This window comes from Boleophthalmus pectinirostris, unplaced genomic scaffold (genome assembly GCF_026225935.1).
Source record: "Boleophthalmus pectinirostris isolate CB_2022bp ecotype Guang Dong unplaced genomic scaffold, ASM2622593v1 HiC_scaffold_7, whole genome shotgun sequence".
NCBI classification, from domain to species: Eukaryota; Metazoa; Chordata; class Actinopteri; order Gobiiformes; family Gobiidae; genus Boleophthalmus; species Boleophthalmus pectinirostris.
The window spans coordinates 7,024,224-7,096,312 of NW_026571473.1; the positions used below are offsets into that span (position 1 = coordinate 7,024,224).

The following is a 72,089-nucleotide window of genomic DNA, read 5'->3' on the forward strand; positions in this document are numbered from 1 at the left end:
GAGAACTACCTTAGCTGGAATACTCTACCTGTGGTGCGTGTTTTGGGTCCATTATGTTAATTCAGTGCATTTTTCTTAAGTTCTAATTGCTTTAAAATAAGAACACAAACTACAGATAAATGATCAAACACAGATATAATGTTCAAACTGACCTGGCAGTAAATTTTCCAGCTTTTTAAGAGTGTCTTGTGTCCTCTGTATGTTTTGTTCATGTGAGAGGAAGAGGAAATACTAAAACGTGAGAACTCTTGAAGTTTCTGCTACTGTAAAGCTTTAAACGCATAGTAAAATATTATTGCTCTCGTGGTGCGTTTAATGTCTATTTGTGGATCGGCCTTTTTCAGCATCAAACCGAAAACAATGCAGCTATTTAAAGGGTTTATACGAGATGATAAAGTGGTTTGGTATGTGGGGTCGCCCTGTGCAGACAAACCCAACATAAATAATACTACACAGTGCCTATGCTGGCCCAGGAATATTGCCGTGACATCATGCTGGGGTGTTCTACATGGATCTCTATGGTGGAATATTTAGCAGTTACCATGGAGACACAATGCGCACATTAGCAGACAAAGCCAAATAAGTTTTAAGGTCATATGAAAGCTCAAAATACAAAATGGATTTAAACAGAACCTTTTCAGGAGCCTATGATCAATACGAGCGTTCATTGTTCTGTTTAGGAGTTAGATTTTCAACAAAAGTAAACCATGTATTCTTAAGTTTAATGCTGCAATGTGGAAGATTTGGCAAAACAATAACTTCTCCATGGAGACAAACAGGTTGCAGAGTGGATTTTGGTGAACTTTAAGCCATGTCAGAATGCTGTTGCCTCCTCAAAAACTTACCTGAAGTTGTGTTATTTTAGTCACACGTTTGAGTAATCCTAAAGTATTAGTCTGTCTACATCTCCAAAGCTCAAAATACTCTGTTCTACCTTGTGATGTCATTATGTGGTAGTTTTCAAGTTAACAGCTACCTTTTACATTTTGTTTACTAGATATGGCAATTCCAGGGCTGAAATGATCTATTTGTAGCGAAGGTGTATAGAGATTAAAAACCCAGTGGAGCACTTCTTGTATTACGTCATGACATCATAAGGTGGAGCGTTTTTTATTTCAGAGAAAAGCTATGAATGAAACAAAACACAACTCCAGGTCTGTTTGTGATGAGGAAACAACATCAGATAAATAATGTAGGCCCTTTAAAGGTCGCCCTGTGTAGACAAATCAAACATACACATATTTAAGTGCACTCTTTTATTTCATTAAAATAAAACTTTTACAGTATTTTTTCTAAGTCTTGAATAAAACACAAAAGTATTTACAACAGTGTCATGACATTCGTACGTTTACCTGAGTGAGTCACAGTGTTTTAAACAGCGCTTTAAGCATAACTATAGACAGATATGATAATACTGCATATTTACATTATTTACACAGAAGCAGAAGCATTACTTAAAATATATGTATATACATTCACCACTGGGTTATGCACATCTGTATCTGTAAAGAAGACATACTATGAAAATCTGCTTTTATGAGCCGTTATAATGGTTTTACTTGGCAAATCCAGAATAATCTTTCTGTATTTTTCATACAGATCAATATCAGTCTGGTCCCCACAACCTCTGTCGCATCTCAAGCCCGGCCAAATGTGATCGTCCATTTAGATTTGTTTCATTCTGTGACGCATGTGAAATGAAGGAGCTCATTGCTAACTTCATTTACACACAAAATCAAATTTAGAGTTTAGAGTTTAGTGCTTCACTGATTGATTCTACAGAAATCCGCCATGTTTCAGTTCCCTTTTATATGTTTTTCTTTTCTTTTTTCCCAATAAGGATGGATCCATGCATGTCCTTGATTGGTTACTCCACCTGTCAATCACGCCCATTTGAAAACAGGAAAATTCACCTGTGACCAGACTCACATCTGCGTAAAGTATTGAAGAAGTGTGTATTCAGGTTCCATGAGCGGTTAGAACATTGCTTTTTGCACCCATCACCTATCTGTCCCTGCCAACAACTCAGTTATTCTAAGTATTTTGGGTAAAAAAATTTGCATAGAAAATCAGTTCTACAGTTTTGAACAGGAAGTCAATGGTCCCCATTAAATTCCTTAGATGTTTTAGATCAATATTGCTGTTTACAATGAACAAATGTAGAATAAGGAGAAACAGAAAAAAAAAACATAATATGTCTTCTTTAAAGCAACACTCAGTCTCTTAAATGTAACTCATCAGTTTCACAGGTTTGTAGTTCTAAGTTCTAAGCGGCAAAGTCTTTTTAATATGATAGAAGCGGATGGTGCACTGCTTCATCTCAAACCAACCTGAAAAACACAACAAGGATTTCACATTTAATCCAATGGGAAAAAGACACATGAAAAGTGCACAAGTATCTGTGTGAGGAACTAACCGCAGGAGGTTTCACTGGTGCTCCCATGGGAGGCCAGTTAACTGTGGTCGGTTTGTTCAGAGTTGGCCCCATCCCTCCTACTTTAGGCCCAGGCTGTAACACAGAGTCCAGTGTAAACAGTTAAACAGTGAGATTAGGTACAGCCTGTTCTGTTCAGATCCATAGCTCTGAGTCAGACCTGCTCCTGAGATGAACCTCTGACCCTCCTCTTGTTATCTCACCCTCACCATCCTTCCTGCCACTGCTGCCGTTCTGCTGCGTCTGACTGGGCACCTGACTCCACACTCTTGTGAACATAACGCATTGGGCTATTGGGCTATTGGGCTAAGCAGTTAACTGGAGTTAACATGATTATCTGAGATTCAGGAGCAGGACCACAGCTCACCTCAAACACTCCTCCAATTACCCACAAGAGTTTTCCCTTCATGTTATTTCATGTTGTTTCTTGTACACAAATGACAAATTACATTGACATTTGACCACAAAATTATTCATATTTCTGTGTCGAGATTGTCACGTTTAATTTGACAACAAATCATTAATAATTCTATATCCTGACATTGACATTTTATAATAAAAAAGTAAACAATGTAGTAATATAAAGCTGTCATGACGTTATTATAAATGATAAGTATGTGTTTACCTTACAGTTTGCCAGATCTGTCTTCAACCTGTTCAGCTCGGACTCGTTCAGGGCCAGCTTGTTGTCCTGCAACTCCTTCTGGCCTCTCAGTCGGTTTTGTTCGTTCAGTAATCTCTCCACCTTCAAACAGACAATACAGCTCAGTCTAAACCTGATACAGTATATAAAAGTACCAATTGCTTATGTGAAATTAAGGCTCTATTCACACTCAAAATTGGGACCAGGACTAGAACTAAAAGGGCCCATATTACGCTATATTCTGATCTGTTATAATGCTGTTTCCTCACAAACAGACCTGAACAAAAGGTAAAGACGGAACAGAGCATTATCATCTTTAGAGATATAGACAGACTAAAGATATAAGATTACTCAAACATGTGTGAATGGAACAAAACACAACTCCAGTTATGTTTTTGATGAGGTAACAGCATTATAACATGATTTAAATCTAACAAGAGTCTCTTTTGTGTAATTTAGGACCTTTAACCAAACTATGTCTGGATTTGGATTTTATTTATTTACTTATTTATTTAATTCAAAATCAAATCAATACATGTGTGGAGTCTAAAACCTCTTTCCTCTTTGTACCTGGTTGTCATGGGTCTTCTGTTTGAGCTCCAGCTGTCTCGTGGCCTCGGCGGCGTTTTCTGTCCGAGTGCGCTCACACTTTTTCAGGTCTGAGTCCAGGTTTGAGTTCATCACCTCCATACGACTGGACATGGCCTGGATCTCTGCCACCTGCAACAAGCCAGAGTTTTATTCATGCGCTCAAATCAATAGACAATTAATAGACAAAGGCAATTTCAACATCTCTGTCATAATTAAAGGTGCAACGTGTAACTTTTGTGGTGGAGGGTTCAGGTTCTGCTTTAATATGATATTCAACAACTATACCTCACATTTACTCAGTTTACAGATGGTTTTACTGCTCAAAAATACCTATAAAAACAGACATTCTGACTGTGAGTGCGGTCGCCTCTCCGCAGATCTGACCTGTTACTTGTTCTGGTTTGGTCTCCATTAAGATAGAAAGGTTTAATGTCATACTGTAAAACATTCCAGACAAAGCAATAACATCTCCATGGAGAAAAGCATTTGATGGACCCTCCACTAGAAAAGTTACACAATGTATCTTTATATGAACTCAGCACAGCAAGAAGACAAGATTTCTCCATCTTGGCAGGATCCTATTGTTATGATTGTTTGCTTGAATATACATTTGTGGAACTGAACACTAAATTCACATTTTTATTTATTTGTTTGGTACTACAGTTTTAATAGTATTATCTTCTTTTTCTGTCAACTTAACAAAATATACTGAAAACTAAAACTGTGACATCATGAAAGACTGCCCTGGTGTTTCTGATCACAAACCTGGTTCTTCCGCTCAAAACTTTAAAACACCTGAACTCTGCCCACCACAATATTTCAAACAGAGCTGTTAAACTGGACAGTACCTGAGGGATTAAAAGGGAGAGGGAGGAGAAGGGGCGGGGTCTGCAGTTATAAAGAGCAGTGTGATTGGCCGAACAGGTATCCACACTTCAAGCTCCGCCCCTGCAGCTAGGTGTTAGTGATCAGAAACACAAGGTCAGTCTTATGTGATGTCACCAACTACTTGAAATAGTAAAGGCCACTAGAGGCAGGACACACCCACTTTTGAACAGAAAGCAGAAAATGTACCTAGTTTGAACTAAAATGGGCAAAAAATGATCAGAAACAGGAGACAACGCTATTCTACTATTTCTACTTTAAATACTACAGAAAAAAGTTCTCACAAATAAAATGATACACAAAAATAAGGCCAAAATATTTTCTAAAGTAAAAAATACATCCTGTACAAAACCTTCTAGTTTAATATAGTTTGAGGCCTTCATTCTTGCCTGTTTACACAAAAGCAGGTCATGTATTTGCTCAGGATTTAGGTATTTGCTGGTGCAGTTTCAGCAGACCTGCACTCTCACTGTTTTGACCCTCAGGGGACAAACGTCTCTCTCCATTTTTCGGGAATTAGACAGTTCCCGCTTCCTCCTCTCAGACTGACTTCCTGTCCGACACACTGCTCGGAAAATTCCACTGTTTTAAGGAAATTTGAAGATGGCAGAGTAATCGTAAATGCTTATTTTTACAGGCGTGTTAATGTGGAAAAAATCTCAACATATTTTGACAGATTATTTTCTATACTACTAATTGATACTTTGCAGTGACGTCAAGTCAGGGGTGAACTGCATGTATTTCTATGGCGTGACCTAATGCACACACTCAAGAAAAAATACAAAATAGATTTAATCAACAAATTTTCAGAAGCCTGTGATCAATTCCTATGTTCATGGACCTGTTTCGAGTTTGATTTCCTACAGAGATGAGAGCGACTAAGAGAGGGACGTGTTTAACAGCACAAATCAGATCATGTGTCATAGTTCCTGCTAATTCAGTTCTTTATGGTGATTTAGCTTCACACTACCAGGGAATGTTGATGACATCAGCTGTATCAATAGGACTGTTTCCTATTTATTTTTCCTAGGAAAGGAATGTTCCTATTTATTGTAGCATGTTGTGGGAAACAATTTTAATGAGTTTCGCTTCCTGTTATACAGTATGATCCATTTTGAGGTTAGTTGACCATTCAAAGACAGGATATTTTGTTTTGAATTGCTTGCTAAGCAACAGTTAATAATGGACTTTTAATTGTATCAAATAATAAACTGGATCAATAGAATGTGATTTTCAACACTGGCCACTTTTACATTATGTTTTTTAAATTCCGAATTAATTGTCCTGAATTAAATAGTTTGAACTTAAAATGTTCTCCTTCGAGTTTACATGGAAATAATAATTCCGAACTGAACATTAAATCACCTTTGTTTAATTCTGCTCAGCATTTCGGGGTGGGGAAGGGTTCTGACTGGACAGAGACACGAACGTATTTACATTGACCGGAAGAAAACACACACTTCAGCTGCTACCGGCTTTTCTGTCATCTCGGTTTGTTGTTACGGCACGGAACACAAACAAGGTCCAAACTTTTTCCTCAGTCGTTTTGATGATAATGAAGCAACAGCGCGAGAATTCTATCATCGTGCTTAACATCTGTCAGCTGAGGAGGAGAAGGGAAGAGTGTCGGAGAAGGGAGGAAGCAGACAAGTGAGTCAACGGCTGCTCTACCTCAGCCCACTCCCGCTCACAAATCCAAAGAGACGTGAATGAAAGTCTGAAGTCAGGACTGGTGGAGCCGGATCATTTGGATCGCATCAGAAGGGCGACCCAATGAGCATGCACTGAACGACAGGAATTATTTTTAAGAAGAATAAATGTTTACACGATTGAGAAATAAATTCATTCGACTTTAAAATCAGAATAAACCAACCACTTACTTCGGAATGAAGTTGTATTCCGAATAATCATTTTCATTAGACATTAAGTGTTTACATGGTCTTTTTAAAGAATTCATTTTTATTCAGAATTAAAGTATTTTTATTTGGAATTAAAGCTCTCATATAAATGTGGCAATTCAATCATAGTACTTTCTTTTCTATTCCAACATGGTCTTATATGTGTGAAATCCTCAGTGGTCCAGGTAGGTTCATAGTGTCCATGGGTGTATACTAGTCTATGTGCTCTTATACTTGTTCTGATACAGCTCAAGATCATTCTAAAGCTATTCAGAAAAAGTTCATTTCTGTCTTGTGAATGTGACATTTTTAGTATCGATACCTGCTCAGATGAGTATCTATATAATTTCTATTTTCGATACTTTTGACAACTATGAGCACAAACACTCACCTTGTCTCCCACTCGGTCGAGGTAAATCTGGAACTTGTTCTCCACGTCGTTGGAGAGGTTGGTGCAGCTGTTTCGGATCTTCTCCATCTGCTCAGCCTGGCTCGAGCAGGAGAGGTGAAAGGTCAGCTGATGGGGGAACAGGTTGTTGATTTTTTTCAGGAACTCGCTGGTCACACTTTTGATCCCGTCCAACGATTGAGCGAAGTCCTCCTTACATTTTCTGAAAATGAAACAGAGGAAATTATAGAGTTAGAAATGTAGAATGCATTCACACTTTCAACAGTACAAAATTTGGATCTGAACTGGGACTAAACCTGGAATTAAACCCAGACTAGACAAGTATGGAAGATAATTTGTTATGTCTTGACATCTCGGATCAGTTAAAAAATTGGCAGATAGAAATTCATGGTAGAGCTGAACAACTGAATTGCAATTTTTCTGTCAGATATTGCGATTTGGATTTCATCCACAATTTTTTTCAAATCAAGTTTTAGTGCACATGAACATTTACAAACATCACAGAAACTTACATTATACCAGAGTCCTTCACGGACAATTTGACACTGGACTGTTTGTGCACATTTGTTTATGTTTTGCAGAAACAAAACTTAAAACCACAAGGCTCATTTGCATAAACTAAGCACCTTGTGCACTGATGTGGTCAGCTTCTGTTGTACTAAAGGACATGACTCAGTGGATTATGAGTGTTTTCTCTGTGACAGAGGATGTGCTGATGATGCTGAGTCTGTTCTGTGCTTCTATCATGTTGGAGATGTTTCATGTTAAACTTTACACGAGCGCCAGGTTTAAATTCTAGCCTCCTTGCATTGCAGCGGTGAATTACTTCACGGCACATAGACCTTAACGCAGATCCATAAATCAAAAACAAAGGCAACAAGGTGTCAGCGGCAGTGTGCATTGAGTCGACGCAGAATTAAACTTTGCCCTTAAAATTGGACTTTAAGATCACTGCAAAAAAACGCAGCTTTGACGGTCTCAAAATCATGTTGTCTGAGATCATGATTTAAATGCCATGATAATTCATGGCATTTAAAGGGTCCATATTAAGATATGTTCTGATCTGTTATATAATGGTGTTTCCTCATCAAAAATATTCTTGGAGTTGTGTTTTGTTTCTTTCACACATGGAAATGTTGCCCGGAATGTTCCACAGTATGAGATACTTTTTTTTATCTCTATCATCACAGGGCCAAGTTACATGTCAAATCTGCAGAGAGGCGAGACCATTCACAGTAAGAAAGTGAGTTTTTAACTCCATAAAAACCCATGTTATTCAGTAAATGCAAGATGGATACGTTTAATGTCATACCGGAAAAGAAAAGTTACACAATACACCTTTAACACATAAATTCTGCATATTTAGGCTGAATTCTTGTCTCAAACCAGGTCTGTTTGTAATGAGCAAACAACATTATAACAAAGATCAGAAAATAGCCTAATATCTGCCCTTTAAATAGGATTGTTGACATTGGCTGCTGTGACTACCAAAAGTAACGTGCAATCTTAAACAACAGATAATCATTAAAGTCGTGCATAAAAGACGCAATAAAAGACAACAGCTCTGTGGCCTCCGTGTACTGAAACTCTACATTACGAGGTGTACCTGGAGTAGACGGTGAGCTGGTCCTTTAACATGGAGTTCTCCCTCCTCTGTGCGATGGCGTCCTGGTGGTGCGTGTCTCTGTCTTTTAGAGCCGTGTCTCTCTCCTGACTCAGGTAATGCACCATCTGCGTGAAGTTGGCCTCGATCAGGTTTATCATGGCCTTCTGCTGAGCGTTCAGGGTCTGCAGAGTGCTCAGTTCACCTGCAGCAGACACAAGGACGGACAATGTGTTCAATTATTATTATTATTACAAGCCAATCTATTAATATTGGTCATTGATTGGAGATGTTATTGCTTTGCCAGGAATGTTCCAATGTATGGTATTATAGGTATTACAAATCTATCTATCTCCATGGCAACAAGCAGATGTCAGGGTAATTATAATGGGCAATAACAGGCAAAGACACACCTCAAATTGAACAAATAAAAGATGGATTTAATGCCATATTGTGGAACATTCCAGGTAAGATTCCAGGCAGATCCTCCAACAGAGAGATTTACATACTCCTTTAAAACATCATATTTCTACTTTTATAACAATATTACAGCATTGGATTTAATTGGAATATTAAAATGATTTAATATTCATCATAAACTTTTTGTCAATTAAAAACTTACTCCAAACTCACAGTGGGAAAAGTAACAGAAACGTTGTAACTAGGTATGAAACAATAACTGAAATATCACCTTCATAGTCTCACCCCACTTGCTTTATAAACCTCCTCCTTCAGAAACATAGTCAAAGGGGCTTGAACACTCAAAGATCACACTATTTTCACTTTTGAAATCATACTATGTTGACTTTTCAAGTCTCCCCGGGCCCATATTCTTGATGGTAAATAACATTTTTCTGCTTAAGACGTCCAGTTGGTTGAAAACTTCAACATCGTGGGCTGTCACAATATATCGAATTACAAGTTCCTTTGCTTAAATCCATGGTTTTATAATAGCAACAGCTTATGAACATCGGAAACTACATATCCCATGATTCATTTCAGTGCAGACAACATGAAGAGATATGTTTTTACTTGAATTCTTGGGATTATCACAGAAATAATTCACACCAAAATCTTGTCAAGGTATTTTAAAAGCAAAAAAGTGTCTCATCTACAATTATAATAGCCTCTTCAAAATATTGCAATAAATATCGTACCGTGACATTCATATTGTGATAATATTGTACTGAGAGATTTGGATACAGTTACATCCCTCATAAACAGACCTGGAGTTGTAGTTTGTTACATTTACATCTCCTAAGCTCAAAATGTTCTGTTCCACTTTGTGATGTCATGAAGCGACCTTTTACTTTTCATTCAGTAGAGATTGGCAATGGAGTTTAACACCATGGAGCATTTTCTGTATTTCCACGTGACATCACAAGGTTTTTCCAGTGTTTTCTGAGTTGTGAAAGAAGAACTGAGCCTAAATATTCCGGGTTTGTGCATTGAACGTGCATGAATAAAACGAAACGCAACTCCAGGTCTGTTTTTGACGAGGAAATAACATTATGACGCAGAACAGAATGATAGAAAACAGTGCAAAAATAGTCCTTTAACGATACTCACGGCTGGCCGGGTTGAATATGACCTGGGGCTGGACAGGTGTGGTGCGCATAGTGCGAGCCTGACTCAGCTGTCTCTCGCAGTCGCTCTGAGGATGGACAAAACAGACTCAGGAAGATGGACCAGGCTGTACCACTGCTGTTACTGCGCTGACGGCCCATAGGAAAGCAACAACAATGCCCCAGGAAATGATCTCGCGCTATAATGTGGGGCATACACACTGTAAAGGGCGCTCATTTGTTTGTGTTGGAGGAGAAACGATGATAAATGAACTAAGGTGAAACTCCCATGTGTGCTAATAAATATAATTAGCGTTTATCTGGGTTAAATTGGAAAACAGATATATCTACAGATGTTTTTCGTGTTTTTAAGATATTTTTATGAAATTAGATATTGCGATTTTAACAGTATCCTTGCAACAATAAAACAGGAATGCCATAACACCACAAAGACTTTTCATTTCTGTCACGCTTCTACCGGAAAGAAGTATGGATAAGTTGGAAAAAACGATACGAAAACTCAAATCGTGCTTCAAAAATACGTGAAGCCTGTTGGAATTTTACTCTACAAACTCTTAGTCCAAAAGGTTTAAATGATGAACTGTTATTTAATGTAATGTTATGATTTCAAAAAAGTGTTATAATGATAAGCACGTACAGTATATACGCTCCTACATAAAAAACAGAGGAATTTACTGATGTTTTTCACGTTTTAAGATAGTAAAAATTAGATATTGTGATTTAAACAATATCGTTACAACAATAAAACAAAGCTAGTCCAAAACAGGAGATCATAAATTTAAGTTTTGGTATCTGTGAATAAAATAACACTGAACCCAGGAAATTATTATTTGGGTTAAATTGGAAAAGAGAGGAGTTTACGATAATTACAATACTGACCATATATTTAGCGCACAGTACTTATCGTGTGTACATTTCCTTTACAATAATGAGGAAATTTTTGTTATTTTGGATGTAACACCAAAAGATTTGAGCTATTTTCTGATTTATGTTCTAATGTTGTTTCCTCATCACAAACAGACCTGGAGTTGAGTTTTAGGCTTCTCTCAAACAGAAAACACTCTGTTCCACCTTGTGATGTCATGCAATAATACAGAAGTGCTCCACTGTGTTTTAAACTCCGCACATCTTCACTAGAATCATTTTGATCACTTCAGATCTGGATTTTCCAATCTCTACTAGGTAGGTAGGTAGGTAAAAGGTAACTCGAGAACTAGTGCTGCATGACATCACAAGGTGGAACAGAGCCTTTTGAGTTATGAAGATGTAGACAGCCTAAAAATAAAGGATTACTTAACCATGCTTGAATGAAAAAAACACACAACTCCAGGTCTGTTTTTTGAGGAGGTAACAGCATTCACAAGAGATAATTTAACTTTATGAGATCAGATAATTTTGAAGTAAACTGCAGTGAAATCGATGCCCTCACCACTTTCTTCCTGAGTTCATACTCCGTAGTGTTGGCTGTGGCCTTCGCAGTCTCCAGCTCCTTCTCCACTGCCGTCTTCTCTTCTCCTTTGGCCTTGAGCTGAGCATTCAGATCCTCTTTTTCTTTACGCAGGTCCAAGTTTAACTTTCCCAGGTGCTCCAAATTATTCTCCAAATCCTGAACAATACAACAGCATCAGTATCAGCACTTGAATTTGCATTACCTTAGGATATTTGTGGAGCTATTGTAATAATATATGAGGCACAGGAGCATGTTGTCTTAGGGTTAGGGTTATACTTTTTTCATTCCTGTCTCTGTCTCATGACAGAAATGTAGAATGTATATCAAAGGAAAAAGCACCATCTCAGCTCTTTTTTGTCTTTTCATTCTATCTCTCTGTTTTGTGCACACACAGAGTTATAAGAGCGAGGTTGGATGACTGCGCCAACATGCCCCATTTGGGGTAAGTTGTCACAACCAATGGGGCAAGTTGTCACACTCATCTTTATCATTACATTTTAAAACAAAAATGAATGTTTTTATTTATGATGATTGTATTTTCTAGCTTTGGTAAATACTTTAATTGTTTATCCAAAGAAGTTTCATTCAAGTATAGAGTGCACAATGTGACAGGGCATCTGATGTTCTGGCCTCTGGTTTGGATCAGAGTGACTAAAGAGGTATTCCGGCCAAACCCTGTAAAATGTGTTTTAGAGCTCACACTGGAATCAAACTGACTCAGTGTCACTAGAGAAATCTCCTTATTAAAATATGAACATAACTCATAGATTTATGTGATGGTTTGTTGGGACAACTTGTACCTCTGTGACTGGAACAGCTTTCTCAAAAACCCAGGTGCACTTCTCTGGGTTGTGTCTAAAGTTACCTTCATCTGAGCAGTTTCACTGATCATTATAACAAAGTTCTACTTGTTATTTAATATTTAAATATGAATTTGCTACATTATTAAAATTTTTTGGAAAGTTATAACTAAATATTGCATGTCACAAAATTACCTGAGACTATAAAGAATGCTTTTCTGGAAATATCTCAGGCAAACAAAGATCTGATGAGTTCAAATTCAGAACAGAAATGAAGACACAAAAAACACATTAAATTGCTATTTCACTCTTGTGATTAAACTTTTTTTTTATTATTAATGCAGTGAGACAGTTGACCCAGTGTGCCAACATGTATGCCCAGTCTCCCCTTTTATATAACCTAAATTAATTAAATCCAAGTAGCCAGGGGCCAATCAGAGTGCAGAATTAAGATGATTTATCTATTTTAATTTTACAATTACAGGAGAGTAATTTATTACAGCTCTAAAGAATAAAGAATATATATTGTCATAGAAAAATAACATTTTTAGATTGCAGTATCAGTCGTTGGATGAAATTATCTTGTTTTTGCATTTAGAAAACCAACGAACCAGTGAATATTGGTGAGCTTTGGTCAAATGTTCCAACTGATCCTGGTGTTAACATGAAATAAGTAACTCTAAACCCACTTGACTGAATTAGATGTTATCTTTTAGGGTGTATGTTTTGAAAAATGAAGATTAGTACAGTTCATGCAATAATAAACCCGAGCGTAAACGGCAAGAAAAGTGACCTGACCTTCACCCTCTTCTCCTCCACGTTTCTCTCCGGCTGCCCGTACACGAGGAAGAGCACCAGACTGACGATGATGAGCGACTGGATGAGAGACGAGAAGAAAAACACGATCTTCACGTAGTACCCGCAGCTTTTGCCTCTGGATCTGTGGAGCTCCCGCGCGTCCAGGCCCAGTTTGGCCCGGGAGTAGCTGGAGCTGTACATGGCTGTAGGGGGCGAAATGGTGGCGATGGAGAGGAGGGAACTAAAGAGAAAAAGTTTGGGAAAAGTTGTTTTAAATGAGTCTAGTAGAGGTTTGTGTGCAGACGGTGGTGGTGGTTATTGAGCGTGAAGTTGTATGTTGTATGTTCTGACCTCAGGAGCGCGCGGGGACATGTTTATAAACGCGATGGAGACACACTTCCCCTGCATCCGGGTCCCTCCCTCCTCCTCCTCCTCCTCCTGCGTCTCATCCTCAGCTCGGGACAGTGTGCTCCAGCGCGGGTGACAAAGACAAAGACAGCTCCCCGATGGCACATTGTTACGCTTAAGTACAGATAATTCAAGTTTTTTTTCCAGTGTCACTGTTATTATCCGCAAAAAAGTCACAAACAAGTAGGTCACAGGTTTTTCCATGTTCAAATCTGGGTCATAACAGTCAAACAAGGATAAAATGAAAGGAAATGTTTATCCAAAAGAGTTTACATGTTACAACACTGTTCCCTCATCATTAACTTTTAATCATTTACTTGCATTTATATTTATATTTTTGCTCTTTATTATATTATATTGTGATGTGTGAGTCACTGTGTCCAAATCTTTTCCCTTGTGGATCAATAAAGTTTGTCTAAGTCAGAGTTGTATATTCATTGGTTCATGGATGTTGTTGTAATACTGCTGCATTTTTATTTTGTGCGCTCAGAAAATTTCAGTTTTCACCTACCCCCTATCTCCACCAACTGGCTGATCTGTAATTTCTTGCAATGATTCAAAAAGACTCAGACTTTGGATCACAAGTGTAGTGCTAAAAAATGTCACATAGCTACTTTTCAAAAATAAAAACAGTAAATCAGTAAAATCCTAGTACAGTTAAATTTCACTGTTTCACTTTCAGTTCTGTAGTTTTAAACAGGGAGCTAATGGACATGTTATTTGTATTATACATGAATAACAAGATTAATACTGTGGTTGAAGTCAGAGTTTCCCAAAGACTGGGTCATGGCCCTCAGGTGGGTTCCAAGAGATTTTTTGGGGTCTCCTCGTCACAATCTGCACGTAGGTCTGTGATATACAGTTCTGACACATGAGAGAGCGACTGAATCTCTTTTCCTTTCACTATTATATTTATGTGTGAATTGGGATTTTCTGTGTTCACAAAAATGAAAACAAAGCACAGAAACAGACTGAATGCTGTGCTTGATCTGCTGCTGCGCTCTCCTCCTGCACCCAGATTGGAACACGCTACAAAAACACAGACAGGTTCACCTATCTCATTAGAAATGTTAAGACATGTTTTGTTTAATTTCTAATCTTTTTGTAATAATTAAATTTTTTTATTATTTTGTTGCAGTATTGCTGGTTCAATTGACTGTTGAAAAGAAAAAGAATTAGGCTTCATTTAATGTCCAAATAGTCGACTTTTATGGATCCTTTTATTGCTGCTTCAACTGTTTTTCATTGTTTAAAACTTAGTAATTGTTCAGAGAGACACAATCAGTAACGGTCAAATCTACCTTTATTTTGTGATTTATGAATAATGTCTTTTGACCTGGGTTGCAAAGGTTTGTGACTTTTAAAATATGAGTCCCCAGAAAAAAAGTTCGGGAAACATGGTTTAGAGTGAATGTCAGAGTCAGACCTGGGCATTGTCCAGCTCACAGGTCACATACGGACCTTTGGTTGACTCTGACCGCCCCGTTTAAGATAATTTAGCATGACAAAATTTACATATTTTATAATTTTACCTCATGCATGGACTAAAGCTGTATTCCTTTTATTTTAGAAGTGTTTTTTAAATTACATTTTTTGTAAGGCACCTTCACTTTTTCATTGCTTAGTCAAAACATAAACTCTTACCTGTCTCACCAGTGTGTCAAAACAAAGATATTTACTGTTTTTTATAAAGAAATACAATTAATATTATGTAGAATTGAGTTAAGCATTTTGGTCCAGCCCCCCACAATATTTTCTATTTCTCATGTCGTCTCATGGAAAAATGATCTATGTCTTCTTTAAAGTGGAGAATGACAAAATCTGAGATAAACATTGAACACTCCACACCTGAAAAAAAGGCTAAAAGAAAGACATTTAAATGATTTATTGTATATTCTACAATAGTAATCCCTGACACCTGCTTTACAAACTTGACAAAGCCTCTAAACTATTTTATAGCCCTTCGCAAGTAATCAGTAATGAATTGTATTCTGAAATGGTTTTTTTATGATTTAAATTTTTGTGTAACAGTTTTGTTTGTAAGTGTCTTATTTGTTGTTGTTCTGTGTTATATGTGGACGCCAGGAAGAGTAGACAGTGTCACTGACATCAGCTATTGGGGATGCGAATAAAATCAAATCTCAAAGCACCACACAGTCTTTATTCCTCCTCCACACACTTGATGATGGTAAAATATTAATTATAGTCACAGCTGCTCCGGGGTAGAACCATAAACTGTAAATATATATAAATCTTTCTACAGTCTATTAGAGCAGAATTGATGAAGGCTGCTACTCTGCTCCATCAGCTCTGAGTGCCTTAAAATGCATCTGATAGATGAAATTATTCCTTTAATTTACTCTAAATCTGTTTTTTCATGCACAAAAAGAAACTTTTAATATCAAATTACAGCACTTAGTGAGGAAAAAAGCTTAAATTGAAACTCAGGCTCAAGAAAATTGTTATATATATGTTTGACCACTTAACAGCAGATAAACTAGGATTTAATTTAAAAAAGCAAAAAAAATCCTCAGTAAGTTTCCACAGATAAAATGTCTAAGCAACTCTCTGAAACTTTCCATGGATAAACAGGCTGAACTAAAGCCACACTCAGTAGCTTTCCATGACATATCCAGTCCCTCTCACAGACAAAGCGAACGGGAGGAAAGTTCAGTGTACACGGCGCTTTTAAATATAGCCTGACTGACTCCGTATTATACTTCCTGCGTCCATAAACAATGTGAAGAGTTTGGAGCAAAAATGAGAATAACAGGCTGAAGATGGCGTCGCTTCCTGAGCACGGACAGAGGAAAGAGTCGTCATGACGATGGACGAGTGCAAAAATGCAACAATGGAGAGCTGTCATTCTTTACTGATGAAGAAACAACAAACCAGACGGACACGCCCTCTCCTCTCTCCCACACTTCTGCCCCCTCCTCTCGTTCCTCATCTCTTCCCTCTCCTCTTTTCCTCCTTATCTCCTTTCCTCCTCCTCCTCCTGTCTTCCTCTTCTCTTTCACCTCCACTTCTCCTCCTCATCTTCTTTCCCACTCCTCTCTCATCTTCTTTACTCCCCCTCTCACTTCTGCTCATCTCCATTCCTCTTCTTTCCTTCTCCTCAATTCCTTTCCTTCTCCTAATTTCCTTTCCTCCTCTTTCCTTCTCCTCATCTACTTTCCTTTTCTTCTTTCCTCCTCCTCTTCTCGTTTCCTCCTCCTCATCTCCTTTCCTTCTCCTCATCTCCTTTCCTCCTATTTCGTCCTGCTCATTTCCTTTCCTCCTCTTTCCTTCTCCTCACCTCCTTTCCTCCTCTTTCCTTCTCCTCACCTCCTTTCCTCCTCTTTCCTTCTCCTCATCTCCTTTCCTCCTCTTTCCTTCTCCTCATCTCCTTTCCACCTCTTTCCTTCTCCTCATCTCCTTTCCACCTCTTTCCTTCTCCTCATCTCCTTTCCTCCTCTTTCCTTCTCCTTTCCTCCTTTCCTCCTCTTTCCTTTCCCTCATTTCCTTTCCTTTTTTAAAGTAAAGAGCGGAATAAATTGTCATTCGTTTAGGTAAAATACAGAAAAGCTGCTTAAAAATGATTAAAACACAAAGAAAATGTGAAAACACTGACTCAAATGGGCCGAGTGCAGAACAGTTTTCCTTAATTACACACTCCATTCACAATTTTATTATTGTAGTAGTAGTAGCAGTAGTAGTAGTAGTAGTAGTAGTGGTAGTAGTTTATTTTGTCATTTTGCAGTCCTACAAAACAAATCATAGACTAGAACCCCATGGATCATGATGAAAGGATTTAGGCTGAAGTAAAAAGTACTTCTAACGCCAAACCCTATGAAACAACAACAGAATTTCAAGAAAGAAAAGCTGCGTATGAAGAGCAAGTTTGCATTTACTGTTTCACTTACGACTTACTGTACGTTGCCGGTCAAAAGTTTTAGAACACCACACTTTTTCCAGTTTTGAATGTTTACTGTAAAAACTGTTTACTGTATTCTAAACTTTTGATTCATGAAAGTGTCCACCTTTGGCAGATTTAACAGCTGAACACGCTCGTGGCTCGTTCTTTTTACAATAGAAATCAAATTCTTCAGAAAGTTCTTCCCAAGTCTGTTGCAGAACTTTCCATAAATGTGTGGCACTTGTAGGTCGCTTCACTCTTCTGTCCAGTTCATCCCAAACCAGCTCCATGGGGTTTAAGTCTGGACACTGTGCTGCTGGACACTCCATGTTTCAAGCTTTACTATCTTAATTTTTTTTCCTGAGGTAGTTCTGGCAGAGCTTGGACTTGTGTTTTGTATCTTTTATCTTTTCATTGGACTTGCGCGACTTCAGCTCCAATAAATAACTGGAAAAATTAGGATATTCTAAAACTTTTGACCGGTAGTGTATATATAAGAGACAAAATATATAAATTTAAAACAAACAGAATTTAACGCATAATTCATTCATTCCAGAGCCTCTTTTTTGAAGGCATCTACAGTGTTAGATTTTTAAAAAAATCATCACTCAGATTGTTCCATACACTAAACCCTCTAACAAATACAATCACTTTTTATTTTTTTGTACTTATCTTCATTTTTCACATTTTTCTTTCCTTCTCCTCATCTCCTTTCCTCCTCTTTCCTTTTCCTCATCTCCTTTTCTCCTCCTCATTTCCTTTCCTACTCTTTCTTTCTCCTCGCCTCCTTTCCTTCTCCTCATCTGCCTTTCCCTCTCTTTCCTTTCCTCCTCTTTCCTTCTCCTCATCTCCTTCCCTCCTCTTTCCTTCTCCTCCTTTCCTTCTCCTCATCTCCTTCTCCTCATCTCCTTTCCTTCTCCTTATCTAATTTCCTCCTCATTTCCTTTCCTCCTCTTTCCTTCTCCTCACCTCCTTTCCTCCTTTCCTCCTCCTCACCTCCTTTCCTCCTATCCTTCTCCTCATCTCCTTTCCCTCTTTCCTTCACCTCATTTCCTTCTCCTCATCTCCTTTCCCTCTCTTTCCTTCACCTCATTTCCTTCTCCTCATCTCCTTTCCTTCTCCTCATCTCCTTTTCTCCTCTTTCCTTCTCCTCATTTACTTTCCTCCTCTTTCCTTCTCCTCATCTCCTTTCCCTCTCTTTCCTTCTCCTCATTTCCTTCTCCTCATCTCCTTTCCTTCTTCTCATCTCTTTTCCTCCTCTTTCCTTCTCCTCATCTCATTTCCTCCTTTCCTTCTCCTCATTTCCTTTCCTCCTTTCCTTCTCCTTTCTCTCTTATCTAATTTCCTCCTCATTTCCTTTCCTCCTCTTTCCTTCTCCTCACCTCCTTTCCTCCTTTCCTCCTCCTCACCTCCTTTCCTCCTATCCTTCTCCTCATCTCCTTTCCCTCTTTCCTTCACCTCATTTCCTTCTCCTCATCTCCTTTCCCTCTCTTTCCTTCACCTCATTTCCTTCTCCTCATCTCCTTTCCTTCTCCTCATCTCCTTTTCTCCTCTTTCCTTCTCCTCATTTACTTTCCTCCTCTTTCCTTCTCCTCATCTCCTTTCCCTCTCTTTCCTTCTCCTCATTTCCTTCTCCTCATCTCCTTTCCTTCTTCTCATCTCTTTTCCTCCTCTTTCCTTCTCCTCATCTCATTTCCTCCTTTCCTTCTCCTCATTTCCTTTCCTCCTTTCCTTCTCCTCATCTCCTTTCCTCCTCTTTCCTTCTCCTCATCTCCTTTCCTCCTTTCCTTCTCCTCATCTCCTTTCCTCCTCTTTCCTTCTCCTCATCTCCTCAATGAACTTGCGCGACTTGAACTGCAATAAATAACTGGAAAAATTAGGATGTTCTAAAACTTTTGACCGGTAGTGTATATATAAGAGAAAAAATATAACTTAAAACAAACAAACAAACAAAGAATTTAATGCATAATTCATTCATTCCAGAGCTCTATATCTTTCCAAACATAACACTTCATACTTCTTCAGTGCTTCTACAGTGTTAGACTTTTTTTATAAATCATCACTCAGATTGTTCCATACACTAAACCCTCTATCAAATACAAACACTTTTTTTGTACTTATCTTCATTTTTCACATTTATTTTATTCTCCAAACCAGGAGTGTCCCAGTTTTTGATTTTTGATATTGAAACTCTGGTCACCCTGCATACTGTGTAACGCTGCAGGCTCTCCCCTCCTCTATCCATCCCTCCTCCACCTCCCTCTCTCTTCCCCCTCTCCTCCTCCTCCTCCTCCCTACCTCCCTTCTGCGTGGCTTTGACGTGGGGCAGTTACCTCCTTACTCCGGGCCAGTCTCGAGTTCGCCTTTCTGAGCTCGGTGGTTTTTCCTGCTCCCCATTGTCCAGCTGACAGCCTGTCCTCACCGGAAACAGCGGGAATTTATGGATCGCCACCGCAACATGGAGTGGACAGACAGCTGAACAAAAACAGGAAGCGCAATGGGCAAAAAGACAGATAAAAACTCGTATGAAGATAAGTAAACACAGTGAAAGGTGAAATCATCAAAAACAGCAAAGATAACAGGAGCGGGGTTTGATAAAGGCATTCATTTATACTGATGGATGAGACAGAGGGGCTTTCTCAGGATACAGTGATGGAGAATGGAGTGGGAAAAAAAATCTGAACTGTACTTTTTTTCCCAGCAACAAAGTTTTAAAAATAAGTTGAGAGCAGAGTGGTCAGAAACTTCCAAACTTGAAGCAGGTTTGTGGATAGATCTTCAAATCTGACAACTAATGATAAATATGGGTGAAGTCTGCAAATTACAACAGATTTGAGGAGAATCTTTTGAAATGTTCTTGAGTAATATTAAAAGTGCACTATTTTTTTTCTGATCTGCCACCACTTGTCTCCATGGGGATGTTATTGTATTGCTTTGTCTGGAATGTCCCACAGTATGGCATTGAGTGTATCTACCTTGATGGCGAGCCGGTCACGTTGCCAGGCCAAGTTGCATTCTGATCTGTGGAGCGGTAAGTAAGAATTTAAGTTTTTTTTGGGGAGTAATTTAATAAATACCAGGTTTAAATGCTACACTGTGAAACATTCAAGACGAAGCAATGATATCTCCATGGAGATCACAGGCAGATGGTGATCTCAACCTAAACAAAAGTAAAATACTGACCATTTACTTTCAGGTACTTATTTTGCTAATCTTCATCAGTATGAGGAAAAAGCTGGTATGTTATTTTTATATTTCTTGATCTAAGCAGCAGAACAGTGCATGATAACTGTGCATTACTTTATACTTTTTCTGTTTGAATACAGAAATACTAGATCAAGCTGACAGTAGCTCAGTTGGTAAAGTGTTTGTTTGAAGGTTGGCAGTTTGAATCTCGCTCTCAACATCAACATCACAGGTTGAGCAGTCAAATCCACTAACCCACAGGTTGGCTGGTGTGATTCCAGCTCCCACAGAAGAATGCTGTCGTTGTGTCCTTGGGCAAGTCACCTAACCTATCTCTCCCCCAGTGTGTGTGTTGTACACTGGTGTATAAATGTGTGTGAATGTGTGAGTGATTCCTTGTTATAAAAGCATTTTGAGTGCCTTGAAGGTGGAAAAGCGCTGTATAAAAATTAATAAATGTGATTCTGACACATAATTTTAGCAAATACTCTTACTCATTGATAATTTCTGTAATATAATATTCTGTATGATAATAACTTATCATTTTACTTGAGAATTTTGGAGAAATCAAGTAACAAAAGTAACTCTATGACAAGGCGAATTGTGTCATTATTCAATTTGCTTATATTTAGTGTTAGATTAATTAATAAAATGATAAATGCTAAGTTACTGTACACTTGGTCAACTGACATGAAATTAAACTCTGCTGAAGGCATGGAGACTAGTGGAACTTTGCTGCCCTCTGCTGATAGAAAAGCAGAAGTGAGAATAATAGCAAGAGAATAAAAAAGTCATAAAAAGTAAATTATTTATTATACATCCTATTGTTCAGAATGAGAGTGAAGTTGACAGTACAATGGGCCACAGTAAGAAAGAACATTACAAATAAAAACATAAAAATAACAGGAGACAGAGTGGTCTGCACAGAGGGGCTGTAGTGTTACTTTTAAAGCTGTACTGTGTAACTTTTCTGATGTAGACACCTGTTACCATGGAGATGTGATTGCTTAGTCTGGAATCCACCACAGTTATAACATTAAACTTATTAATCACCATGGAGACAAGCACGTGAAGCCGCCAGGGCAAATGACAGAGGTAACCTTGTTTTAGGCAATTTTTTTTGTAATAAAACACCCGTTGAAAATCCAAAATAGATAACTGTAATGCCAGATTGTGGAACATTGCAGGCAACGCAATAACATCTCCAAGCAGACAAGCAAGTCCATGACATGTTACATAGTGCAGCTTTAAGAACATAACTGTCACATAATATCTTCCTTTTTCATTTTCTACTTTTCAGCTGTGCAGTCTTTTAAGTGCATGTCATTCATTGTATTTTCGCTTTACCCTGACTTCAGCCCCACCAACACCATCCTCCTTAGATAACTTAACAGTGGCTACATTTACATGGACAGTGAAATCTGACAACTGGAGATCTGATTATTGGTGCAGAAATGAGATCATTTGTAATTAATAACAATCAGATTACTCACATCAAGTTTAGATTTCCACATATAATTTTAACAACTCCAGGAATCAGATAACACTCACTGAGGCCTGTCACGGTAATTACTGTATTGTATTATCATTAGGGGTGGGACGAGGCACGATTTCCACAAGACGGGACACGAGATTAGGTCCACAAAAAGAAGACAAGATGAGACTTTGAAATAATGTATCATAAAATACTTGTGTGATCCCGTTTGCGATTTTGGCCTAATTTCATATTTTTGTAGTAACAGTAGTAGTAGACCTTCTTTTTGTCATTTACTAGCCCTTAACTCTTTTAATTCCACTCTAGATGTAAACTAAATGATAAACAATCTCACAAGATCAGTTTCTTCACGTGTGTGTGATCTCGAGGCGCAAGAACTTCTTGTTATGGCACTTCCTGTTAAATGTGGATCCCATTCATTAAGAATTTGAGAAAAGTTTTGCAGCTGAAATATTACTTAAAGTAGGCTCATTTGTCAACACTGAACTGATTCTCTGGGATGCTTTATAATCCTTATTGAACTAATTTGCTTAGGATCTGCAGCCCCAAACAAAATAATACAACTCGAATGATGATGGTGTCGCCCACGGCAACTTCCAAAATAAGGTGGATACTTTCTTGAGCAGTAAATCACACATCAGACTTTGTTATCGTGACAGGCCTAGGTGGTGCACATGTAAAGATAGCCAGTTGGAGTTCAGTAAATGACATTCTTCATACATTAGATCAGACAGTTGCCTCTCCGTCCTGTGGATCCTCCCCCTCCAGAAGGCTGTAGGAGGCATGGCTTTGGAAGGGTCTCTGGAGCGGGTGGGACAGCAGCTTGGCCATACAGTTGTGCAGTTCTATGGCCGGTCCACACAGAGACACCTCATAACGGTAGCACATGCCCTTAGAGTCCAGGTTACAGAAGGACGTATAGTTTTCCTGCAAGAAGAAAAGCAAACTCCATTGACAGAGTGTGATAAGCGGGAGTGAGGATTATTAATTGAATTTTAATTGAGATTGAGATCTATTTCTAATCGTCAGTGATCAGATCGGGTCATTTTAATGGAGAGGTCCGCAGCCAATCCTCTGTCAGTCAAGGCATGTGGTTTGGTGGAAAAAATGTGGCAATTTTTTGTGTGAAATGCTAATGAATAAATGTCCGCATTGTTTAACTACTGGAAATTATTTTTAAATCCAGTTTTTATTTATTTTTAATAAGAACAAAAATTTTATTTAAACAAAACTGTAAAAAGAGGAAAAAAAAGATTAATCTTTTTTTTTTTGCCATATTGCCTTGACCTAGTTGTAATAAATGATTTTATTTATTTACTATTTCTAGATATTGATTTGAATTTTTATACCTGAATGATTTATTTTCTTTTGTATTTACATTTTGTTACTATTATCAACTAAAATTCCTTCCTACTGTGTTTTCCTTTTGTTATAAATAAAATACATTTTATTTAAAAAACACTGTATTAAGGCAAAAACGCACCCTCCAGCTGGTCTCATCTCCATGTTCGTCCATGCCATTGTGAAGGTACACAACGTCAAAGAAGAAATATGGAGACTGAAGCATTTTCTGCAAAACAAAAGATCAAATCCATATTTAGTTTTATAAATATTGTGAATGGGATACATTATACTGTGAGAGTGAGTCCCGTACATTGACGGCCTCTGAGGGGCTGAACTGCAGAGGTCCTGCCTGTCGGCTGTAGATCAGAACTGTTCGAATCACATACGGAGGAGGAATCGTCTGCACATTCTCCATCATTGGCAACTCAATCTTCTGTCGACTAAAGGTATGAAAATAAAGAGATGTACTTTCTGAATTTGGTGTCCTTTTTTTGATAAATTTGAAATGAATTAGCAAAAATGAGTCATTACTTACATAACATTTAATAGATCTTCAAGGTCTGAAGCAACAAGTTAAGGTCAAACTTAGTCATTCAATTCATGAAAACTGAGATTGAGCAACATCTTTTTTGTCATGTTGTCCAACCCTGCTTGTGTAAATGTCACACAGATCACATCTGCTTTGAGCTAAGCTTAAAGGATACTGAATGACTCGCACACATTGGTCTCCAGGTCGTACAGGCAGCTGCACAGTTCTCTGGGGTCAGAGGTGAAGCCAGACAGCTGTAAACACCAGGAAAGCACAAAAGTACTTTTATGAAATACAGTTAAATAAATTCACATAAAGTGATACTGATGACTGAGACTCACCCATAAGGCGTCATCGTTGACCACCACCAGAGCAAACTCGTGCCGTTTGTCGATTTTGTGCTTTGTCCTCACAAACATTTCAATCATCTTTTGAGAAATGTTCAGGGCGTTGGTTTTAGACCTGAATTTAAACACAATTATTTAATTCCAGACTCTATTTGATGAAGTGACTATATGACAGTGAGCTTACCCATTAAAGGACTCCAACTTTGGCAGAGACATTTCTTCAGACAGATCTAAGCAAATAATCTAAAAGAAAAAAAACAATAAATAGTCATAAAACAAATGTGAAGCTAAAATATTTCATAATTTATCTTTAAACTAGGACTGGATAAAATGGGAAATGTGGCTCAAACTGAAAAATGTCTTATTTTTCATTAGTTTGAAAAAGGCAGGGTCATGCATTTATTCAATTACAGGTGTTTTATTGGTACACAAAAAGAAAAGAAAAAGATAAACATACATTCTTCCTGTAAACAGACTGGCTCCCATAGATTTCACATGGTGGCTACTTGTCTTGACTGTGATAGATAAGTTAAATGCCATACTGTGGAACAGTCCAGGCAAAGCAAGAAAATCTCCAAGAAGACAAGCAGTTGAGGGACCCTCCACTCGAAATCACACCTTTAATATTATCCCAGTGAGAGAAACATACCACTTTCTCTGGACAGTTGACCCGTGGGACCCTCAGCTGGTACTCTGCTGGAGGGGGGATGCTGGCACTGATTGGGGGTTGGCTCTGTGCAGGTTTGGGCCTCTCTTTAACCACAGCAGCAGCACCAGCAGCAGCGTTAGAGCTAGACCCTGCAGTACTGGGGCCGGCCACAGCAGCGGCAGCAGTAGGTGGCGCCGTTTGAGCCACAGTGACAGACACGGAGGCGGTGGTGGAGCTGGGAGGACTGTCACTGGTGGACGCTTCTCCCTCTCCCTCCACTCGGCTCCCCACTGCAGGCTGAGGGATGCTGCCGTTGCTGTTACCCCCCAGGCTGCCCGTGCTGCCCCGGCGGTCCTCTGCTCCCTCGGGGTTGGAGCGAGTTCTAGGTCTCAGCTCCACCATTCGTTCCTCACCATCAGCTGGACCTGGCTCCGGGGTCTCCATGGATGCAGAAGTTTCTACAAGGCATAAGATTACAGATTATGGACACAATAGCTCACACATCACAATATAATATAATAACAAAGAGAAAAAAAAAATAAAGATACATTGTTTTGTCCAAAGTAGGGAAATCAGGGGTTAAAGGTGCATTAAGCAACTTTTCAGATGGAGGATCCACCACCTGCTTGTCTCCGTGAAGATGTTATGAACGCATTAGCTGTAATGTTATGACACAGTTGACATTAAACAGGAAACAAGCATGTGAAACAACAAGACCAGGTTACAGGACAGATCTGTGGAGAGGCGAATCTGCTCATACTGAAAATGCATGTTTTTAAAGATTTGTAATGAATTCCAGGTAATGTGCAGACTTATCACTCTATAGTACATATATAGTACATCCTTATTTGAAAGATTAAATATCAAGTTCACACTTCAAGGTGTATTTTTAATTGGGTCTTTTTGCAGCCTTTTGGACATTGTTTTATTATAGATTCTAAACTTGATATTTTAATAGTGAACTAATAATAATAATACATTTTTGTTATTAGTTGCCTTTCTGGACACTCAAGGTCGCCTTACAACAATGAACATAGACAAAGTTAAATACAATGGAAAAAACATACAGTTAAAAGCATAAAGGTAAAGTGAGACAGTGCAGCTCTGGTCTGCTGGTGTGGTGGAGTGAATAGACCAGTCTGAACAGGTGTGTTTTGAAATTGGATTGCGAAGGTCAGGAGGGAGAGTGCTCTAAAGCTGAGGAGCAGAGCGATTGAAGGCTCTGCTCCTCATAGTGACGAGACGGGCAGAGGGAACAGAGAGCTGGAGAGAGAAGGACGAGCGGAGGGAGCGGGTGGGTGTGGCAATGTGGAGGAGCTCAGAGAAAGATATGGAGGTGACAGGTTATGGAGGGCTTTGAATGACAGGAGCAGGATTTTGTACTGAAATGTGGTGTGAGATGGAAAGTCAGTGGAGCTGTTGTAGGATGGGTGTGATGTGGTTGATGGAGAGGTGCGTGTGATAATACCTCCCAAATCTTAGTTTATCTATAATCGTAAAACATAGGTTCACTGTAGTTACTTCCCTTCTGATTACAAGAACAATAGACCTACCCTTTGCTTTTGTTCTCTTAAATGTGTATTAGGGAAGCAATTAAAGGTCGAGCAATTACTGGTAAAGGTAAATGGAAAATAATAACGTTTGACTGCGTTAAATACACCAAAAATGAATATCCAAGTGAAACTGGGCTGTTCTCTTTAATACATGCAGCTTAGCTAACATTTTTAACGACATTAAGAAAAAAAAGAGTGCTTGCTGAAACGATCTCACTTTAAACCTATGCTTCACATAAAATCACATTTTTTAAAGATTTATTTGAAATGGTAGCATCTTGACTGTTCGTAGCAAGTGCAGTTTGATGACAGCGCGTTTAGCCCCTGAGCTATTCAGATGAGTCAAATATCATTCCGGCATAAATGTTAAACAGTAAGAAATACATAAGCAATTAAAGAAACTACTTACCTGACTAGAAATATGTCAAAAAGCGTTAAAATGCGACGAAAAGCGAATAAATCTAAGAGCAACACATTTGTTTTGAATCTGCTCGGACTACTTCCGTCAAGACACCGCTCTACTTCCTGTTAGAGGCGAAACACGGAAGCACTGTATTGTGGGTACTGTAGTTTACTTGAAAAGACGGTCTAGAGCACATTTTATTTGGTTTATTACTGTTTTAATGGTTTATTTATTTTTGAAAAGTGTGTATTGTAAATGTTTTTAGTATTTTATTGTAAGCTGAAAATGTGTAGGCTATTATCTAGGTTAATTTGAAGTTAAAACATATGTGACTACCAAATTAAATAAACAATTTTCAGTCTGGTAAGGGTTTTGTCACACTTGCAATGGCACACACTAACTTAATTGTCTGCATGTTTAAACTATTACGCAGCCTTACATTTTCTATTGATTGTTTGTGTGGAGCAGTGGCCCTTGGCTCAGGCTGCATAGTGTTCCAGTGAGAGGGTGTTAATAAAATGGAAGCTCAGTGTGGACAAAACAGGAAAAGGACACAGTCACAGGGAATGGGTGGAGATGACTTTCCACTTACTTCATTCATCGCATTAAGCTGTGTTAGCTCCGACATGTGGACCCTAAGCAGCAACAGGAATATTCGGAAAATATAACAACTGGGCCAACAAACACCACTCTGTAGACTAGAACTACTGTTACTGGAGCCCACTATGGAGGTAAGTTACGCATGCACCACACAGGATATCACAGATCTGCGGCACTTCATAGATGTTGTTGCTTGGCCGGGATAGTTCTAGGGTATGACATCAAACATAGCTATCTTCATGGAGACAAGCAGTAGCTACCAGGCCAAGTTACAGGTCAGATCTGCACACAGGTGACTCTCACAATAAGAATGCATGTTTTTAAAGTTGGTTTTGTTCAGTAATAATAGCAGCTATAATTGAAGAAATGCAAGACCAGTTTAAATTCATACTGAGGAATATTCAAAACCCTTAATGGAAACAAGCAGGTGGCGGACCCCTCACCAGAAAACTTACATAGTGCACCATTAAACAATACAAAGCCTAAATATAATTAAAGTTTTTATCTGATTTATGAAAAGTGAAATTTGTTTCATTATTTCATAGATTGGTGGAACATTTTTGTACCTGCCAAACAAAATAACATAACAAGCAAATACTCTGACAACATTTTGATATAACTGAATTTTGATATATTGAAAATACAATTTAAAGCCCATAATATTTCTATATCTACTATATTTTGCACATATTGTGGGTTTAAATGTAGTAATGGCTTCAATTATAAATAATATAAAAATTCTCACAAAGAATATTTTACACAGTAATCATTGACAACATTCCAGTCACAGGCCTTGGTTGTCACATATGTTCAGTGTATGAATGTTTTAAGTATTTAGCACACACATTTGAAACATATGAGAAGATGGCTGACCTACAAATATTCGCAAAACAGGAAGTTGGATCTCAGGATGTTTTAGTTTCCACCTTTTCCGCAAGAACAATAGCTTTTTAACTTTGGAGCTACAGCCAATGTCAAGCAAGACATGCAGGCGATACCACCAGGCACAGTTACAGGTCATATCTGTGAAGAGGCGAGCCCGGTCAAAGAAATAGTGCGATTTTTATTTTCAAGACATTTTTTAAGAATTTAAAACACCTGTAATTAAATAAATGCAAAATAGATAAATTTGATACCTCTGTGGAAAACTCCAGGCAGAGCAACAGTATCTCTATGAAGACAAACAAGTGGCAGATGCTCCACCAGAAAAGTTACACAATTCACCTTTAAATTAAACCATCTAAAGAGGGAATTACCCATGTTCTGTAGGGCTATAGATTAATTAATCAGTTGATGGTGCCAAAAATTTTATTATTGGTTTTCTGGTACTTTCTTGGCTTCCTGGTACTTTCTTCTGCATAAATAGTTGTTTTTGCATGAACTCGCATGCAGGTGTAGTCTTGTAAGTGAAATTTGGGTCAGATACACAGAGATACGTAACAGTTTTGAAAGCTGTTGCCACGCCCCCTTTTCAATCAACAAATTAATTGGCAGGACTTGTCTTTAGTTGACTACTGCCCTAAATTGCTCTGATTTCTGTACAGGAGTCAGTGCTGGTCCGCTGTGACAGTCTGGACACAGCGTCTCTGAGTGAGAGGGACTTGATGACTCCCGTTGAACACCTGTCGTACCACCCAGAGGCTCCTGACCCCGCCCTGGGCCCCGAGCCGACCCCCGCGGAGCTCGCCCAGTGTGAGGCCGAGGTGGGCACCCTCCTCAGCATCATCGCAGAACTCAACAAAAAAATGGGCTCTCTCAAGGCTCCAAGGTAAACGCACCACTGACTGATAAGGGTTTTCATGACAGAGAGCAATTGTTACTGGGCTGTAACAATATCCAAGTCTCATAATAGGATATTGTCACAGTATGAACCTCACGGCATGATATTTATTGTGATATCATGGGTAAGCTCACGATATGGTGGGGAGGCTCACGATTAGGAATGTAACAACATCCAAATCTCTCAGTACGATATTTTCACGATATACATCTCACAGTATGATATTTATTGTGATATTTTGTGGAGACTAAATAGCTAAAACTGTGAATAAGCAACTTTTTCCTCTTAAAATGCCTTGACAAGACTTAATCCAAAGAACTAAGACTTAAAACTGCTTAGACCTGTTATTTTTCCTTGTAGTCTGCACTGAAATGGAGCAAAGGATCATGGTCTATGTAGTTCCCTCTGTGTTTTTTTAGCTGTTGCTGCACCAAAACTCTTAATTTAAGCAAAGAGACTTATAACTCGATATACTGTGATGGTCCACGATATTACTGTGAGAACTCTGACGATACGATATCACGATTTTTCGGTTATTGTTACATCCCTAAATGTTACTACAACTATTTATGCTCATTTAGGTGTTTGATTTTCAACAAAAAAGGTGAGAATGATTGAAAAATGGTTGGCTAATGGGGTGTAGTAATTCTGTAATAATGGTTTATCTTGGTGGGCCCACAGTTCATGTTGTCTAATGAAAACGCACCTAACAGACTTTCTAATCTTGTTCCTTTTCAGTGATCCTGGTGAACTGAGATCATCAGCCGCTTCCAGGCCTTTGGTTCCAGATCTTTTATCTCACAGACTCAAAAACCCAGAGAGGAAAACTGTGGAGACTGCTCTATCTAAACCTACGATAATGGACAGAGGTAAGGACAAGGCACTAGCTGTCAATATAAGATTCATATTTACCAAAGTAAGTCCTTTTGGATTCACTGCAAACAGGTTTCAGTCATAGTGTCATTTCACTTTATATTGGTCAACTGTCTTCAGAGAAATAACTTGTTGTTTTTTTATATCTATGAACTCAAAATAGAGGTAATGTTTATGAAAGATTCAAATAATATGTACCACTGTACCACCACAACCTAATTATTAAATTATAATATATATTATTTATAATATTATATATATTATAAATGAATAACCTGTTCTGTTTTTGTACTTGCTATGTCTGTCCATTAGGGGGCGGAGGCATTGTATGGTCCAAACTGCAGGATGTGTTGTCTTCAGTGGAGGACTCGATCAGCTTCAGGAGGTCCTGGGCTGCTCCCATCGCAGCAGTTGACCTGAACAAACACAAGGAACATCTGAGAGCAGCACACGAGAGTTCTGCCAAGGCCAGACAGGTACAGATAGGTACAGACAGGTGCGGACATACAGCTATAGAGAGGTACAGACAGGTGCAAACAGACAGGTACAGATAGGTACAGACAGGTGCAGACCGGTACAGACGGACAGGTACAGACAGACAGACAGGTACAAACAGACAGACAGGTACAAACAGACAGACAGGTACAAACAGACAGACAGGTACAGAAAGCCAGGTACAGACAGCCAGCAGGTACATCTGTATAATGATAACCTCATAGCTCAACCTCAACCTAAAGACTTTTTCAAGATTTTCATGAAAGTGGATAAAAAGCATTTTTTCCATCGAGTGGTTGATTTTTTTTATTCTACTGTAATGGTGAGTTATGTTAGAGTTGCCAATCTGTATAGTTTATATAGCCATACTCAAACTTTTGTTAAATCAAAAAAAGCACAGACATCTTTCAATCCTCAAATGCACAAAGGACTTCCATTTGGAAGTTCATCAAAAACTTATTTTGCAAAGTTTCTCATAAAATAAGGGGATATTAAGCAGAACTAACCACACTCTCTGCTAGTAGATTTTGGAGGACATGGAGAGAGAATTCGGAATTTCCTGCACCACAGTTTTCCAGGACGAGGTTTCTGAAGTGGACAAGCGTGACTTCACGTTCAGTGCTCTTCAAAGCCAACAGGGGGAGCTAGAGAGAGCACGCAGCATCAGCCTGATAGACGAGGACAGAGACAAGGTGGGTTTGAAAAATGGGTCGAACAAAACAACACACTTCACCAAATACTTAAAACATAATGAAAACACACTGTCAGTGTCCCAAAAATATTAAAAGTAACTTTTCTGGAGAGCATGTCAGCTTTTTAATGCACTGGACTTACATAGCTCTTTTTAAGACACCCAAAGCTTATTACAGTGCATTATCTATTCACTTAGTATTCAGTAGTGGTAAGCAACTACTGAAGTCACAGCAAATCAAACCTTGCATGTTTCAGTTACCTCTTCTCCTCCTTTCTTGTAGCTGGTAAACCTGCACAGAGCCTGGAGGTCTGGCAGGCACTCCCCTTCCTACAGGCCCAGTGCGATGTCGTGTGCTGGGTCAGTCAGTCCAGACTGGGCCTCTCCTCCGTACCCCGGGTCCCCTCTGCTCCAGCGCAGGACCACCCGAGGACCACCCCCTCTGCCTGGGCCTGGGGACCTGTCTCCTCTCGGTTCTGGGACATCCAACAGTCCATGTACCAGCCCCATAGGCCCAGAAGTGGAGATTGAGAGACTCAACAGGTGAGAGAAAGGCTGAAAGATTTGGAACAAATAACTAATTGTGATGTTGCTGACAAGCTATTATGGATATATTTGTGATTTTTGTTTTAATAAAAGGATAAGACTCAGATTTCAGAACATAGTTTTACAGATCTACACTACAGGGTGAGCAGTTTTTATGCAGAATAAGACTGGATAGGAAATTGCATGCAATCAAATTGCAATTTAGATTTTTTAGATTAATTTCAATTAATACATGATTTTAACGCAATAAAATCACCTATAATGAGGTACATATCTTTATTTCAGCAAATTTTTGGCAAAATTATTATGCAGTAGGTCTTTAAAGGCATGGTACCTGAATTTTACTGTCTTAAAAACATGAAAAACAGAACTGTTTGCAGTGGTCCAAAGTTATTCCTCACTTACATTATGCATTCTAAGCATCCAAATTGTTTCACAACTTTCCGAGACCAGAGTGGAGTTTAGCCGTCATGGTAAAGCTAACAACAACTACCATGCTACAACAGTGCACTACCTGATTATCAAACAATAAAATGGTTTAGAATCAGATGCAGACAGTACACAGTGGACTTATTTTTATCTCAAGAGCTGCTTCTACAATATTTCTGTACTGAAGAATAACAAATTTTGCTCAAATACATAGGGAAAAAAGCGGTACAGGGTCTTTAATTATATTACGCAAAATATACTCTTAAGTCATGTTATAATGGGTTGAAATTATCCAAATGATTTTAGTGAAGGTATATGGAGTTTAAAAGTACAGTAGAGCACTTCCTGTATTACCACAGAACATCACAAGGTGGAACAAAGTGTTTCCAGTGTTTGTGTGCTTAACATGTGTGAATGAACCAAAACACAACTCCACTTATATTTGTGATGAGGAAACAACATAATAACATAAATCAGAAAATAGCACACTACAGGCAGTTCACAAAGGCATTATAATGACAGAAATGCTAAACATTGTTTCATTTGGCTTATTAAAAGGCTTTGGACACAACAGCCTTGAAACGTGCCAGGGTTTATCAGTAACTGTACAACAGTGAGACCAAGTCCTTCAAAACATTTCTATCAGATCTAAACTCCAAACTAGATTCTTTTTTATCTTACATAAAGGGTTCAGGGTTATACATTCATTCCACACCAAATGGTCCCAACTCTTTCATAATCACTGGATGCCAACTACTTTTCAAAGTGCAGAACTCACACTGCAGAATAGTGAAGGAGGAGGCCTTGGTTTTGATTGGCTCTCATCTCTTTATGTCTTATCTTGTCGTACACTGCAATTAGAGTAAATGGTAGCACAGTTGAATTTGCGTATTGCTTTTCAACTTGCAAGTACTTGAAATGTTTTGTTTCAAGCCTTCCTTCATTCACCTATTCACAAACAGAAGTGCTCTCACGTTCGAAAAGAGGCTGCTGCCAACACTGGGTTAATTATTGACGCTGGGAATGTTTTTAATCCAAGTGAAAAACCACACAGATTTAAAATGGCCTATTTGAAATGTGATGTGGAGTAGTGTTGTCACGATACAAAAAATTTCAAACTTGATTTCGTTACTAAGAAATATCAATACTCAATACCAATAATAAAAAACTCTGTCTACAGTCAACATAAAATCGAAGTTTTTTCTTTTATATTCTCATGTGCTTATATCATATACATATATCTTATATCTCTGTAATTTCTCAGTGGTCCATGGGCATATATTAGTCTATGCGCTCTTATATGTGTTCTGATACAGCTCTACATCATTCTAAAGCCTCAGGAAAGGTTCATTTCTGTCCTGTGAATGTGACTTTTTACTGTCGAAACCAGCTCAGATTAATATCTAGTTTTGATACTAGTTTTAAAATGGATCTGTATCTGATTTTTGATACTTTTCAGAACCCTACTGTGTGACATGTCTTACGATGCCATATATCATTTACAGTGGTTTCTATGGTTACAATACTAAACAATAAGGTATAAGGTAGTAGAAACAGTGCCTTGTCTATAAACGTGTTTTGCAGGATAAAACGTTTCACGCATTTTCCAAATCTAAAGCTCCCGGTCCTAAAATCCATTGTGTTGTTGCAGTGGGGTGGTAAAAAGCTGTGATTGCTCTATTTTCAGCTGTTTTATAAGGTCAAACCACCTTGAAATGCCAGATCTCCTCTGAACTCAAAAGCTAAGCAGGGTGGGGCCTGGCGGGTTCTTGGATGGGAGACCAATGGGAAAACTGGGAGCCACAGTGAGGCAGCAGTTGCTCTGGAAAATAATGTCATTGTGTTCACGAGCAAGACACTTCACCCACCTTTCCTAGTATGAAATGTGTGTGGTGTTGCTAAATGTTTCCACTTTCCAAAATGTACTTTAACTGTTACTGTAACTGTAACATTAAAAATAAAGTGATGGAAAGGCTGTTCTTGGTGTGTCTGTGTGTGTATGCGGGTGTGTGAGGGTCTGACTTGGCTTTTCTATGTGTCTGGTGTATTTCCTCTGTGCACTTCGGTTTCCTCCCATCGACTCAAAACATGCCCAATAGATCAAATCCTCCAGCTAAGGTAGTCCTGACCAAGACTAGCTCAGAAATAGGGCAAATATAATTGGACTACTCTTCCAATTGGTCAGTCTTAGCAAGAGTCTGAGTGAGAGCTGGTTTTAAGCAAATACAAGCAAAGTATGAAGCTGAAAAATTGTATTTATTTTCATGACTTTTACTGTTTTATTTCCTTGTATTTTTGCTTTTTTAAAATTTAACTTGTTTTATTGTTTTAATGAGGTCTAGTGGGGGTGAAGAGAGCTTTATTTTATATTCCCAGTGTATTATTTTCTGTATGGTGCAGCACTTTGGAATTTGTTTTGTTAATGAAATGTGTTATATAAATAAAGTGGATTAGATTGGATGATTTTAGTCACATATGCAAGGCAATATACTGAGGACACATGAATCGTGATAAAACTGGAACTGTGATCTGACTCCAAGAAAATCATTATATTAAATTTTTTGGGATATCGGCCATACCTACATTGAAGAATGGGTTAAATGCAGTAGACAAATTTCCCTGGGGACAATGAAGTGTACCTTATATCTTAATAATGCAATATAAGCATCTTTGATTGTCTAAAAAAAAAGGTGCTTGAATAACTGACACATTTCTATTCTATAGCATGTTTAACTTACTTACACTCACAGTTATAATCCAGCTCTATTCTCTGTTTGTTTGTCACAGGCTTATTGAGCGTCTGAAGAGCAGAAATGAGCGTCTGTCTTTGGCCTTGGAGCGAAGGAAGAGTGAAGCGGAGCACATGAGCCTCACATTAAACAGACTGGAGTCAGACTGCTCTGCTCTACAGCTGGCCCTAAGATACTGGTGACATCACACACACCTGCACCACAGAGACCTGTCCACTCTGACCCTGATCTGTGCTTTACGACTCCCTGCTCCACTGTTAAAAAGACCTGTTTAAACTCTACAAAAATAAACTTTATACTATCCTCTTCTGTCAGGCTATTTCTCAGACACTGATGAATCATATATGAATACGCCCTAACACTACTATCTATTATTTCTGGAATTTTTTTCAACTGTTGCATTGATTGTTTTCATTCTAAGGGTGGAAGTGGAACTTTTAGAGGCCCACTGAAATTATATATTTTATTTTATTTTAATATTTATTTTTAATCTCTGATCTGTGTTGTAATGATGTTCTCTGTCCTCATCAAAAACATATATTATTCTTTCAAACTGAAAATGCTGTTCCACCTTGTGATGTCATGTAATAATACAGGAAGTACTCCACTGTGTTTTTAAACTCCATACACCTTCAACAGAATCATTTGGATAATTTCAGCCCTGAAACTTAGACTTAGCCTTAGACAAACTTTAATGATCCACAAGAGAAATTATTTGGACACAGTAGCTCGCATAACACAAGGAGCTACTGAACCTTGCTGCCATTCTCTAAAATAAAATTACAAAAGCTACCCTATCAACTTGAAAACTACCACTACATGACATCACAAGGTGGAACAGAACATTTTGAGCTTTAAAGATGTAAAAAGGGTTACTCAAACATGCGTGGATGAAAAAAACAAAAAAACTCTACATATGTTTTTGGTGAGACAAAGAGTCCAACATGACTTAAAGCTCATAAGAGTCAATTTTGCAAAATATACGACCTATAATGATGTACTGTGTAACTTTTCTGGTGGAGGGTCCATTATCTCCTCCGCTCCATGGAGATTGTTGCTTTGTCCAGAATCCACCACACTATAGCATTAAGCGTATCTATTTCCATGGAGACAAAAAAGTGACCCTGCTCATGATTTTTAAGCACTAAAAACACCTGTAACTGAATAAATGCAAGATGGATAAGTTTAATGCTACTGTGGAACACTTCAGGCAAAGCAATAACATCCCGATGGAAAAAAATCTGATGACAGACCCTCCACCACAAAAGTTACACAATACAACGTTATAGGTCCTATTTGGCGGAAAATTGATTCTTGTGAGCTTTAAGTCATGTTACAATCTTGTGACCTCCTCAAAACAGACCTGAGGTTGTGTTTTGTTTCATTCACACATGTTTGAGTAACACTTTATTATTAGTCTGTCAGAAAATAGTTTTATATGGGTCCTTTAAGCAATAACATCTCCATGGGAAAAATCAGACGATAGACCCTCCACCAAAAAAGTTACACAATGCCCCTGTAGAAACCAAATGATTTTAAAAGCAGCACATGTGAAAGAGCCTAACATTTGACCCCTGCGCTCTGCCTTTGGTCTGATTGACAGTGAGGAGTGTGAGGAGGCCTACGCAGAGCTGCTGTCACTTTACGAGGTTAAGACTCACCAAAGCATTCCTGACGGGACGGGCGCAGCAGGTGGGCGGATTCCGGGTTTTACTGTGGATTTGGGAATGCAGTTCAGACGCACAAACATTTACCCTGATTTTTCCGCTGCCATTAGAAGAAGCTGGCCACGCTCCAAATGATCTGCTTGACACGGAGGAGCTGTGCACGTCTTTCTCAACTGCAGGGGGTGCCGTGGAGGAGATACAAATACAGAGGTGATTTCAGTACAGTAGAGCTCAGGTTCATAAAGTCATTACAGTGAATCATCATGTAAACTGTTTTCCATGAGAAAATTCTAAAGTTAGTTTTGTTTCATGTGGTTAGGCCAAGTAATTACAGATATTAACCACAAACCATCCTAAGGCATGTTAACAACTATTACACAATTCACATTATAACCTGTCACTATCTTAGTTTTAACTTGTCAGTCCACACATAACACCTATTGGTGGTTTTCAGATTCAAGAATGTGACGATGTCATACTCCCAAAAAGTAGAAAGAGCCAGTATTTTGTCATGAAATATACAAAAGATAATTCACAAATGTGTGAAAATGTGAACCTGATAATTTCTATTATGGAATAGACCGTATAACACAACAAAAATCTGTATTTTAACAACTAGTATCGCAGATACTTAAAGCCATAGTATCGGAATCGGTATCGGAACTGAAAAAGCTGGATCAATGCATCCCTATTAACAAGAGTAATTTTAGCTGGCTCCATCTGCATTAAATATTATGGGTCTATAAGATATTATTCATCTGAAACACAGTAATTAAACAAAGTTGTCCACAGTCAGTAATGCTTCGTTCACTGTTCACTGAAGGGAGACAGCACTTGTTGAGCTGATGTTCACTATTCACCCCCTAACCCAGGGTAGTTCGATTCTCGCTCCCATCAGGGCATAATGTCTTTGTATCTTTGGGCAAAACACTTACGTATGGTGGAGAATAAAAAACACTAATGTGACCCTTTATATTTTTTTACTAACAGGAAGACAACAACATGCTTTAAGTAATCTAATGTATACTAAAACTGTGTTGAATTTAGAGCTGAGTACCTTTCAGTATTAGAGCTTAGCACCTGAATGATACTTCTTTTGGTACTTGTGTGTTTTAATTACTAAATACAATGACAACAATTTGAACAATATGCAAACTTTTTAATGTTTGGTGACGATGCCTAGAAACCTCTTGTGCCTCCGGGACCAACCAGACGTTAAAATTTGAAAGACTTGAAAGAAAAACAAATTACAGAATTTTTGGTACCTACATTTTTTTTGGTGTTTCTTTATAGTACTGGTAACTTTTAACAGTCCCAAGCCCTGGACTGCCCTCATTAGGGGCTTGGTCCTGACAGAATGCAGACCTCCTTTCTAAAACCACATACATATTTGTGAACGTATTGCCATGTGTATACAAGCTCTAATTGTAATCAGGCTTTGACACACTTCATGTAATTTTAAAGGACACCTGAGGAGGAGCGCGAGGTTGGTCTGCGTCAGCACATCGAGCGTTTGAAGAGAGAGCGTGCAGCCATTTGCCTCCCCAAAGCAGGAGCGGCCCAGTGCAAGATGATCCCTGACAGCGGCCCAACCCCGGGGTCACGAACCGGACACGCCAGCAGAGACAGGGCCAGTGACACCAAGAAGGAGAAGGCTTCCCTCTTCTATGAGCTCATCTCTGTCAGGGTGAGAGCTGCACTTACTCCTAAGTCTGACTCCTGCTCTTATTCAAGCCACGATCAGCTAAAGAAACAATTGTGGAGGAAATTCACACCACATCAAAGATTCTGAATTCTGTCTTCTTAAAAAATCCCAAAATACTATGGCAGGGGTCTAAACTATAGCCTCAGGCCTTATGAATTTGCTTAATTTAGGTTTAGTTGAATTCTACCTCAATATAACCTCAATAACATCACATTACGTTACATTGTGATTAGTGATAGTCAGATTATTCTGCAAAAGTAATCGGATTACTCAATACTGATTACTGCTTCTAAAAGTAATTTAATTACTACTCTTATTACTTTATTTCAAAAGTAATTAGATTACTGATCACTATAAGTTACTTTGAAAAAAGGAAACAAGCAGCTCTGGAAACCAATTATAAAAAGCACGAACTCTTCACTCTAATGACACTTTCTGTTACCGAGAATAATGTGAAGCAGAGACGACCTGCACTTAAACCAATATTTGTTGTTTTGTTCCACATCTGATCTGCCAAAGGACATCCTGTGCTCCTGTTTTTCTTTTTACTGTTTTACCAAACAGTTCTAATGGATAACACATTACATTACTGCATTATTAAAAAGTAATCTGATTGCAGTAATCCCCTACTTTGTAACTAGTTACTGCCCAACACTGATTGTGACAAAGGCCTTAAATGTTTCAAGCCTTATTAAAGATCTAGCAGCTCTACAAAACTATGTGAAATGCACCATGTGAATGGCTCATTGTATTGACCATGGGTCTTCTGCTTGCTCTGCTTTGATTTAATATGTGGCTCTAAGTAGGACCCCTGAACTATGGATATACTGTATATTAAAGGTGCACTATGTAGATGATGGAGGGTCGGTCACCTGCTTCACATTACTGTTCTGCCTGAAATACATGTCCCACAACACAGCATCAAAATCTATATTGGATTTATTCAATTACAGTCATTTTTATGGCTAAAAAAACACAAATTGTGAGTGGGGTCTCCTCTCCTGACCTGTAATTTGACCTGCTGGTGTCACATGTATCCAAGGCAATGAATATGTGGATGGATAGACAATAACATCTTTCTGGAGAGAAGCTGGTTGCATAAAACACATTTAGACAAGTAAACTCATTTGAGAAATAAAAATTACACAGTGAAGCTTTAATTTAAACACAGCCTTTTTCCTTGTGTCATGATTAGGAGGAGATGTCTGACCTGCGCGCTCTGATTCGCCTTAAAGAGAAGGAGCTGCGCTGTATCGAGTGGAGTCTGATGGCCCAGAAAACACCGGACGCAGCTGGAGCTTTCATCCCAGAGAGAGAGGAGCCAGAGGAGCACAAGAGCCAGCAACAGGTGACAAAGTTTTATTAAAATCTTCGAAGAATAAAAAGTCAAGGTGAAGTGTGCGTTTGGGAGCGAGATGATGGTCTATTGTGACAGATTCAAATGTGTCTGTGCCTCATGGGAAATCACACTAAAGCAGGATCCCTTCAGGGTAATGGGATATTTCAGTTTCACAAGGTCTTCTCCTGAGCTGACCTCTCACTGCAGAAGAAATGCTTTTAATGGATTTATATCAAATACCTCATATTAGACAAGGACAAAGACCTGGGCGTAACGTTATATACTAGAGAAGTGTATTGTTAATATTGAAAGTTCAGGTTCAATGCTGCATCTAACTTTGTCAATGTGATATTTTTGGCAATGTTACCCAGATTTAAATCTGGAGTATCTGATTTTGAGAAAGCCAATCCTCTCTCATACTAAAATGTAACAGCAACATATCAGATTCTTTCTTACAGGTTTGATCAAATGTTTTAGTTTACGGTTTATTTGAAGGGACAATGTATAGAGACTTTAAGATAATAAAAAACAGGCAGGTTCTGCACCAGATTGTAGCTAAATAGTCAGCTTTTATCAAGCAGTATGTGCAGCTGTCACTACAGTACTGTTGCTTTTAAAGAAACACTTTTTAAACTTACTCTTCATACAGAGGGAATAGGGATGGAAAGAGACACAATTTTTGCAAGATGAGACACACCACGACATAATTTGTAATAAATAAGTGGTGCAATCATTTCACCATATTGACGTCATTTATTAATACTTATTTTACTTACTATACTATGTCACTGTAGTACGGCTTTTTGGAACTGCAGCTTCTCAAATTGTATAACTCACCAGCTCTTAACTCTTTTTTTTTGTCCAAGCCAAATGTAAAGAATCTCACGAGGTTATTTTTTTTTCATGTGTGCACAATCTTGTCGCAATTTTTTCTTGCAAGATCATGTGACACCAGATCTTGTTTCATCCCTAGTAGTGAAGTTTTAAGAATTGCAATGTACCTTGTGCTGACACTGGAGCATTCAAGATTAGAGATGGGAGATACAGTATATTGAAAAATGTATAATATTGCAATTGTTGTTTTGGAGTCTCTGGAGACAGTTTCCAACCATATAAGATTATTACGGTCATTTTTTACCAAAACATTTACATTTACATTTATATTAGCACAGCTTTCATGAACTGCTTTAACAGGAGTGGGACAGGACTAAAAAAAGACACAAAAAAAATGAGCGAAAAGATATTCCCTTTTTCAATAACGCCAGATGCCCAGCCCGATTCAATATTGTTTTTACCTTAATTATCCTGTTTTCCCTTTCCTGTAGAGGCTGTGTGAGGTGGCAGCTAAACTGGGCCCTGACGGGGACCTCTCCAGACCCATCCTCAAGGAGCTGCAGGCCGTTCTTCACAGGTAAAACTGGTTCTGCATATTAACAAACATTACAGCCAGATATGTTTAAAGCCATACTGTGGAACATTCATGGAAAAGCAATTACATCTGACAGAAAAGTGCAGAATTAAATGGTTTATGTTATACTATTATCTGATCTATGTTCTAATGTTGTGTCCTCCTCAACAACACACCTGGAGTTGTGTTTTGTTTCATTCATACATGTTTAACACACAAACCCTGCATATTTAGAGTACTTCCTGTCATACAGAAAACACTCCACCTTGTGATGTCATATGGTAATACAGGATCTAATACCCATCTCTAATGGTAAAATGAGCTGTTAACTTAAAACCTACCACTACAAGGTGGAACAGAACAGCAGATGTAGATAATAATAAATAAAGGATTACTCAAACATGTGTGAATGAAAAAACAACACAATTCCAGGTACATTTTTTTGATTCAGTAACAACATTATAACATGGCTTAAAGCGCACAAAAATCCATTTTGTGCAGTATAGGTCCTCTAAGCACAGTCAAAGTAAACAAGTATTTCCATCACTGCCAAAGGTTGAGAAGTTCATCTATCAGACTAACTATGTGTCCATTCAAAAGTGCAGAATGCGGCCAGTCTCCGTTGCCTGGTTTTGATCTGTTGCTTAGAAACACAGTGCACAAGGCCTAGTTTTCCTATACATTCTGCGTGGACACTCTTCTATCCTCCGACCTTGAGATGTGAATGCTCTACGTGTCACTTTAACCAGAGCTGTGTAATTGCTTAAAAATGGCGTGTTTTTCACAGAAGAGACCAAGACTAATGCATGTGGACTGAAAGAGAGCATTGATTGCTTACTATTGTCTGTGGAACAGGCCTTAAAAAAGACTGGCCTTAGTTTAGAATTAAATGAACACAGCTTTATGTCTTTACAACATAATTACAGTTAAAAGGCCCTATACCTGATTTTTTCCTCCATCTTTTTCATCAAATGTGTCTTGTCCCAGTAAAGGGGTATTGTATATGCAGCTCTTGAGGTTAAAATCACAGTTTGTTGTGTACTGCCTGCATGTAATTAGAAAGCATTTTACTGTCCGATAATCAGGAAGTACATAGTTAGCATGCTAGTTGTTGTTTGCATAGCATTACCGTGTTGTCCAAACTCTGCTCTGGTCTCTGAAAGTTGTGCAGAGCCACTTGTAAACTCATTGAGGACGAAAAAATTATTAGGATGCTCTGAATGCATAAGGTAAGTGAGGAATAACTTTGAACCACTGTACAAACTGTTTAAAATGAACTAATTCTGTTTTTTTGCATTTTTAAATAATAATAATAATAAAAATCAGGTACAGCACCTTTAACTTTATTGTTTACTATTTTCTAGGGAACAGGCCTTAAAGAAAAGACTGGCTTTAGTTCAAGATTCAATGAACACAGCTTTACCAGACAGCAGCCCTCAGAGGAGAGACAGTGGAGAGGTGGCACGGCTCACCCAGGCTCACAGGTACATATGGTCACCTTTAAATACACATTTAATAGCCTTAAAGGGCCCATATGATGTTATTTCCTGATCTACTTGTACTGTATGGTATAATGTTGTTTCCTCATCACAAAGATTGCACATGTTTAACACACAAATCCTGCAAATTTAGGCTGTGTTCTTCTCTCAAACTGAAAACACCTTGTGATGTCATGTGGTAATACAGAAAGTGCTCCACTGTGTTTTCCAACTCCACTAGTCATTCAGTTAATTTTAGCTCTGGAATTGCCAGTCTCTACAGAACATAAGGTTATAAGAACATAAACAGATGTTAACTTGAAAAGTATCACTTCACATCAAATGGTGGAACAGAGCATTTTTAGCTTTGGAGACACAGACTAATAATAAAGGATAACTGAAACATGTGTGAATGAAACATGTGTGAATGAAAGTTAACAACCCTATAAAATCTCACAGGAGTCAATTTTGCGTTACATAGGACCTTTAACAAAGCATAGCAGTTTAGATCTGTATAAGGATGATCTGAAATCTGATTCTTGTATTAGTTTGTGACTTCATATTTCAGTCTTTTTGTCAATTCTTGAGTTTAAAAAAATAACTTTGAACAGAATCCTATTTTTAAAACATATATTGCAAGCCTTATTTCAATGCTTGCATCCTGCATTTTTCCTGTGCATCTTCAGGCATCAGTGCAGCAAGAATCTGAAAGAATCTGAACTGCACATTCAGGCGTCGACGCTCTGGAACCGCGTCCAGGGCTTCGGCGTCATCAGTTGAAAAAGCTCAAGTTTTGGCATCGGGCGTGCTGCATCAACTAATCAGGGACAACTATCCAGTGACATAGCATTGTTATTACCTGGAAGAAGGAGAAGAAAGAGAAAGACCTGGGAGCCACAAACACCAGAATGTAGTATCATTAGTGGAGTAACAATATATTTACATCGTGACTGGCGAGCTGATCACCTCCGCTGATGTGTTTAACGTAATGAATACACTAAAGCCACTCTCTCAACTGAGAAAACAAGGCACACATAGACCACAGCAGAGGAAAACAATTTTTCTCCCGTTTCTCCATGGTGTCCAAGATGTGCATCGGGGGCATCTAAACTCAAATGTAAAGGCGTCCAGCTAGAGGCGTCCAGTGCGTTTTCTAACAGCGCAGTCTAAATGCAGCTTTAGTGGTGAGAACATTCAGCCACAAACCTGAAGGTCATTGGATAGTTACATAGATAACAGCTCTAACTTGTACATACAGGTGTTATGCCCTTGAGCAAGACATTCCCCCAACAAACTGAAAATAGGTCAATCCCCTGGCTAAACCCTCTTTTCCAGCAGCACTGTTCACTCGGGGCTGCCTTGGTGTGGGTCTGTTTGGTGTGGTTTCCCGCTCATTTGAGATTTGATTCACAATACCTCAAATGTAGTTCACCGGTTTACATGGGTTTTAATAAATCAGATTAAATTGATCTAAGCCAGTTATCCGTAGTCATGGTAAGTTGCATGTACAGATTACTTTCAAAAGCTAGTTCTTCATACTTCACAAATCCAAAGCTCTTGTACCAGTGCGTAAATAATATATATATGCCTCTTACAGTAAAGCTCTGAGCTCGTACCGTCAGATCCGGAGGAAGTACAGGGAGCATGTGTGGAGACTGGAGCAGAAGGTGGCGGCCATGATGGAGACCCAGCAGCAGCAACAGCAGCAGCAGCAGCAGCAGCAGCAGCAGCAGCAGCAGCAGCAGCAGCAGCAAAGCACCACTCAGCAGTTCTCATCACAGCAGAGCTCATCACAGCAGATCTCATCACAGCAGAGCGGGGCCAGTGCGATGTCAAACACTGTGGCTGGAGACAATGCAGACTGGAGAAGAGAGGAGACAGTGTTATAAATATTAGGGTGATAGGACTTGTCAAGATGTAATTTGGTCCCAGTGTCACTTTGGAACATCTGCTACTTTGGAACACCTGAGTCCTGGTATTTCATATAAGCTACTTCAGAATACTTTAAAGACATATTATGCTTTTGTCTGCTATATAGTTATAATATGACAAATCTTATTGGATGGATCTTTATTTAAAGGTGCACTGTGTAATTTTTCTTGAGGAGAGCCCACCAACTGTTACTGTTTTGCCTGGAATGTTCCACAGTAAAGCATTAAACTCATCTATCTTCATGAAGATGAGCAGAAACAAAACTAGGCCAAGATACAGGTCAGGTCTGTGGAGAGGAGTATCAGAGTAAGAATGGTACATGGTATTTTTGAGCAGTAAAAACATCATTAATGGAATAAATGCAAAATAGAGAAGTTTAATAGCGTACTGTGGAACATTATGAAACATTTTAGAGAAATGCTGTCTTAAATACAGGAGAATACAGATTACTCAAACATGCATGAATCATTCACATTACAAATTGAATGTGTAAATGAGAAGGGAAAAGAATTTGTTAAGGGCTCTTAAAATACAATTTTGCATAATGTCTCCCTTAAAATTTTTGTTTGTGTGGGAAAACAACCGGTTGATTATTTAGTCCTGAACATTTCTAGATTACCACCAAATGATGTCTTGAGGTGGGAGCGAGTGTTTCAAGCTCTTGAAAAGAAGACAGCTGTAAATGTGCTGGATCACTCAAACAATGGAACATGGAACAATATATCATGCTTTACTGCCTGTTTAGTTCTGCAAAAAATACAAAGTACAAATATTGTTTGTGTATAGTGTAAGTGAAAGTGAAAGTATTATAACAACAAAAGCACTTAGAATGTTTATGTACTTATTATATTGTAATTATAAAACATTAAGCTTGTATTGGCATAACTTTTTTCTTTTTTTATACCATGTTGTCAAATGCAGTATACACATTAAATAGATCCGGGTGATAACAGCAAAAAATGCACATTATTTTTTTCCTCATTGATTCACCTTAATTTTTCTATTAGATTGAAGGTTTTCTTAATAAGTAATATGGCTTTCAAAATGAATTTTATACACATTAACTCAACAGATTTAAATGAGTTGCCATTTAAATACCCTGTTTTTTCCCATGTATTTGAGAAAAATGTGTCTTGCAACTCTAGATTTACGCAGAAGTCAAAGTATGCTGCTTGCTGTCTACATCAAATTAGAAAGAGCTTTAAATGTCTGATAATCAGGAAGTGCATGTTAGCACGCAAGTTGTTAGCTTTACCTTCACAGCACCAGTCTCTGATAGTTGTAAAAAGCGCTTATAAACTCATCACAGTGAATAATTAAGATGCTCTGAGTGTATAAGGTACAAGAGGAATAACTTCGAACCACTGCAAATGGTTCATAGTTACGTTTTTTTTTATGTTTTTAAGATGGTGAGACTATATTATAAACTCAGAGTAGAATTGTGAGGTATAAATTGTAGAGCAGGACGTGAGGCTCACATCACACTTTGCTGGTCAGGCAGAAGCAGCTGTCATTGCCGACTGAAATGAGCCCTCCAGAGTGACCCCTGGTGCTTATGTCCTTATACCCAAACACAGAGCTCCAAAAGCCCCTATAGCTGGACGTGTTCTGGCCTCACAGCTCCAAACTGTGGGGGAGGGCCGGGACAATGGGAAACAAAACGCACAGGTCACAATATGTCCACGCTGCGCTTTTATGGGCTTTAGCTTAATATGCAAAACACATATATGACCAACGCACAGTTCAAATGGGCTTTTCTACAATAGTTTTACTTATAGCATTATTAAAGTTGTATTCTGATTTTTCAAAATACTACTTTCACAATAATTGTTTATGTTTTGCTCTATAATCACAGTTAAAAGGCCCTCTATCTGATTTTTTACAGAGCAAATGTGTCTTGCCCCAGGAAATTGTTGTACTGTATTATAAAAGCACTTCTTGAGGTCAAAATAAGTCTTCTGTGTACTGTCGGCAACTAATTATTGAGTGTTTTATTGTCTGACAAGCAGGAAGTGCACAGTTAGTATGCTAGTTATCATTAGCATTGGAAAGTTGTGAAAAGCACTTACAAACTCATGACAGTGAATAATTAGGATGCTTAGAATGCACAAGGTAAGTAAGGATTAATTTAAGATCACTGTAAACCATTTAAAATGAACTGGTTTTCTTTTTTCTTTAATTTTAAGAAGCTAAAACTAGTTAATGATAGATGTAGATACTATGTTTTAAGAGCGCTATATATTTTATATATTTTTTCCTCTTTTTTTTATAATACTCAGAACCAGATCTCTAGAATATGTTTTAAATCCTATATTAAAGTTCAAAGAAAATCAGCTCAGATTTCGAGGAATTGTTTGAGCCCTTTCCCGTCATCATCTTAACCTTTCCCCTATTATCAGCACATTATGTAATAAGCAGCTGTAAGTTGTGAGCCGCCCCGTGAAAACTACTGTGTAATTACAGCAAACTGGACTGAGGCTGTAAAGACATAAACTACTGTGTTAAAGCACCATTACAGACCCTTTGGTTTGGGGCTAGTGGCAAACGCATTTACAACTTCAGAGTGAGAATGAGACGATATTGAAATTCACTACTATCCTGACCAAAATAACAGTAAATAACACTTACATCACAATTAAAAATGTTAGGAATATCAATAATTATAATTATAATATTGTAAAAAGGCATGTTTGAAGAACTGTTACAGAAATGCATTTTGGTATAAAAAAAACAGCAACAATCTAGAAAAGAACATAATGCAGTAGTGTAGAGATTTTTCTGCACATCTGGTGATAAAATACAGATTATGTTTGGTGGGGATTATCACAATTACACAAAATGGTGACCAGGACACTCTTGCAAAAGAGATTTTTAATTAAGGGAACTTAATTAACTCAAATCAAGTAAGATTTTGATTTGAAGTTCCATAACCATGACCTAATGGCGTACCCAGAGATGAGGTAAACATGTTCAAACTAAATATAACTTTTACTGATAACAATTGGTCATTTATTCTTAATTACAAAAACATCTGACATGATTGTCCAGTCAGAAAGTAGAAGGAGTCTCACGTGAGTCTCTCATTTGTGTTGCCAGTTTCGATGCTGATATTCAGTTGGTTTAACCCTAAAAGGACTCTCTCTGGTCTGAATGGTCTCTACCTAAGCCCCAGCACTAGCAGCCAATCAGTGCTTCTGCAATGTGTACTTCATCTGCAGGTTAAGGCTCTGGCAACCCATGTTCAGCTGTGATTGTGATGTATTTTTTAAAACTGTAAGAGTGCAGGCTACACACAATAAATAAATGAAAGTATTTCAATTGAGCTGTCAAAAGAGTCTGAAAGAGCCCAGTGCAGCTGTCTCTGAAGGTAAACCACATTGGGTTTATTTGTCTCTGAATAAAAGCGCTTTCCCAAAACAAATCTAACAATTTGACACATTTGGCTTTTGCTCTGACCCTGTTGGGCTGCGTCATCATTTCTGTCTCCATCTCCTCTCTCGTCTCTATCCCCCCTGACCCCTGACCCCCCTGACCCCCCTCGTCCTGGACCGGTCCTCTGCAGCTGGGAGCGGTCAGGAGGTTGGGGCAAAGGTGCAGAGTCAGTCACATGGGTCACAGTTAGCGCGCTGTTGTATTCGCTGCTGAATGGAGACGAGCCCCAGACGAGCTGCTCCGACCCCTGCCTCGCTCTGACCTTTCCCGGGCAGAGGTCACAGAGAAGAGGCCCTCGCAGCGACCCCGGGGTCACCCCCCCTATTGTTATAACAGAGCCCATTAGAGCACATGATACAATTATCATTCCATCTTTGCTCAGATCTGTGTTAAGCCTCAGACTTCATCAAAGCATTTTCAACTACACGACTGGGGTAACCTTTGAGTGACTCCTAACATCTGCATTATACTAAACATGTTTCCTCCCACCAGCTCACACCCCACGAGAAACACTATGATCTTAAAGCTACTATATTACGCAAAATAGACTCGTGAGTGTTAAGCCATGTTAGAATCTTGTGACTTCATAAAAAATATATCTGGAGTTGTGTTTTGTTTCATTCACACATGTTTGAGTAATCCTTCATTATTAGTTTGTCTTCATCTCCAAAGCTCAAAATGCTCTGCTCCACCTTGTGATTCAAATTAACAGCTACTGTTTACCTTTTGTTCATTAGAGATGGGCATTTCCAGGGCTGAAATTATCCAAATGATTCTAATGTATGAATGAAACAAAACACAACTCCATGTTTTTAATGAGAAAACAACATTATAATTATAGATCAGAAAATAGTGTAATATGGGCCCTTTAAGTAAAATTGAACTTCATAGATTGAAATATGAAGACTGAAATCACTAAAACTTTAATGATTTAAAAAAGACATATTAAACTAAATATATTTTTATGAGGTTTTAACCATAGTGAGTTTCATCAACACTTAAAGTAACATCTCTACTGATTCCTGTATGGTTAAGTAATCTTGTATTTATTGTCCTGCATTTAAGGTTTAAGTTCTAAAAAGAGTAACTATATACCTACTCCCTATCTTTATTTGAAGATTTAAGAATTATACACATAGGGTTTTCAATGAACAAAACACAAAATAATGATCTGTGTATACTATAGTTCAGTAGTAACATGAGAATGAGGCCACTGTTAATTACCAGGCGTGCATCACATCTGTACAAATGAACACTGAGTGATACTTGCAGTGACATCACGTTGGGGGTTTTCTCCATGTATATGTATTGGTGGAATGTTCACCTGTTACCATGGTGACACAATGCACACAGCAAACACTGCCCAAAAAGTGTTGGTGGTCTGAAAAGTCACAAAAAATACAAAATGGATTTAAACAGCACATTTTCAGGAGACTGTGATCAATACAAGCATTCATGGTCCTTCATGGTCCTTTGGTTTTCAACAAAAAGGTGAGAGTGACTAACTGAAAAACTGTTGGGTAATGCTGGCTCATGTGTGACTGTAATGTTATTTGAGAAGGACTTGTTTAACAGCAAATCAGCTCACCCTTTTAGTTCCAACTAAGTCAGTTCTTTATGGTCAGACTGTGTTCAAATAAAGGTCAGATTAAAGTCTAAAATGAGTAACAGAGCTTCAACTTTATACTCACACCCCCAGGGAAAAGGGGTGTAATAAATTATTCACGATTTAGAAAGTAGTAAATTGCCGTAGTAATTATCTATAAAAACAACAACATCTCTCAATAACAGGGTTTTAAGTTCAAAGTTCCTTAGTAGTGTCTAGGTACGAATAGAGAGAAGGGTGTAGTTGGTAAAGACAGCTAATATTTCACTGTTACAGGCACAGACAGGCACAGAGCTGTAGGGAAGATTTTAGTTTGTAGTAGGAAGGACATCCATACTAACTTACAACTTAAAAGAGGAAAAAGCATAAAGTGTAAAAAGTAAAGAGTAAATATATTTTCCTTCTTTAAATTTGAATTTCAGTTTAAACTGTTCCTGTTAGAGCTTCAAGATTAACATCGAAATTGCTATTTGAAAGGATACAATTCTCAAATCGCAAAAGCTGCAATTTTGAAAGTACCATAATTTCCTCCACAAACAACAAATTATCTTGTTTAATTCTGCATAAAATCTGTTTAGATCTGTTCTGAAATGTGATTCTTATTATATCCTAAGTCCCTATATTACACAAAACTGATTCTTGTGAGCTTTGAGCCATGTTATAATGTTACCTCATCAAAAACAGACCTGGAGTTGTGTTCTGTTTTATTCACATATGTTTGAGTAATCCTTTATTATTAGTCTGTCTACATCCCCAAAGCTCAGAATGCTCTGTTCCATCTTGTGATGTCATATAGTGGTAGTTTTCAAGTTAACAGCTACCTTTTACCTTTAGTTTAGAAGAGGTTGGAAATTCCAGGCATGTTTGTGATGAGGAAACAACATTATACCATATCAAAAATTACTATAATATGGCCCCTTTAAAACATAAACTGGAAATCTAATAGCAATGAGATATTTTTCCTAAATCGTTCAGCTCTATTTCCTGGTTATTTTAAGTATGTATCCACAAGCAGTGATCCAGCAATGTGAGCTCCACTTCATATGCAGGAAGTGGGTGACCTGTAATATTTGCACGAGTTAGTGGCGTATGACCCTAACCCAGAACTTGGTGAATAAACAAACAGAACTGCTCTATGCTGACCTTGTACTACATCTAATCTCACTCCTGATAAATTCCGGTAGTGGTGAAACACTTGAATTTGTGTTATTAGAAATGGCTTCACAAGTGATAAGAAAGTCATGGGAATTGTGTTAGGTAAACTGCTTTTATTTACTTTTGTAATGGGGTTGGCTAGATATGATTCCTCTTAACAACACTGTATGTGAAAAAGTAGGTTTCTGAGTTTTTCCCATGATATTACATTGAATGTACTAAATGTCCAGTTACTGTTATTTAGTTACAGATTCACAATAAGGGAGTGTTGGTTTTTCATGATAGTCAAATCTCACTGGAAACTAGCATGTCAGCTTCTCTGGAAATCTTACATCATTTTGTAAATTTGTCATGATTTAAAGGAAACTGCATGTTGACCTTGTAAAACCCTTCTCAATCTGTGCATTGTATTTCTATATTCACTAAGGCAGTACTACAGTATATTCAAACAGTACTACAGTATATTCAAATATTAACCTCTGACCCCCTCCTTAAGTAATGTTGATTTTAAAGGGCCCATGTTACACTATTTTCTAATCTTGGGGGTTATAATGTAGTTTCGTCATCACAAACAGACCTGGAGTTGTGTTTTGATTCATTCACATGTTTAACACACAAACCCTGCATATTTAGAGTTCTTCTTCACTGGAATCATTTGGATCTTTACAGCTACAGAACTGCCAATCTCTGTTGAACAAAAGTTAAAGGGTTAAACTAAAAACTACCACTAAATGACATCACAAGGTGGATCAGAGCTTCTTGAGCTTTGGCAATACTGTACAGCCAGACTAATTATAAAAGATTACTTAAACATGTATGAACAAAACACAACTCTGGGTAGGGGAGTGCAAAAATATTGACTTATCGATACATTATCATTTAATTTGTTGATACAGTATCAATATCGTGGGCTGCTGTATAGATATATCACCAACAGTATTTTTGGTATATTTTATTAAATTATTTAGTGAAAGAACTACAGTTGTGTGGCTTGTTTGGAGAAAGGAAACCCATTTATGCAACACACCAGACATTTTCACTATTTTGAGTAATATGGGTGTTTTTCATATGAACCTTTCACAAACTTAGTGGTTTAATAAATGATGATGTAGCATTTCTTTTTTACTGAACTTTATCGAATAAATGTTAACTATATAGTATCAAATTGTATTGAATCAAAAGTGAACTGTATTGAAAAACGTATTGTTTCATGGCCTATGTATGGAGGTATGTATCAAATCCGTGTATCATTCGTTCATTCGTTTTTTTCAAAATAAAACTAAAAATAAGAAAACAGAAAAGCAACTATTTTCTTTATTATTTGTCTCCAAAACCAAAATGAAAAAACAGATAACAATTCATTCTTTCAGTTTTGCATTTTGTGTTTAAATGAATAATGGAAAAAACGGATAACACCCTGTCCGTTCCCCATTTCCGTTACGATGCTGGACTTTTACGCCGTATACGAACTGAACCAGGACTGAACCAGGACTAAGCCAGGTTTAAACCAGGACTGAACCAGGACTGAGTGTCGGGACTGAGACCGGGACTGAGACCGCGACTGAGACCGCAACTGAGACAGCGACTGAGACCGTGACCAGACCGGGACTGAAACCGGGACCAGACTGGGACAAGATCAGGACTGAGACTAGGACTCAGACCAGAACCAGAACAGGACTAAGACCAGGGCTAGACCAGGACCAGACTGGGACCAGACCAGGACAAGACCGGGACTGAGACCGAACCAGACCAGGACTGAGACCGAGATCAGACCAGGACCAGACTGGGACTGAGACCAGGACCAGACCAAGATTGAGACCGGGACTGAAACCGGGACTGAGAACAGGAACTGAGACCAGGACCAGATCGGGACCAGGACGGAGACCAGGACAGAGACCAGGACTTGTTTTGTCCTGGTTTAGTCCTGGTTTAGTCCTGGATTAGACCTGGTTTAGTCCTGGCTCAGTCCTGGTTTAGACCTGGCTTAGACCTGGTTTAGTCCTGTTTTAGTTTTGTTTTGGTCCTGATTTAGTCCTGGTTCAGTCTGTATGCGGCGCAAAAGTCCGGCATCACAGTTTAAGTCACGGAAACAGGAAACGGCCGTTATCTGTTTTTTCCCATTATTCATTTAAACACAAAATTGAAAACTGAAAAAACAAATCGTTATCTGTTTTTTTTCTTCATTTTGGTTTTGGAGATAAATAATGAAGAAAACAGTTGTTTTTTTCGTTTTCTTATTTTTGGTTTTATTTTCAAAAAAGAATTAACGAATGATACACAGATTGTATCATATTGGCAACTTCTTAATGATACCCAGTCCTAACTTTGGGTCTGTTTTTGAGGAGGTAACAACATTATAACATGGCTTAAAGCACACAAGAGTCAAATTTTGCGCAGTATAGGACCTTTAAGTAATGCTCACTTTAAATTCACAGTTCTGTTACCTCTGCACAGATGACTTCACTTGTGCTTGGAGGATTTCAGGCTCGTTGTGTAACAAAGCCATCCGGACCAGGGCACTTTTTCACTGCCTGGGAAAGAAGCCAAACCAAAGCTGTGTGGGGGGCGGGTGGTCACACACGAGAGGAGGAGGAGGAAGAGGAGGAGGAGGAGAGGGGGAGGATGAGGGGGGTGACCCGAAGGTTTTAGGTCAACTCATTTACTCCCTGCGTCTATTCCTCGCTTTAATACGCTGTCCGCTCTAAGCCGTATAAAGAGATCAGGCCTGACAGTGCCATCAGCTCACCTGTCAATGCCACATCCCTCTACACTGGTCCTAACCCTTAGACAATAGCATTTAATATAGATCGAAGCCTGCTCAAATTAATTTTAGGAACATTTTTGTTGTTATATAGGAACCTCCAGGGTCTAGTCAGTAATGGAAACGATCAGGTTCAACATTTGTGAGTTTACGTTTGAGATAATTCACATGCCCCCCATCTGAGAATGTAACCATCTGAAAACCACCACCAACATCTGGTGGACAAACGTTCACACACACTATTACAATTATCTATGTAGCAAAACTTGTTTACTTATTACTTTGAGGAATTAGCCATATTGTTAAGTCGTTAAATAGATCAAAACCAAATATTCATGGAGTTATACAATCAGAGCTATAGAAGAGGTCGGCTGCAGAAGACCTCTGACAAGATAAAGTTGTGTTATATTGTTAATGGTTAAGCCCTTTCTAATCAAACTATTAATAAGAATGTGGCAAAAGTTAATACTTTGAGTAGAAATATATAATAGCCTAAAATAGTGTTTCTCAAACTGTGGTAAGTGAGCTCCTTCAATTTCTGGGTTTGACTAATTTAAAGTGCATTTTATCCACTTTTTTCCTCCTTTTGATAATTTCTTAATTAGGACTACAGAAGAAATGATGTAGTTCACTTTTAGACCTGGTTTAGTCCTAGACCTGGTTTAGATCTTCATCTTTTCTTTGGTGGTATTTTGAGAGAAAGACACTGTCCTAAAATAATATCATAAATTGTTATACGTTACATGAACAGTTGTTGAGCTACAGGGTTGTTTTATTGTAGTGTAGTAGTCAATATGTGTTCAAATAATGTATACGAACTGAATCCAAATCAAAGTTTTAGATTAAAAATAGCCTACATTATATCCATAATGCAGTAATATTACACCAGCAGGGTGAAACTAGGATAACACCAGAATATGCTGCATTCCACATTTAACATTTGAAAAGCTAAACATTGCCTGAGCCAATCAAGCTAGTGGAAGAAGTATTTTTACTTTGATAGAAATTGTCTAAACTAAACCAAAATTAGCACTGCTTACATTCCTGCTTAAGAGTGCAGAAAACTGAATGTCCCTCCTGGGCTACCATAGGAATTCATAAGCAGTGGAAAAGGAAAAGAGACATGTCCAATGAAATGTCAAAACTTAAAAGAGCAAAGATTTTGTGATATGATTTAAGGGCTCATATTGTTGTTGTTTCCTCATCACTAACATACTTGGAGTTGTGTTTTGTTTCATTCACAAGTGTTTAACATACAGACCCTGCATATTTGGGCTGAGTTCTTCTCTCAAAGAGAAAACACTCTGTTCCACCTCATGATGTCATGTGGTAATACAGGAAGTGCGCCACTGTGTTTTTAAACCCCATGCACTTTCACTAGAATCATTTGGATGATTTCAGTCCTTGAACTGCCAATAACTGTACACTGAACTAAAAGTTAAAGGTAGCTGTTAACTTGAAAACTAATATTTCATGACATCACAAGGTGGAACAGAGTATTTTGAGCTTTGGAAATGTAGACTGATAATGCAGGAATACTCAAACATGTGTGAATGAAACAAAGCACAACTTGGTGTATGTTTTTGATGAGGTAACATTCTAACATGGCTAAAAGCTCACCAGAGTCAGTTTTGTATAATATAAGACCTTTAAGCGCATTAGAAGCTAAGTCAGTTTAAAATTTAAGATACACTAGTTTTGGTCACTAGGCAGACTCTCTTTCTGTAAACAGCATCAGGAGATCAGGAGAGGGTGTGAAGACTGTGCTATTTCTTTAGAAAACATTTCGCTGTGAGACAACAGAGATGGAACAAATGTGGAGCAAAGGTCAGGACCGTGTTTGTTTCTCCTTTTGGGCAGAAAAATGCTTTGAAAAATGCTTTGAGAGAGACAGGCATTTTAGATTTGCTTTAAGCCGACACTGTGTTACTGCTACTGAAGTTTATAGGTTTACCATTTGAACAGCAAAAAGTAGTTCACATGAAAACTCCAGATTTTCACTCAAAAAAGTAAAAAATTTGACTTGAGCCCCGAGAGAGTGGCAGCAGGTCACCATACCACTTATTACTTATTTTGAATTTATTAGTACCATTTATATTTTTGCTCTTTTTGTTATTATAAAATATATGTCCAAATAATTTCCCTTGTGGCTCAATAAGGATGGTCTAAATCTAAGTCTAAAAGGTTTGCTGTCATGATAATATGCCCCCATTAACATCAAAATATTTTATGTTGATCCAAAGCAATTTATGGAATTTTAAAACCACTGTACGTAACTTTTTAGTCAAAAATTGAAAAAAAAACAATGCATGTTTTTTCATTTAAGTTATGCTTATTGAACTGAAAAACATGTGTCCTTACTGTGAGCAGGCTTGCATCTCCACAAACCTGACACTTATTCCAATGCCTATATACTGTAATCTATATAATCTCCACTGTATGTTTTAAAACATATCTCCATGAAAAATGTACTGAAGTATGGTTTTAACTTTAACTTATTATTGAAAAAGTTTGAAATACCTTTAGAAAAAACACTGATTTAAAAATACACATTATTAGACCGTCTATTCACATCTAATTACTTTATGTTTATGTTATAGTTCATATAATTGAAACTATATTAAGTGATCATTATACTTTCAAGTGAGACAAATAAGTGGATTCATAAAGGGGGGTCCATCAAGTGCTTTTTTACAGCCCAATAATACCAAGAAAAACAGTCATTCTGACTGTGAACAGGGTCGCCTCTCCACAGATCTGACCTGCAACTTGGGCCCCGTCCACACTAGTACATATTCGAATAGTTTTCATTGCTGATACAGTGTTCATCCACACTAATCCAAATGAAAACAGCTCCAGAGACAGAACAATCTGGTGCCGCTAGCTCCCATGAATTATGGAGTATGGATCTGATCCGGCACCGTGTGGACGCCTGAAAACGCTGATACACTGATGTAGGGCTATGCACCGCGAAGTAGCTAATTCACCGCCAAAACACTAAGAGGCTAGCATATATTCATATATACGGTCTATGTGTATGACCTGCAGATGTATAATCTCTGAAAAGTTTAACATGAACCATCTCCAAAGCACATAGAAGCACAGAACAGACTCACCATCAGCAGAACATCCCTCTGTCCCAGAAAGAACACTCATATTCCACTGAGTCGTGTCCTTTAGTCCGACAGAAGCTGAACCACATCAGCGCACAATAGCAAGCTGTTCTGAGCCCTCAGTTAATGCAAATTAGCCATGCAGTTTTAAGTTTTGTTTCTGTAAAACAAAAGCATATGCTCAAAGCTGTGTGGATAAGGAAGGATTAAGGACACAGAAACGATGTGTGTGGACGCAGATCATTTCTGCTATGGTGATACAGTGATACATGGACTAGTTTTAGTGTAAACGGGGTCTTGGTCTGGTTTGGTCTCCATGGTGATAGAAAGGTTTAAAACCACACTGTGAAACATTCCAGACAAACCAATCATTTTGATCCCCCAGAAATGTTACAAAATGCACCTTTAAAGTCAACATATATTTTTTATTTTATCTCTAACTAGAAAATATGTAGTATTCCAAGCGGGCGTGGTCTAATGTAACCTGCTTATAAAGGTTACATAGGTTTTTCCCATTCTCAGTAAACAGGTCAAATGTGAAAAGCTCAGAACAAAATATAAAGATTTTTATAGCACCTATTTGCATCTAATAATTTAATAGTTTATGTTATATTTTTAAATCCATATAATTGAAACTATATTAAGCAATAATTATACTTCCAATTAATGTAAATAATTGGATGTATAAAGATTACCTAATATATTTAATTAAAGTCAATATATAATTTGATCTTATCTATAACTAGAAAATATTTATTCCAAGCAGTTTAATGTATTTTCAATGGCATGTAATGTTAAACAGTGGTTACATGGTCCTTGAACTACTTCTCTGCCCGTGTGTGTTTACATTCATTAGCGATGCACAGTTAATTACAGCGCCCCTCACAAATCACTGTGGCTGTCGTCCTGATGGCTCTCTGTCCGGGTTTCTAGTGGATTTGTAACTCTATCCAACCCCACTGTGTACACGGGAGGCAACAGGTAGCGCTAATGTCAAAAGGCATCAATACAGTGAGTGCATGTTCAGCCTCTAATTGCTTCTAAGAAACATTTAAATGGATTTACAGAGGCTCACACACAAGCGTGGTCAATGAGCAGCGAGGACAAGATGTTTAGTGCCAAGAGAGGTCTCAGTCTTTAAATACATACGAGTATAGCAGGCAGGTTAGGCTACTTATTTCAGTGTTGACCAAAAGTGTATACTGAAGTTATGGTGGTACAAGCAATCTATATTTATTTATTTATTTTTTTTGTTAAATACAATTTAGGGTGAATAAATGTCACTTAAAGGGCCCATATTACACTATATTCTGACCTATGTTATAATGTTGTTTCCTCATCAAAAATATACTTGGAGTTGTGTTTTGTTTCATTCACATGTGCTTAACACACAAATACTGCATATCTAGTCTTGTGATGTCATGTAGCAATACATGAAGTGCTCCATTGTGTTTTTAATCTCCATACACATTCATTAGAATCATGTGGATGATGTCAGATGTGGAAATCACCTCTGCTAATCAAAAAGTCAAAGATACTTGAAATTTACCGCTCCATGACATCAGAAAGTGGAACAGAGCATTTTGAGCTTTGGGGATATAGACAGACTAATAATATTATTAGTAGGATTACTCAAATGTGTGAATGAAACAAAATGCAACTCCAGTGTTGCTGAGGAGGTAAAATCATTCTAGTGTCAATTTTGTGTAATACAGGACCTTTAAAACTGTTCAGGGTGACTTAACTGATCAAAAAAGCATGGATTACACAGATTAAACAAATTATGTGTGTAGCTTGTACTCTTACTGTTTTTAAAAAAAGGTATTACAATCATAACTGATCACTGTAAGTTTTTTCCATTCTCAGTTCTCATTTGACAAGGCTAAATGCGAAAACTCAGAACATCCAGAATTCAGAGGCTGCACTAGCGCAGATTAATGACTGGGCTGGGCTGGGCTTTAGGTAGTGACGATTCTGATCAGAGATTTAAACCAAGCGGATTTGAAACAACCCAAATGAGAGACAAATGTGAGGCCCATTCTTCTTTCTGATTGGATAATCATCTTGAGAACCAAAACAACAAATTATAATATAAACAACTTGGCCATCAATGTTTTTGTAATGAAGAGAAAATCAGCATTTGTATTGTTATCAGTAAAATCTGTACTTAATTTGAGCATGTCTACTTTGTATGGTGACACAGATAGAGCATGTTGATAATATCTTACATATGGTTCCTTTAACTTTTTTAGAGTATAAATTAAATAGAAATGTGTTTGTGTGTATGTTTTTATTAGTTTTATTAGAAGATTAGAACATTTAATTGTCATTGTCATAGAAAAACAACAAAATTACATTTAGAGCATCAAACACTGCATAGTTTTGATGCAAAGTGGAAAACCAAAGGTGCCCCATCCATCCCCATAAATAACGCCATAGTATTTCTACTTCGTTTATCAACCACGTTCACTTTTACTGAACTGAGGTCTACCAGGTCAAACCGTCTTACTGCTTAAACTCTGTATGTTTTGAGTGAGCTCGTCCGGGCAGGTCAGTGTCCAGCCTCTGTGACCCCTGCAGGAGATGAGCTAATGAGGTCACTGAGTCTGAGGAGATTGGAGTGGAAATATGTGGGGGGAGGGGCCAGGCTAATCCAGTTAGAGCATTTCACAAGACTTTACTCAAGTCATCAGCTCCATTTTCTGTCATCCTCTAAGCGTAGCCTTAGCCTAGCCAATGAGCAGGTCTGACCACAGGAGAGACAGATTATACACAGACTTATGGGTGGTTAAACAGGCAAATTGTTGTGGCTGCAAAGAGAGTTAAGTTAATACTTTATTGTGCAAAAGGGAGCAGTAAATAAGAGACCTGTTTTGTGGCAACTGTATTTATTTTCCTATGTATTTGCCCCAGTATATATGGTATAAGCAGCTTTTGAGAGCAACACAAATCTGCTGTGGGCTATCCATAGACGTATATAAATGGACATAGCTAACCTGGTGGCTGAGGGGTTCCAAATAGGAAGTGAGTATGGAGGCACTTCTGGCTCCATCCACTCTCTTTCCAATTGACTTTACTTTGAAAAATAGTCACCCCTCTCTCTGCAACTGCTGCAGTGAACCCCATCATTTTGGGCTTAAAATATTCATATTAACCCACTCTATATGATCCTAATGTTTTTATCCTTATTTTGTAAGTGAATAAATACATTTTCCTAATATGAACCTGCCTTTAAATTCATCAAATGCTATGGGCAATGTCACACTCCCTTAGTCCACTTCTTTACAGTCTTTCTAATTATAAAGCATTTTATTGTCTGATAATCAGGATGTGCGAGTTAGCATGCTAGTTGTTTTTAGCTTCACCATCATGGCAAAACTAGTGGTGGGGGGTATGCCACCTGCTTGTTTCCATAGATACGTATGTCAAATCCTTACACAGAATATTCCGCAGTATTCATTTACTGGTGTTTTCGTTGTTTTTGTACTTCTTGGACTTTGGACAAATACATAAGTTACTGTGCAGCTATATCAACAGCAACAGTTCCTGGGGGTGTGATGCTAACTGGGGGCACTGTTCTGTCTGAAGCTCTGTTACTCATGTTAGAGTTCAATCTGAGTTTCATTTTAACGCATTCTGACCACAAAGAACTGACTTGGTTGAAACTACAACAATTTCGATTATCTTTTGTATTTTTCTGGAATTTTCAGACAATCTTAAAACTTTTTTGTCCATGTTTGCTAATGTGTGCATTGTGTCACCATGGTAACAGGCTGTACCACCTACTCATCTCTAAAGAGTTTAAGAGGGCAGTTGCCAGAACATTGGCAAGTTAAGTTTTGGTAGTTGCTGTTTAAATATACCACAAAAAATCTTAAAATGTGACTGTGTGCATTTATTACAATTTTCCAAAGAAACCAAAACAAGCCAACCAACAAAAGAAGAATTTTCCTCCAATAAATGAGACACACAAAAAAAGACGTAACTTTTTCACTTGAATCCGCGCTCCCCAGTGTAGTTTGGTGCAGAGGCTCTGGCCGCTGCCCGCCTCCCACACACGCATTAGGAAATACAAACATGAACACAAACTATTCTCCTGGACTGGGGTCAAACATGTAGGCAGTCACCGCTCACCCCACGCACACACTCATAAAGGACACATTGTTTTGCTCTCTTCGTTTGAATAACTCAGTGTACTGCTTTTGTGAGTGGTCTTCTGAGTAGACTAAAAGTTACAAGCAAATACAGTAACTCATGATCCACAAATGCTGAACATTATCTTTATTTCTTAGAGGTTAGTGTTGTGGAAAAATGTTAAACTTGATTTCGATGCTCAATACTCATCACGGTGATAATAAAAACTTTCTGGTCCATGGGCGTATACTAGTCTCTGCTCTTATACTTGCTCTGATAAAGCTCAAGATCACCCTAAAGCTATTGAGGAAAGGTTCACGTCTGTCCTGCTCAAATTAGTATCTAGTTTCAACACTAGTTTTATTAGTATTTATTAGTATGTGTATCTGATTTTCTGACACCTCTGTTAGAGATTTGCTCCACAAGCTTTCCATAAAAATCTAACTATAATGGCACCACTTTCTGAAGCCATGTGTTCCATCGTCAACTCCCATCGTCGACACAAGCCAATGGGCAACAAGTCAACAATAAAAGAGAGAGAGAATCTACAAATATTGTACCCAGGAACCTATGAGTCACATTTTCATTGTGAACAGTGCTTGGGCTGCTTGTGTCTTTGTTGCGTCTAAAATCAATTATCAGCTCTTTGTTTTCTACAACATTCAACTCCAAATAGTTTTCTTCACACCATTCCACAAACGTCTCAAGAGCTTCAAGTAAAAACCGAGGAGTTGTGTCATCAGAGTACTTGTATTGATACTTTGCCATGCGACATCATGCTGGGGGATACTATATGTGTGTCTGTGGTGGAATGTTCCGCAGTTGCCACGGTGACCTAATGCGCACATTAGCAAACACAGCCAAAAGAGTTTTAAAATAGACTGGGGAAAAAAATACAAAAAGGACTTAAACAACATATTTTCAGAAGCCTGTGATCGATACGAACGTTCATGGTCCTGTTTAGGAGTTTGAATATTAACAAAAAGGTTAGAGCAGGGGTGGGCAATTGTTTTTTCCGTGGGGCCACATGAGAAACATGAGAGCCGGGCCAAAATGCTTAACTCAATTCTGCATAATATTCATTGCATTTCTTTATAAAAAATCAGTAAACAGCATTGTTTAGACAAGCTGGTAAGAAGAGTTTATGTCGTGACTAAGCAATGAAAAAGTGAGGCTGCCTTACAAAAAATGTCAAAAAAGACCTCTAAAATAAAAGCAATACAGCTTTAGTTCATGCATGAAGTAAAATGATAAAATATGTTTATTTTATTATTCCAAATTAGTTTAAACAGTTTAAACGGGCAGGTCAGAGTCAACCAAAGGGCCGTATATGGCTCTGGAGCTGTACAATGCCCACAGTCTGGGTTAGGGTAACTGTTGACTAGTTGAACCTAGCTTTTGACTGTTACGTGAGAGGGACTTTTTTAAAACTCTAAACACAGTTAATCTAGCTATGTCAATTCTTTCAGGTCAGATTGTGTTAAAAACTCAGACTAACATCTAACATGAGTAACAGAGCTTCAGACAGAGCAGTGCCTCAAGTTAACTTCATGATGACATCAGCTGCTAAGTATCACTAGCTGCCTTTTTGTGGTGTCTTTGGTCAAAATAAAAACTAAGATGTTGAAATTTCCACCCGTTTTCGTTTCATGTGGAAAGGCCCCGTAATGTAATCCTGACAATGAAACAGTCATTTCCATGTGACCTGTCCCCCACCTCAACTTTAAACTACAGGGGCTCACAACGTTTTGATATCATGTGAACGCAACCTACTGAACACATTATATAGGTCATGACTTAGAGACTCTTAAGTTCTTTTTATAGTCCTGAACAATTTTGCCTGTAACAGCTACCCAGCCTGCAGTGGAGCTTGTCAACTGGTTGCAATTATAGTCCACCACAGGTCTATGGGCATTTGTGTGAGGAGAGCTATAGCTGGAGGCAAAGGGACTGATTTAACCAAATGGGAGGGTGTCCTGTTTCACTGCACACACCTCACAGTAAAGAAGAGGAAATAAGGCAGGGTACGTATTAAAATGTATATAACAGGTTTTATTTTAGGTCCTATTTTAGGTTTTTAAGTTAGCATAATATCACAACATCCCTATAGTTTAAAATAGGGCCCATATTACGCTATTTTCTGTGTGTTGTCTTTTGTTTCACCCACACAAATCCTGCATATTTAGGCTGAGGTCTTCTCGCAAACAGAATACAGTCTGTTCCACCTTGTGATGTCATGTGGTAATACAAGAAAGCGCTCCATTGTGTTTTTAAACTCCACACACCTTCACTAGAATCATTTGGATGATTTCAAACCTGGAATTGCACATCTCTACTGAACGAAAGGTAAAAGGTAACTGTAAACTTGAAAACTAGAGCTTCATGACATCACAAGGTGGAACAAAGCATTTTGAGCTTTGGAGATGCAGACAGATTAATAATAAAGAATTACTGAAGTATTTGAATGAAACAAAATACAACTCTCGGTGTGTTTTTCAGAAGGTAACAACATTATAACATGGCTTAAAGCTCACAAGAGTGAAATAGAAGTTCTTTAAATAGAGCTGGAGATCAGGCCAGAATTCAGTGGTGGAGTTTGCTGTTTAATTGTCAGGTTGCAGATGTTTTGACCTAGTTTATGGTTAATATCTCTGTAATTACTGGGTCTATCCATGTGAAACAAAAACTGGCACAAAGTTCAATGTCTTCTCCGAATAAACAAAGGGGATTTTTCACAATAGCTTTCTTCATTGCAGCTGTGTGGACTTAGAGACTTGAACAAACTTGATAAATCTTTTAAGGGCCAGTCTTTCTCATGAATTTGAGAAAATTAAAGTGTTCGCCTCATGTAGATACACTGTAAAAGCTCTTGAGGTCAAAACGCTTGCTGTGTGCTGCAGTTAGCATGCTAGCTGTAGTTAAGATTATCGGGGAAACTCTGTTCTTGTTCTCTGAAAGCAATCACTTATAAACTCATCATGGTGAATCAATAGGATGCTTGAAATGCTTAAGCTAAGTGAGGAATAACTTTGGATCACTGCAAACTATTTAAAATGAACTAGTTCTGTTTTTCATGTTTTTAAGACCATAAATATCAGCGTCTTTAAATAAAAAATACACTCTTTATGTAAACCAAATATAAAATAGATCTAGGTTATATGCTAGAGGTGAGGTTAAGAATATTTATCGATACTTTGTAGCTGAAGTCATCAACATTCCCTCAGGGTGTGATGCCAACTAAAAGCACTAGTCTGTCTGAAGCTCTGTCACTCAAGACGGTCACTTAGACTTTAATCTGAGCTTTGAACACAGTCTGACCATAAAATATTTGCTGGAACTACCATAGGCGAGATGATGTGTACTGTTAAACAAGTCCCTCTCACATAGCATTACAGTCACAAGTTCGCATTAGTCATTAGTTTTTCAGTTAGTCACTCGCATCTTTTTGTTGAAAGCACCTAAACAACACTGAAAATGTGCAGTTTTAATCTATTTTATGTTTTTTATTGCATTTCCAGACAATCTAAAAACTTTTTGTCAGTTATTGCTCATGTGTGCATTGTGTCTCCATTAAGGGTGTGCAAAAATATCGAAATATCGATCTATCACATTGTTTAATGTGATGATACAGTATTGATATCGTGGGCTGCTGTATCAAAATACGAAATACGTATTTTTTGGTATATTTTACTGTATTATTTTGTTACAGCTACAGTTTTGTTGCTTTTTGAGTGAAAGGAAACTTCTTTTATATGACACATTTGACATTTTCAGTTTTGATAATTAAAATGGGTGTGTTTCCTATTCACTTTGCACAAGACGTGGTTTAACAAAGTCTTTAGTATCACAACCATGATTTAGCCATTCATTTTTATTGAACCGTTTTGAATCGATTTGAAATATATCGTATCGAATCAAAAGAGCTCTGTATCGAGATATGTATCGTACCGTGGCCTATATATTGAGGTATGTACTGTATCGGCAACTTCTTAATGATACCCAGTCCTAGTCTCCATGGTAACTTCTCAACATTCTGCCAATAGAGATACATGTAGAACACCCCCAGCGTTATGTCATTGCAAAGTATCAGTACAGTGATCACTTACATAAGGCTGAGTTATTGTACAGGTGTATGGAGTAAGTATGTTATGACTGGAGTCTGCATTGTTCACTGTGTTGTACTGAAAAGCTTTGTGTCCACTGTCCTTATTTTAACTCTATCAGGCCTGATCCGCTCGACAATATTGACCTTTATCTTTGCCACCGGCCTGGGAAAATCTGGTTACTGTAAACATGTCCTCTGAGTGCTGTTTAAACAAAGGCCTGATACCTCGTGCCCTGTGACCAATGGAAAGCTCATTTGAATAACAAGGGTCCAGCGCAAATGGACGCTGCCCACCACCGCCTCCAGCAGGTCCTGGGAGGAGAGAGAGAGAGAGAGAGAGGGAGAGGAGGAGGAGAGAGAAGAAGGGAGAGGGGAGAGAGGGGAAGAATGAGAGAGAGACAGAGGGAGACAAGGGAGGGAGAAAGAGAGAGGGGGGAGCAGGACGGAGGAAGGGAAAGTAAGATAGTAAGCCAGAGAGAACAAGGGAGCAAGGGAGGGAGAGAGAAGGGACGAGGAAACGAGAGTGAGAGGGAATAAGGGAGAGAAAAGGGGAAGAGAAAGATGGGGAAATTTTTTTTTAAAAAGAGCGAGAGGGAGGGAGGGTAATAGAGACAGAAAGACAGAGAGAGAGAAAGGAGGTGGGAAGTGAAGGAGGGAATATAAGAGGAAGAGAGAGGGTGAGAAACAAACTGCAAGGAAAGAAACAGGGAGAGAAAAGGAGGGAAGGAAAGAGAGATTGGGGATGGAGAAAGGGAGAGAATAAACAAAGAAGAGAGAGGGTGGGTAAGAGGAGAAGGGGGAGGCGAGAGTGAAAATAGAGAGAAAAAGGAAAAGAAAGAGAGAGGAGGAAAGTTATTGATTGCCATGTTTTTGGGATCTTTTTGCTCAGTGGTTTAGCAGCAGCAGCAGATGTTTTCCTGGAGCCTGTTTATTTGCGATGGTTTGGTCGGTCACTGAGGTCAGGCTGGGGGAGAGAGAGTGCTGTGGGAGCGAAGTGTTTGGCCAAAGGGCACAAAGTTAATGAGGAGGTCATGTGTTACAGCATGTGCAGGCACAGATCCACCAAGTTAACGTTTAACCTGCTCTCAGATTCCTGTGCTCTCAACCAAAGCTCTTTACAGACTCACATTGAAAATAACAACTGTATATCAAGGTGGTTACCATAAGCACTGCAATCAACTAAAGAAATCTTAATAGTTCAGAAAAAAAGGAGGAAAGAATGCATTTATATAAAGACAGATTAAATTTGTGAATTACATTTTTGATGCTGGTTTTGGTATCGATGCTCACGTTGGTACCCATTTAGATCATATATACGCACACAAATGCATGTGTCTGTATAAACTTATTTATGTTCTTTGTCAGTGTATATACTGTTTGTTCAGTGTTTCATTTTGCTTTTGTCACTATGTGGTTTCTTAAAACTTAAAAATACATTTTCAAAAAACAATGGAAGAAATGAGTTTAATCTGCATTTTTACATATAAATACCAAAAAATACCAAATCTTCACTGATTCAACTCTCTAGTTTCCCCTTTCTAGTGCCATCCCATATAAATGCTTAAAATCTAAATACAATAGTTAGTAAAGAAATACAAATATTGGTTGACTAAGACTCCATCGAACTATGTACTATCATTATTCTTTTAAAATGTCTAAATCGTAATTCACACAACAGTATCATGAATACATGAAGCATAATCAGAAGATCAAGTTTTCCATGGTATCCAGCCCTTACATGGTAGACATTTTTATGAGGTATAGTCAATTATTCTCTAGCAAAAGCAGACCTCAAAAGACCCCATCCAAAAGCAAACACTCTTCAACTGGTGACAACAAAGAACTTAGCAGAGAACTAACATTCTAACATTCAAATCTAACTTTCTGTTCAAGTAGTATCCAACAATGCAAGACTATTATCTTAGAGGCCGATATCTTTGTCATTCTAACTCACTAATCACTAATGTCAGATCAGTGTCATTTATCTTTGGGGTAACTTGAACAGTGACTTGGTTTTTGGACTGGTTCGACCTGTATTCACTAGCATTTGCCTAAGATTCTTGAAATTATAAAAAAAAATGTAATCTTTAAAATTGCAGAGACTGTGAATTAAAAAAATAAAACTTTAAATGTGTAATATTCTACAAACCTATCTAAACCTATCTATCCCAGTGTAATGAACAGTTCTTCATTCAACAAAAGTTCTTAATTCAGTGGAAATTAACAGCATTCCGAAAAAGTGTATGTATGTATTATTTTGTTGTTTTTTTATTTTCGCAGTATTTTTACATGGTCACATTTTTTTATAAAGGTGCGTTGTATAACTTTTCACGGAGACCAAACCAGACCAAGTTACAGCTCAGATCTATGGAAAGGCGACCACACTCACAGCCAGAATGCCTTTTTTTCCGAGGTGTTTTTGAGCTATAAAACCGCCTGTAATTGAAAAAATGTACAGTAGAGCTGATTAACGTCATACTGTGGAACATTCCAGGGAGAGCAATGGCATACCCGTGGAAACAAGCAGGTGAAGGGCCCCCCAACAAAAAAGTTACACAATGTACCTTGAACACAGTATTAGCAGAGTAGAAAATAAATGAATGAAGACTTATTTTATCTTTGCAATACTGAATACATTGACTATGATACTTTCTCCTAATATTGTGCATTCTGAAATATTCTACAAAGTAAAAGTGGTGAGTGCTAGTAGGTCTTTCTTAAGCCAAACACAGGTTAGCTGAATGTTTGTATTGTTATGTGAGAGTTCAGGTGAGTGAATCCGCACACTTCACTTCACACTGAGAGCAGCTGCATTCCTGACCCAGAGTTCAAAGAGCACCGCTACCATTAACTCCCATTAACACCAGCGAGGATTAACCAGCTCTACTCTGCTCCTGCAAGAAACTCCTTTTTACAAGGGCCTGGCCTGTGAAATACACAAATAAGTGTAACATTAGCGCAAAATAATGGAAAAGTTTAGACTAGGGAAGTCATTAGGTTAAAAGTACACCATGTAACTTTCAGAATGTCGCACGTCACCAGCGTGATTCCGTGGAAATTGAAAGTTAAAACCATACTCAGGAACATTCTCCACAGAGATTTTATGCCTCCTGGCCAAAAAAGAGTCCGGTTTGGCGCCTGGAGATGAAGCCCACTGAAAATACAGACACATACTAGAAAATAACAACATTTGAGGAGCAAAAATAATATGTGTAATTTCAATATATATACCCAAAAAAAAGTTAGATAGCCATTTGCAACAATAAAAGCTAGTAAATGAAAATCGTCTGTTTGCTTTGGTGAAATTTCACTATCAGGTCAATGGACAGATGTCTATTATTAAGCCAGTTTACTAGTAGATGAATACTGCAGTTAACTATGAACAAAATATAAAATAATGATCTACATATGTTATAGTTTTATATTATAAAAGCCTGAAAAAAGCATAGGTGTTCTTTAACAACACATTATCATTCAGAGAGTTTGATTTGACACAGATCTGACTTATAACTTGCCGACATCGCCTTGTCTGCATGAACACAGACATGTTTAATCTGTCAGTGCCTTGTGTTTTTCCACAAAAACACATGGTTTTCTTTAGTACCACTATCTCTTTAATGGTTTGTGATCTAGTCGCATATTTATCGCATGGTTTAACTGCTTAATTGTATGTGGTTTTCAGTGATGGAGGAAACCACACTGTAAAACATGTGTACTAAAAGCTTTTTTATGTGAAACATTTAAGTGTGTGGAGTTATGGCCTGCTGTTTGCCACATTTCCACAGCACCTGACTGGTTCTCCCATTGCATTTATGTATTTAGAGATTTTCACGTGTGGAGGAAAAAACTTTTAAAGGCACTCTGTACCAGATTTACACTGTTTTAAAAATGATACAAGTTCTACAACCAGTTAATTTTGAATGGTTTGCAGTGGAGCAAAGTTATTCGTCATTTACCTTATTCATTCAGAGCATCCTAATTATCCACCGTGATGAGTTTATAAGTGTTTTTCTCAGAGACCAGCCTGAGAAAAACAACTAGCAAGCCAAAGTGCACAGCTTTCTAATTAGAAGCAGACAGTACACAAATGACATATTTTGACCTCAATAGCTGCTTTTATCTGTACTGGGGCAAGATCTTGTCCTCATCATGTTCCACAGTATGGCATTAAACCTATCCATCTCCATAAAGACAAATATGTGACACCACCAGGTCAAGTTACAGGTCAGATCTGTGGAGAGACAAGCCTACTCACAGTACAAATCCATGCTTTTAAAAGGTATTTTTGAGCAATAAAAAACTGTAAAACTGTAATTCAATCAATGCAGTAGATAGATGACATTAATGCCATAGGATGGAATATTCTGGGCAAAGCTAACATCTCCATGAAACAAATAAGTGGTGACTCTCCACCAGAAAACTTGAACCTTTACGTTAGCACGACAAATTTTACTGCTGGAATGTGACCATTTGCTCCAAAAAGGTGAGACTTTGCACCTAAGACCCTCACCCCAACTTAAACCAAGGTCAAGCTTTCTATGGGTGCAGTCTTCCATACACTCTAAGGCTGATTACTTTAGTAGTAAACTAGTCAGCGATTAATTTTTCATTAGTGAACTAGTCAAGCAATTATTTCTAATTGTACATAGGTAATAGAAAGTTTTAAGATTTTCAGTTTTTATTGGGAAAAGCAGCTAACCCTGAAGATTAGACCTCTACAAACATGTTCTGAAATGTGTGGAATTCTTGTATTTGTTTAGCAGTACATATTTCAGTCTTCTCTCAAATGTTATTCTTGTGCATTGTTAGGGTATATTCACAGACAAAACTCAGAATAAACCTGGAACTAACCCAGAACAAAATCAGGACTAGAACAGGACCAAACCAAGTCTATATTAGGACTAAACCAGGACCAAATCAAGGCATAGAGGAAAATCTAATCTTGCAAAACTAAAAAAAAAAAGTGTATATATACATTTTTATCTAATTAAAACGTTTTTTATTAAACTCTTGTCTAGGGTACACACTTCACTTCACTGTTGGGGCTTGGTTTGAGCCTTGAAGTAGAATTGGTTTGGTCCTGTTTTATTCCTTGTTTCGTCCTGGTCTAGTCCCAGATTAGTTCCAAATGTTTAGTACCTCTTACCAACTGTGACCGTGTCTTTAAAATGTTTCCTCGAGCCTTTTGTTATCACCATTTTAAATAACTATAACTCAACCTTCCATTTGCCCTGTATGACCCGATGTAATTGTACCTTTGTTTGGTCCTGTTCTAGTCCTGGTGTAGTCCTGGTCTGGGCCTGGTTTAGTTCTGCTTTAGTCCTGCTTTAGCCCTGGTTTAGAACTGGTTTAGTCCTACTTTGTTCCTGTTTTAGTCCTGTTTTAGTCTTGGTCTAGTCCTGGTGTAGCCTTGGTTTAGCCTTGGTTTAGTCCTGGTTTAGCCTTGGTTTAGCCTTGGTTTAGTCCTGGCCTTTTAAGGATTTCCTCGAGCCTTTTGTTATCAGCATTTTAAATAACTATAACTCAACCTTCCATTTGCCCTGTATGACCCGATGTAATTGTATTTTAGCCTTTGCTTTGCTTCATAAATTGAGCTTTCCGAATGCGGTGAGGAGCTCAACAATCGCCCTCCTGTCCCAGTGTCACACAAGTCAAGTGACATAAACATGAGAAGCCAAAGGTCTGACCCTCACAAAAGGAGGTCACCGGCCCCTCTCCCCAAAGCAACTGCAGCATAAAAGACAGTCCAACAGAGAAACATACGCCAACCAATCACATACGGCCACCAATCACCCTCCGATACAGGATCAATACACACGCACATCATTTCACTAATAAATACAGATGGTGAAAACTGTCAAGGGCTTATGAAGGGCCAAGCTGCGGCGATAAATGTACAAATACAAAAGCAAATGAGTCTGGCAGCTGAATCCTGTAATTAAAATGAATCTTCTTTGGTTAAAATACTGCCGTTTTTAATTACATGCAAAATAAATAACACATTAATTAACACATATTAATACTCTAACAAACTCATGGCTTGTAACATATTTTGTAAAGTAAATAATTGTTTCACACCAGCACAGATACATTGTGAAAGCAGCTCTTAAGGTCAAAGTGAGACCGTTGTCTGTTCTGCATCTATATTATAGAACAACCAACAAACCAGACAGTGACACCAGGTGTGCTGTTAGCATGCTAGTGGTATGGCAGCAAAACTCCACTCATCACAGTGGTGAATAATTAGAATGCCAGGAACAAGTTAGTAAAGTGACAATTATGTTTGGACTGCTGCGTATGGACTAATGTCTTCATATTTTTTAGACTGTAACCATTGGGTATAGTGCCTGTAACAAACAAATGTTAATTAAGACTCTTGACAAATGCTTATAAACACATAATTAAAGCTTATTAATGCCTTATAAATAGTAATACTAATTTACCCTATTTTATAGCACCACAGCAAAAGTTACACTTTGGGTTATTTAATACTAGAGAAATGAACATTATTTTGGATCGGACAATATCTCCTGCCACAAGATCCCATGAGATTGAACTGCCACAAAATTGTCTGCACATTCCCATCTGAAAACAACAAAATTTTAAAGGAACTGTATGTAGCCTGAGCTGTTACCTAAAACAATCGATAGAACCTGGGCTGCCAGTCCTTAACCTACAGACAGAGGACCACAGAAGTATTTTCTTACTCTCAGTATTTGGACATACCTCATGTGAAAGCTCAGAACCTCCACAATTCCCTCACTGAGCTGCAGAGGCTGCACTAGTACTGAGTAATGATTGGCTACAGGCGCTGAGGTTTAGTAGTGATGACACAGAAGAGAGAGAGTCTTTTTAGATTTACACCAACTGGATTTCTGGCAACTGGCAATCCAAATGAGAGACTCATGTGAGGCCCTTCTACTTTGTATATTTGATTTGTCTTTTTGTACCTGGGGGACACAGTTAGGCGGTGTTTATATTTAAAATATTGCATACAGTTCCTTTAAGTGATTTCAGTGTGTATTCACTTGTTTAATTCACTTTTGTCTTTAGGAAAATGAATGTCCATGTTTCAATGTGCCCAAAAGTCTTTCTTTTTCACTCCATTTCGAAGCTTTTCAGTTGTGCAAATGTAATAAAGTCTGTACCACATGCTGCGACCCCTGTGAGTCCACAAAAGA

General features: G+C 38.1%; 3 protein-coding genes across 4 annotated transcripts; 1 reads left to right on the forward strand and 2 right to left on the reverse strand.

Moving 5' to 3' along the window:
* Positions 1-1,243: 1,243 nt before the first annotated feature.
* plvapb (plasmalemma vesicle associated protein b) lies at positions 1,244-13,431 on the reverse strand. The gene is made up of 9 exons (XM_020933387.2): positions 13,098-13,431; positions 11,479-11,655; positions 10,033-10,117; positions 8,467-8,668; positions 6,843-7,062; positions 3,648-3,797; positions 3,060-3,179; positions 2,417-2,509; positions 1,244-2,330 (listed from the first exon to the last, which is right to left on the reverse strand). The coding sequence occupies exons 1-9, from the start codon at positions 13,296-13,298 to the stop codon at positions 2,316-2,318; spliced, it is 1,263 nt and encodes a 420-aa protein (XP_020789046.1). The 5' UTR covers positions 13,299-13,431; the 3' UTR covers positions 1,244-2,315.
* A 7,952-nt stretch (positions 13,432-21,383) lies between these two features.
* Positions 21,384-27,040, reverse strand: babam1 (BRISC and BRCA1 A complex member 1). 2 transcript variants are annotated; one of them, XM_020933388.2, is made up of 9 exons: positions 26,916-27,040; positions 24,954-25,411; positions 24,489-24,547; positions 24,299-24,419; positions 24,133-24,211; positions 23,964-23,988; positions 23,739-23,868; positions 23,568-23,654; positions 21,384-23,011 (listed from the first exon to the last, which is right to left on the reverse strand). In XM_020933388.2, the coding sequence occupies exons 2-9, from the start codon at positions 25,395-25,397 to the stop codon at positions 22,811-22,813; spliced, it is 1,146 nt and encodes a 381-aa protein (XP_020789047.1). In that variant the 5' UTR covers positions 25,398-25,411; positions 26,916-27,040; the 3' UTR covers positions 21,384-22,810. The 2 variants fall into 2 exon arrangements, with proteins under 2 accessions (XP_020789047.1, XP_020789048.1); XM_020933389.2 differs by lacking the exon at positions 26,916-27,040 and adding an exon at positions 25,502-25,628.
* A 476-nt stretch (positions 27,041-27,516) lies between these two features.
* On the forward strand, positions 27,517-45,540 carry ushbp1 (Usher syndrome 1C binding protein 1). Its single transcript, XM_020933409.2, has 14 exons — positions 27,517-27,640; positions 29,054-29,277; positions 30,028-30,158; positions 30,475-30,638; positions 31,182-31,349; positions 31,632-31,891; positions 35,111-35,251; positions 36,677-36,765; positions 36,851-36,950; positions 38,205-38,427; positions 39,641-39,793; positions 41,110-41,195; positions 42,557-42,676; positions 44,268-45,540. The coding sequence occupies exons 1-14, from the start codon at positions 27,635-27,637 to the stop codon at positions 44,557-44,559; spliced, it is 2,157 nt and encodes a 718-aa protein (XP_020789068.2). The 5' UTR covers positions 27,517-27,634; the 3' UTR covers positions 44,560-45,540.
* The last annotated feature ends 26,549 nt before the right edge of the window (positions 45,541-72,089 follow it).

What these genes read in the sequence shown, in the direction of transcription:
- ushbp1 (XM_020933409.2), top strand. An exon ending in GGCTCTCTCAAGGCTCCAAG is followed by an intron (nt 29,278 to 30,027) that starts GTAAACGCACCA and finishes GTTCCTTTTCAG; the next exon opens with TGATCCTGGTGAACTGAGAT. An exon ending in AGCACAAGAGCCAGCAACAG is followed by an intron (nt 39,794 to 41,109) that starts GTGACAAAGTTT and finishes CCTTTCCTGTAG; the next exon opens with AGGCTGTGTGAGGTGGCAGC.
- plvapb (XM_020933387.2), bottom strand. Translation starts at nt 13,298, where the DNA reads ATGTACAGCTCCAGCTACTCCCGGGCCAAACTGGGCCTGGACGCGCGG. An exon ending in ATGAACTCAGGAAGAAAGTG is followed by an intron (nt 10,118 to 11,478) that starts GTGAGGGCATCG and finishes GTCCATCCTCAG; the next exon opens with AGCGACTGCGAGAGACAGCT. An exon ending in CAGATCTGGCAAACTGTAAG is followed by an intron (nt 2,510 to 3,059) that starts GTAAACACATAC and finishes TCTGTGTTACAG; the next exon opens with CCTGGGCCTAAAGTAGGAGG.
- babam1 (XM_020933388.2), bottom strand. Translation starts at nt 25,397, where the DNA reads ATGGAGACCCCGGAGCCAGGTCCAGCTGATGGTGAGGAACGAATGGTG. An exon ending in TCAACTGTCCAGAGAAAGTG is followed by an intron (nt 24,548 to 24,953) that starts GTATGTTTCTCT and finishes TTTTTCTTTTAG; the next exon opens with ATTATTTGCTTAGATCTGTC. An exon ending in GAGATGAGACCAGCTGGAGG is followed by an intron (nt 23,012 to 23,567) that starts GTGCGTTTTTGC and finishes TTCTTCTTGCAG; the next exon opens with GAAAACTATACGTCCTTCTG.